The sequence below is a fragment of the Sturnus vulgaris genome, chromosome Z (genome assembly GCF_052056855.1).
Source record: "Sturnus vulgaris isolate bStuVul1 chromosome Z, bStuVul1.hap1, whole genome shotgun sequence".
In the NCBI taxonomy this organism is placed as follows: Eukaryota; Metazoa; Chordata; class Aves; order Passeriformes; family Sturnidae; genus Sturnus; species Sturnus vulgaris.
This window is the reverse complement of record NC_142283.1, coordinates 6768075-6840163: the sequence shown is the minus strand read 5'-3', so window position 1 is coordinate 6840163 and position 72089 is coordinate 6768075. Positions and strand designations below refer to the sequence as shown.

The 72089-nt window shown below is 41.0% G+C and overlaps 1 protein-coding gene across 2 annotated transcripts; it reads left to right on the top strand.

The window, feature by feature from the left end:
* The first annotated feature begins 33247 nt into the window (after positions 1–33247).
* On the top strand, positions 33248–67097 carry RAD23B (RAD23 nucleotide excision repair protein B). 2 transcript variants are annotated; one of them, XM_014883850.2, is made up of 10 exons: positions 33248–33379; positions 45875–45956; positions 48348–48427; positions 50678–50925; positions 53946–54001; positions 57763–57890; positions 62228–62351; positions 63263–63390; positions 63858–64034; positions 65815–67097. In XM_014883850.2, exons 1-10 carry the CDS (start codon positions 33314–33316, stop codon positions 65926–65928), a joined length of 1203 nt encoding a protein of 400 aa, XP_014739336.1. In that variant the 5' UTR covers positions 33248–33313; the 3' UTR covers positions 65929–67097. The 2 variants fall into 2 exon arrangements, with proteins under 2 accessions (XP_014739336.1, XP_088012597.1); XM_088156471.1 differs by lacking the exon at positions 33248–33379 and adding an exon at positions 34279–34442.
* Positions 67098–72089: the final 4992 nt, after the last annotated feature.

Sequence of the window (72089 nt, the reverse complement as noted above, 5' to 3'; positions counted from 1 at the left end):
AAAATACAAACTGCACAGGCAAAGTAACAGATTTGTACTTTGTGGCCATGTCCTGGACCTGCCTGAATATTTTCATTTCTAGAGTCTCACTATTCGAAGGCAAGGTGGAGATCAGGTTTGGGCAACCACAGACCAAAGCACAACACCTGCTTTGCAGACCTTAGAGCAAAAAAAAATAGACAGGGTGGGTTAATACGGTTTAAGAGGGGATAAAGCAAGTGAAGTGACTTGCCAAATGCCACCCACCAGGGAAAGATCATCTCAATTACAAATAAAGAAGGTAACCCAGCGAAGTAAATTTTTACCACACCCCCAGTCACTCCACTGTACAGTTCAAAGACAAAGCCTGTGTTTTTTGTCTTGGTTTGGCCAGTGTCAATCAGCAATTGAAGAAGGAACCCTTGGACACGTCTAAAATAAACAAAACGTCCAACAGCTACAGAAGATAAACCAAAATCCTTGGAGGAACTTTGTTATAGACTTTAAAATGAGAACCATTCTGCTACAGACAGAAAGAAATTACTTTGATACATTAAAACAGGGAAACTGACGAGGTCCAGACCATTTCCACAGTAAGGTACCAAAGACAGGGGACCAAAGGGTAGACTGGCATAATCCTAGTCAGAGCTGCAGCAGCTGTCACTCATCATGTTGTGGCATGGGGCTTGCTGACTGATGTCCTCCCCTCTGGAGGTGCTGGACAGGTCTCCTGTGAGCTTTTGAGGTGCCAGACCTGGCTGTGCAGAGGCAGGGTGCTGTCTCAGACCCCCACAGTCCCCTTCCAGCACAGAGCTGCCCTGGCGGCTCAGGGAAGGACACCCAGCCCAGCCATCCTGCTTGCCAGGGCAAGCAGCCCTTTGCTTGCCAGAGGGGCTGGGGAGAGTCACCTGAGCTGCACAGGAGCTGGAGGCTCAGGATGAGATGGAGAGGGGATTGAGCTCTGCCAATGCTTTTCCCAATCAGCCTCAGCTGATGCTGTGCAAGAATTTTGGTGCTTGCCCCACGCTGACCTCTTCTCCCTGTGTGGTCTGTGTGACACATTGCCAGATGCAGCAGTGCTGTAGTCCTTAGAGCAGTTCAAGGTTATTAAAAGAAAAGAGAAAGAAAAACTAGCTCTCTCCTGAGAACGGGATGGTGCCCAACAGATACAATGAAAAAAAATTAAATGGTGCTAATTTGTTGATTGCTTACACTGCCATGAACACAGCAGATTAAATAGTAAATTTATAACCTGACTGCACTCCAGCTGAAAAATCACAGTGCTTGGAAGAGAAAAGCCCCATAAGAGTGCTGCTGTGCTACTTAACTGCTTTTTCAACTGTTAAGAACTAACTCCCTGCCTATTTTACAAGGCATACATTTCTTTTCCTTTTCTACTCCAGTTTAACGGGTGCCTGGTGCAGGAAAAGGAAATGAGCCAAACATGGAGGAGGACAGAGACAAAAAGGTGGGTGGAAGCAGAGCAAAGGGATACAGAGACATTATTTGAACAATGCTCAGACTTGACATTTGAAGGGTTTAACGTGAGACAAAGGCTCATTCTTGGGAACTAGGGTAGACCCGTGGGCCTCAGAAGGAAGGCAGTGTTGTTGTAGGAAGCAGAGAGGAAGAGGCCAGTGCTCTGACTCTTCTATTTGCTCATTAGGCTGGAGGAAATAAGATTTCCTTGTGTTGAAGGCCAGCAGCAGGGAAAATGCAGCAGAGAGGACTGGTTCCTCTAGTGTTTCTCTGGGCATCAGACTCAGGAGGCCAGGATGACTCTTTGAGGGCTGCAAGATAAACAGGCAAAGAGAAAGCCTGGAAACCACTGATGCTGTACTAACGAGAGCACAGCATCACTTTAAAGCTTCCCTTTTACTTTTAAAATATGATTATGGGCTCCTAACGTCACGGGGAATAAAACCAAAATGTGGAAGCACCTAAATACAACAAAGGGAATCTATTATGGGAACAGCCTCAAATATGGAGGGAAGCTTTTCAGTGAACATCCCAGTGGGAGAAGTGGTATGAGCACTACCCTTCCTTACCTGCATCAGCAGTTCCAGTGATCAAGTGGGAGGGTCAAGAGGAACTCGCAGCTTCTGCCAGTGAGGATTTGGTTTGCTTGTGGATGGGACAGGAGGACACCAAAATTAATAGCTCAATCAGTGTTAATTACATGCATGTGTAGGAAGGTGTTGATAATGGCCCATAGTAGGAAGCAGCTCTGAGTTACCCTGCCTAGAGCAAATTGTTAGAGTTGTGATTTTACTTTGCTTTTCCCCACCTTCACCCCAGGATAAAAAAAAACCTGAGCAGCTCTTGCCACTATTCTGGCTCTTGTTCTTTTGCTGCTTCCCCTGCAAGCTGACTCTGCTGAGCAACCTGCAGCACTGGTGATCCCAAAGCCACATTTGTCTGCCCTCTTCATCCTATTGCCTGCAGGAGTGCCAGTTCTGGCTGACAGGCTGCTCTGCCTGAGTACTTGTGAAACAGAGAGGCTGTGCCAAGGAACAGGCAGTATGTCTGAAAACTGAGCACACAGAGCAGTGTTTGGCCCTAAATAAAGACATAAAATATATTATGATGTGTGAGTGTTAGAACTGATCCAAACTTTCACATTCTGAAATCCTGAGGGGAATTACTAATCTAATTCCAAGGAGGAAGAAGGAGCAGGGGAAGGTGTCCTTCTAAAATATTAACAATTTTTATGCACCCTGATTAGCACCATCAGGTGAGGTGTGCTCTGCACAACTCATGCTGGGTCTTGATTAGGAGTAGGTGGTGATTCTGGAAGTGGACTGAGACCAGGGCAGCACCAGGGGCCATGTTCAGAGCCACTAGCACTGGGTTTTACAGGATGCTCTCAGAAGGAGCTGCTGGCAGGAAGGCTGTTTGATCTCCTAAGATTTTCCCTACCTGGTATGCTGGCAGTTCTGCAAGACAACATTTTGCTAACCTCTTGGAACACTTTCAGGAATTTCTACAGGAAGCAAACAGAAGGCCAAGCCCTGGAGCTGCTCTGCAGCAAAAATGACAGGAGGGAGTTTGGAGGATTCACATCTGGAATTCAGGGAGGTGTCCTGACAGTGGCAGCAGGGGTGAGCTGGCCCCAACTTTGTGGCCTTGAGCAAACTGCTTCTCCCATAAAGATCTGTGTGCCAGAGCTGTCTCTTAGCAGATTCTGGTGTGGCCACTGACCCCTGGTCTCAGGTGGTGGCCCTGTGGCCACTCTAACACGTACAGAAAGGCTCTGGTGCAGAGCCCAGTCCTTCCCAGTCAGTCACATTGGGTTCATGGGAAGGAAAGAATCCTTGGGCTTCTAAACACCCCATCTGAGCTGCAAGGAGAGTTATTGAGGAGTTTACTGCTATCCACTCAGGTTGCAATCCCCAAAAAAGGCAGATCTACAAGCATGCAAAGCTGAAGGCATCATTAAGGCAGTGAAGACATCATTACTGTAGCCTCACTTTAAAAAGCTTAATGGAACTCCACAACGAGACCTTTGTCCAAAACTGCTCCACTCAGTTGCTTCCTTTTTGCAGCCAAAATAGCATGGCTAGACCTCAGCAGGAGATGCAGGGTGAGGGGTGAGAATTAATTCTCTTGGAGCAAAGGACATCTTATGAATGAGTCTCCTACCAAAAATAAGCCGAGGACATCTAGTACATGTGAACATCTTGGACCTAGGGGTGTAAGTGAATCCCAGGACATTTTTTGCACCCACCAGTGCCTACAAAGATGCAAATGCATTAGAGAGAGCCTCTGCTTTACCATTCCAGTCGGAAACTCCAACTGATTGTTAGCAGCAAAGGCAAATGGAAGCCTGATTTAAGTGGGAGACGAGACAAAACAAGTGCAGTGTTTGGGGTTTTTTTAATGCTTTCCATGGTGTGGATTTTATCAGAAGGTTTTGAGCAGCCAAGCTGCAATGGCTGCAAGAACAAATGGAAGGTATCACTCCTGAGCTGGAAGCTGCCATCTCCCAACAAGCAGCAGTGACCAGTGCTCTGCTCCTCCTCTGCAGCAGAGTAAACTAAGAATAAAATTCCCACAAAATCTATAGCAGTTGAGTAAGACACATCCAGGCATTTCCACACTGAGTGTGGCTCTATCAGGCAGGGAAGACAATCAATTCTCATTTGAACTTAAGAACCAAATAGCTCTTGTGGAAAAAATAAACAAATAGAAATAGAAGTGGGGACGGTTAAATGATCCCATGCTGATTCATGAACACCCATACTTTCATGACTAAGGAGTCAAGACTCCAGAAATCTGAGGCCTGGAGGTTTCAGTTTTGACTCTAAGACATCACAGTTACCAGGGTGTAAAACACAGGTTCTCATGTGTGAGGTGGGCAAAGAGTGGAACTCTTGCTAACAGAAAAAGAGGACTGTGTACAGCACAGAAATTTATATTTCCATTCCTTATCACTCTCTTTCTAGAGAAAGATTTCTCCTTGTCTTCCAGGAAGAAAAGCATGCAGGAATCCCATGTGATAGCATGGGGCCAACTTGGATCATGAGCAATTCTCTTGTACTCCATCTTTATCCAGACCTTCAACTGTAGCATTCTAAAACAGGACATATCCTTCTTTATGGCAGGCCAATTGTACTGCATACCAAACTAAAGCCAGTGGCAGTTCTAAAAGCCACATTCCAGTCAAATCTGTCACAATCTCAAGCCCTTCATGCCCCACTTGGGGTGACAAGAAGGACTGCTAGTGAGTAATTACCACACAGCCACTCATTCACTCCCCCACCAGTGCAGTGGGGACAAATGTGGAAGAGCAAAAATGTAAAAAAACCTCATGGTTTGAGACAAAGACAGTCTAATACAAAAAGCAAAAGCTGCACGCCTTTTCCTTGTTGTGCAAACACTGAGGTCCCATAACCAACACATCTCTGATATCAACTCTGCTTAGAGCACACATCTAAATAAGGCCACAGTCCTGGTACTGTGAAGGAAATTAACTGTGTTCCAGCCCAAAGCAGCACAAAGGGATTGCCATACACGGGATATCACAGGCACACTCTTCTCCAGCTGTCCTTAAATGTGCTCTTTCCATGGCATTCTGTGGGAAGTGAAATTGCTCACGTTTTTTCCTGGCATAGGGCACTTTGTGCTACCTTGCATTTACTCCAGGTAAAAGCATCCAAACAGACCATCAACACAGAGCATGACAACTTGTGACCTTTTGGGAACTGGTAGCTTTGGGCTACTACATCACTGAGTAAATGGAAATTTATCTTGATGCCCTGTCTTGGGAGTTCTGGTAGATGAAGCAGGCATTGTTGTGTTGATTAACATGGCCTTTTGTGTCTCTGAGAATTTCTTCATGAATGAAAGGGCTAAAATCAGATTCCTCTGCAGGAGCCCACCACCCACATTATGGCAGGAGGAGATCAGAGCATGTCTCTGCACTTCTGCTGCTCTCTTCTGCTCAGGGTTTTATTTTTGTCTGTTCAGCTAATGTGCTGGGCAGCGAGACAAAGGCACTTGCCCCTTCTTGCTGCCCCTTTCCACAGAAGCAGAAAACCTTTGGTAGCAGGAGGATGAAAGTGAACAGCACCTTGACACCTGCCCAGCAAGAATGAAGGGGAGGCACCAGTCAGATCCAGACAAACAGTTTCTGAATAAGAGATGTGTCAGGCAAGAACAGTGCAGAGGACCAAAGACAAAATGGTTAGATTGCCCGGATACTGAAAGTTAAGCAGTGTAGTGATGCCCTGGAGACCCAGCTGACTTCCCTCACAGTTGTTTTTCACTTGTTGTACTTGTAAAAAACCAGCTGAATCTTCATCACTGTCTACTGCCGAAGAACCCTTTTGCTCTAAATAGACAATTTCTGATGCCTGTGCAAAGTTCTGCTGAATGTGTTACTTTGACAAGTATTGTGAAACGTAATTTCATTACCACTGATTTGTGGTTAGAAAGAAATACCCCACAATCTATCCAGCTTAATCTGCAGCCGCAATTTGTCAGACAGATGTAACTGCCAGATTTGCAGCTGCAGAAGTGAAACCAGAGCTCAGTCAGTCAGTCACTAACAGAGCTGTGCTGTGCAGTTAGACCTGCACTTGCTGTATGGTGAACCCAGAATTTCACTGCATTTCCAGCTGCTGCAAAGTATGAAAGCCAGCACAATCCAAATGAGGCAGGACAGAATCAAATATCAGAACATGCTTTCCCCACCCAGTGCTGTTTTGTTACAAATATTTCATTGTAGAAGAAGCTACATAGCAGTCAGAGAAGTCAGCAAGTTTGGGGTTAGAATTGCCATCAAAACAACCTACTTTCAATCTGAAGCCATTCCCCCTTGTCCTGTCACTCCAAGCCCTTGTAAGTAGTTTCTCTCCACCTTTCTTGTTGGCTCCTTCAGGCACTGGAAGGAGCAATTGGGTCAGCCTGAAGCCTCCTCTTCTCAAGGCTGAACCAGCCCAATTCTCTCAGTCATTCCTCACAGTGGAGCTGCTCCATCTCTCTGGTCATCCTGGTGGTCTCCTCTGGACTGGCTCCAACAGGTTGATGTCCTTCCTGTGCTGGGGAAGAGGAAACTGCAAAGGAAACCTGCACATACAGAGCAAATTAAGGACACTGTCAAGAATTCCAGGTGGGAATTCTGGGGCAATTCTTTCTTGGCTGTTCTTCACTGCACTGATAGCATAGTGCTCTCTGAAAGCACCACTTCCACAGCAGTGTCCCCTCACTGGTTCACCACCACAGGTGGTGTCATCCAGGACTGGGCTTACCTGCAAGGCTGTTGTGTGTCTCATCCTATTCCTCACCTTTGTGCAGCCTGCAGGCTTTGTTCCAGAGCCAGCTTGCTCTGTTCATTCTGAGTGGGATGTTGCTGGGGTCAGACTTCTTGTTACACATCCCTCTGCAATGCAGGCATCCCCCAGAGCAGTCCCCACCTCCTGCAACTTAGCACACACACATATCTGCTTCTCTGATCAGGAAAATGGAACAGCAGAATTACCCCATGGTGAGACCTCCATGACAGGTTTGGAATGCTGCAGTCAGCCAAGGTATGTGGAGGCATGAGCTGAGCCTCTGCTGTACCCTACAGACAGCCTTTGTTGTCATGTTGTAATTTACATCAGTCACCTCTGCCAGTTGCAGCTTTATTTTTTCATCTGCCCAAATGTCCTTCACCTGAACAAAAATTATGTCCCTAACAACAACATAGCAACATGCCAAAATGGGGGCCTCTTCTGTCTTATGAACCTCTTGATGAATTCCATCTCCATTGGTGAGGATGCACCAGCATGGATAACCATCACCCCTCAGTCAGAGATGCTGGTAGAAATGGTCATGGTTTATCTACCCAGCTTAGCCTTTCCTGTCTGAGTATTCAAATCTCCTAGACAAGGTCTCAGGCCCCATATGTTATCAGTCTCCATTTAAAAGGAGCACTGAATTTCGTTCTGCTGATTCTTGCCAACCACATCTAGTAGTGCACACCTTTCTCTTCCATGCTTTTAGTTAGAATTTGTTAAATTCTAGAGTTTTCAAATTTAACACTTGCTAGGCACTCTAGGTGTAAATCAGCTTTTCCACTGATTCTAGGACACCACAATATCTGAGGATCTGACCTTTTGATCACATTTGCCCTTCTAGGTCTGTCTGAATAAAAGCAGATAGTTTTTTCTTTCCATTTTGGGATTTCTGTCCTCTCTAAACTATTTCTGAAACCAGTCCTGGGATAAACAAGAGTATTTCAATGGGTGAGATATGACTTTTCTCCAACAGCCAAATTAAGCCATGTTATCTGATGAAATACAAGGCCTGATGCTTGCTACATGAGAACAATACTTATTTTAAATGCCAATACATAACATCTTTACTATAAATCACTTGGACAACTGCAATGTCTTGTTTTCATTCCCATACAAAGGTCAAAGTGTCGTAGTGAACAAAAGTTCTCTACAAATACTAGGAGCTAATACTCTGCATGACTAAATGCTTGACAGAGAAAACACATCACTCAGAGCAAACCTGGACAGAGCAGCAGACTTTATAAAATTCCTGGTCAGACTTCCTGATATGCCTGTCTGAGGACAGCATGCCTGAAGGGCAGCAGAGGTGACACAAATGGCTCTTTGCCATCATCTCACACTGTATCTTCCCCACAACTTTATCTCAGACCTCATCTTATCTAAAAGAGCATGAAGACTTATGACACTAAAAACATGTGTGCCTGTGTCTTAGTGCAGACCTGAACTCTTAAACATTTGCTTCTTTTTTAAAAAAAATGGTTATACAAATTACAAAAACAAAACAAACTGAAATAAAGGTTCAGTTCTGGTCTCACATGTATTTTAATCTTCACAAAATTCATGGCTCAGAAGAGATATAGGGGAAGCCTAACCAGGATAATTGGGGTGTTTGTTGTTTTATGGCACTATTTGGAACAGTTTTATCAGGAAGGCTGAACACCAAATTGTATTACAGACAGCTTCCAAGAGCAACTTTTTGTTTTAAGACCATAAAAGGCAAAAATAAACTGCCTTTTTCTGTGTGATCAAAGACCCAGCATAAAAAGTGTCAGGAGGAGAAAATGCCAGTTCCTGTACTCCCAATGTGTGTATCTTGGACTTCTTCCAGTGTGGGAGCAAGATGGACTTTTATTTTTATTTTCCTTTTAAATGGGAGAAAGCTGCCAAAATACATAAGGAGAAGGATTAGAGCCAGTTGCTTTTTGTTGGTTCTTTGGTGGGAACACTGCCAGGCAAAGCCGTATGCTGAATTCCCAGGGAATTTCACTCTCAAAAGCCAGCTTCTGGATTTCCCTCATTTGGGAAGCTCTCCCTGAAAGGGATATTCATATCTAGGAATCAGCTCAATGCAGAATTGTTGTACTAGCAAATTGGCTGCTGTCTATTCAAATGCTGCTCTGCATAGCAGTCTTTGCTGGGTTTTTTCTTTGCTTTGTTTTGTTTTTTGGTTTTTTTTTTATTTTTTGGTGGTGGTGTTGTGGTTGGTTTTTTTTTTCCCCCCTTTAGGTTGGGATGCCTGGTGAGCTGGGCATGTTTCAAAAGCAGGATTGCAGAGCACCCTGGGTAATCCAAAGTGTGCTCTTACAAAAGCAGGAAGAGACGATTGCTCCTGGTATCAATAGCTGCTAGCACTGACTCTCCAGGGTCACTTGCCAAGGCTGAACAATTGGCCACAAACATAATTCCTGTCTTCTCGGGGCCTGTGGTGGTGTTGCAGCTGTTATCCTACAAAGGGACAGAGGTATGTCTCTTATCCACCCCCTGCCAAACATCCTCCCTGTCCTGTGCCTCCCCTCTGCTCTGTTAGGTGTCACATCGTTGGGGAAGAAAGGAATATTTCTAAAGGAAGCTGCAACTTCCCAGAATCTTCTTGCTTGTCCACATAAGCGGAGGAAAAGGATGTGAAAATCAGACAAAAGATGCAATTCTGAGAACTATTTAGACATGGCAACGGTTTTGTCAACTCAAAAAAAAATCTTGGCAGGAATAACATTTCTTATTTTTCATGTGTCAAGGAGAGATTTCCTTGAAGTTTTTCAATAAAATACTATACTGCAGAAAGGCTAGACCCATGATTAAAGCATTAGACAGGGCATATGGATTTTTCTTCCTTGGAAGATAATTTTTACATGTCTATGTATCACTTCATGACCTTATATTTCACTCTGTAAAATGGGTACAGTAACATTTATATATTACAAATAAATTCTTGAGCTGTTTTGAGACATTCAGAGGCTGTAGTGATAAGAACAACAAAAAGTGCTAAGAAATAACAGATTATATTACAGATACTGCACAGAAAAACTAAGCAACTTGTCAGACATTTCAGTTGGCTTCAGCAGATAGCAGGGAAAGAAAGCAAGAGCATACATCATTGGCCAAGCATGAAAACCACATAATCCACTTTTAACCTACAAACTTCTGTGATTTTGAAATAGATTATTTCTCTGTTCATTAGTACACTAGTAGAGGCATTATTTATCTTCGCAATAAATTCCAAACATCCTTATTACTGCTGAACCCTGATGCTGAAATGTAGGTCTTTAAAGTTAGCAGTAATCATTTGCAATACAGTAAGCAGATGGAGACCCCATCAGAAATCAATGTCCCATTGTAATAGGTCCTGTGTGTCTAGACAGTCAGAGACAGTCCCAGCCTTTGAAAAGATTACAGGCTGAATAGACAAGAGAAACAAAAAAATGTGAAGAAGAAGCCAGCAGACCACAAATGAAGTGTTGTGCTCAGGTTCCCAGTGCTGGTCCCTGGTGAAACAGAGATGAGGATATGCCTGGGGGTGCTGTGGCTGAGTGCCTCACACTCCACCTCCCACTCTGGGCACAGAGCAAGGACTGTTGAAGGGCTCCTGTTGCCAGTGAGAATAACAATGAAAGAAAGATAACAGGATCATCCAGGGATTCAGCAGCGGAGGAGAGCTGACATGATATTTATCTGCTGTCTGCAGGAAAGAATCATATTTCTTTTGCACAGATGGATGTGCACACAATCAACTTCTGAAGATGCAAAACAAGGGTTTCTGATTTCCACCTAGGCTTACCTAGTGATTACAGTAAAGCCAGAGATAGCTGTACCTGTACCCGAATAATTTTAATTAGCAAAAATTAGTTAGTACTCGTACACAGCAGTACCTGCAGGTGTAGTGGACCTACTTAAGGTTAGTTAAGGTCTAGTTAGGATTTAGATTCTGTGAAAACAGTTTGTATGACCTCCAAAATAGTTTGTGATTTTCATCCAAACTTGGCAATTAGTTTCCCCACAAGAACTGTGAAAATCTGTGAAAATCTGTGGGTTGACAGTGAAGGCAGAAACAGTGATAGTATCTCTCCAGCTGCACAACCTTATCCCACTGGAAATTGGAGATTCTGTGTAGACAAACACACTAGGAATTGGAGTTTCTTTTGTTGATTGCATAACTTGTTTGTAAATGCACTTTCTGTGTCTCATTTTAACACTCCCTTAGATACCTCTCTTTAACAGCAGTAGGATTGAACAGTGGTTAAACAAATTTGGGGTTTTTTTAATATATGCTTTGATTGTGAGGAGTTTTTTTGATAGATGCTCTTTTTCTTCTTAGCATCTTATCCTGAAGCTTTGATAAAAGTCTGAAGTCCAGAAACAATCCTGTCAAAGTTACTTATGAACCAGCAAAAATAAGCGTTAATCTTGGGCTTACCTCGCTGGTCCAGGACTTTCACAGTGTAACTACATTGAATACACACTGAGAAATCTGTCCCTGCTGGGCTCCTGAGACTGGGTTTTGCTGCATCCCCAGATTTTGGCACGGCCAACTCAGACGGTTTTTGGGACAGGCCACGCCTCCTGTGTATCCTGCCTGTCCCTGCCTCTTCTTCCAACCTGTCCCAAGCCTCCAGACAGCCAGAACATTGTTCTGAATTCAAAGACCCAACATTCCTGTGGCTAAACTCCCCAGCCCCTAAGGAGCCCTGCCTGCAGGTGGCCAGGCATGCACCCCACTGCCAGTTCATGCCTGGCACCCAAAGCGTCTCCCACTGCTCCTTGTGCTCAGGGGCTCTTTCCCCGTGGTGATAAGAGCAGAGATGGGACACAGCCCAGGCAGATGCTCCTGGCAGAAGTGCCAGCTTCTCCCCCAGGGCTGGAATCAGGCTGGCTGGACAGGAAGATGTGGCCTCTTCCCTCACTGAACCAATGCGGGCCACCAGACTGTGCCAGCTCGCCATGTCCAGGTCAGAGAGGCACTCAGCATTTTATCCTGGCTAGAAAAGAGGACCTGAAGAAGAGGGGCTCGGGGGAAAGTCAGCCAAAGGTCCCCTGGGGATGCACAGCTGCCAGCTCACTGTGTGTGATGGGGGTGGTGGTGCAGAGCAGCAGGAACATTTCAGGGCAAGGAAAAGACTATTGTGTTTGGGGCAGTACCTGCTTATTGCAGTTGCCAGAAGAATGTGAATGAATGGCAATATCTTTTTCTTCATTGATCTGAACACAGAAGGCCCTCAATGATTCAGTTTTCTCATCAAGAGGACGCTGGTCTGATGAATCATTGCTTGGCTGTTTGCAATATCGAGGGATGTGGGAGGCACTGCTTTGCATGTACGTGATCAAATTAATAGATCAGATCTACACATCCACATCCAACTACAAAAATCACATCAGTGCGTTTGCTGATCACCCACAAATCCACATTTGCTGAAAACTTTGCTTAACAGATTGTACCGTGGGGACATTGTGATTTCTTTTCTGAGAGAGACACAGAACTATCAGCATCTTTTTGCTGATGTGCTCAAATGTGCTGGTGCAGACTGTAGATTAATTTCCCACAATGTTTCAGTCCAAGACTCAAACAAACTTCTTTCATTTTAATAAATTTACAGTTTCAACAGCTAAGTTACGTAATATTAATCAAAACTTGGCATAGGCACATTAAAAACAGACGATGCCTTTTTTTAGTAAGGTGGCAATTTACAACTAGAGAACAAATGTCTACATTCTGGGAGATGAATTTGGGGAAACAAACACTAATTTATTGCAAGAATCTTAGTCATAGAGGAAGAATCCATTTTCTTGAGCATATAACTTTCTATTTAAAATATGCTTTGATCCATCTGGGTTGCATACTAAAGAAGAGAGTTTTCTTAATTAGAAAAGAAGATATAGCTCTTATAAGTAAGTCCATTTTGCACTTTTCTTATTTGTGTCTGTCTCTGTGCGCATGCAAAACAACCTGTTAACCATCTTGCTTATAAACTCTCTCAGATACTCTATGTTATTCTATTCTACATTGCAAATTCCGTTCTCATTGTTGTGCATGCCTGTGACCTTTTGCCTTCAGATTCAGCTGAAGGTCCTCTGGGAGGTGACAGAAAGAAAAAAAAAACAACAAAACTTTAACTTGGCTAGATATAACAGTGGAGAGTCATTAAATCTTGGTGACCAGCTATTCAGTTACAGTCCATTTAATCATACAGCAGCAAAATAATTGGCAATGGCTCAAGGCAAACTAATTATTCCAATCTGAAACTCGGCAGGGTAACAAGTAAACTGTGGATGAGGTGGTGATAGATTCTGCACATCTGACAGGCCTGATCTGTGAGGCTCCTGACAAGGAGACTAATGACAACCCAGGAAGTGTTCTCTCTTCATTCATGTCAAAAAATGAGGAAAGACTGGGAGCAGAAAAACATCTGGTTGACAAAGAGGAAAAGACCACTTTCAGGAGGAAAAAGGGACATGAAGAAGGGTGGGCTCTTCACAACCCTCAAATCTAAACTTTAAGGTTGCATGGCCACCGAGGCGCAGAGGCAGACTGATGAGTACAGTTTGCTCTTTCTTTTTTTTGATGATATTTTTCTCCCCTATGTATTGTCTTGCATCAGCCAAAAAGTAATTAGGCTTGCTGGCAATCATACATGTCTTGGGAAAACCACGCAGCAAGATCAGAGAGCTCTTGGACTTGCAGCTTGGGGAAGGAATCATCTGGAACACACTGGGTGTCAGCACCAGGGCTGGGAGACTGGCCTGTGAAATCCCTGTGGAGTGTCCAGGAGGCAGAGCCTGAAGTCACAGCCACGTTGGCTCAGCCCATTGGAACTCAAAAGGAAATATTTGGGTGAGTATTTGCAGGTTTGCGACAGGACAGCCTCCTCCTTTGTGAGAGATAATCACACCACTGCTGTCTGGTGAGGCCTTAAAAGGCTCCAGGGCACCTTAGGGAAGTAAACATTATCCACTCATGGAAAAACATAGTAGTCAGCTGGATATTGTTCTGGTGCAGGGTGGAAATTCAGATGTTCCTCACTAAGACCTCAAAAATCAGGAGATCTGCCAAAATGTTTGAGGGATAGTTTAGAGGACAGAATTTCCTGGAATAGAGGCACAAAAACGTGCCTCCTTTTGTCTGTGTGGTAGCACAAAAGCTTTCCAGAAAGCAGAGAGGGGTGTACCAAAACAACAGAGCAACAAAGTGGAAATTATTCAAGTGGGAGCTGTGAAGAAGTTATTACATCTTGCTCTAAGGCATAACCTGGTGAATAGCTGCAAATACCAGAAATTACAACAAAATTTTATCATTAGAAAAAGTGTTTTTCCACTGACCCTTAAACAGAAGTTAAGAGCTAATGACAGAAGCCAAAGCTCAAATATTATGAGCAAATAATTCTGAATAAAAATTTCAGTGTTTTGGGGAAAAAGCCTGTCTCTCTGCAGCTATTTCTGTGATCTTCAGTGCAGGGGGACAGGACTATCAGACATGCAAGAAAAAGAGAAATTAAGTTTAAACTGAAGGGATGAGCTATGTACAAGTGTTTATTTAAGTCACCAGTAGAAATGCGCAACAGGTTTGTAATCAGATTACTTGTTTTTCATTCATTGCAATTCTTCTGCAGAAACCAGAGGTGATCATAAAAATAAACATAAAGGTCTAGATTTGAACAGGACTTCAAACTTCCATGGAAAGCAGTGACTTAGATTAAGTTCTCCATTCTCTATCGAATCGTCTCTTGAATACTTCCATCAAGAAAAGTCCACTTCTTTCCTGGCTCCTATGGCTAATTACTCTCATGGTGAATTTTTTCCCCTCTGAAACCAGGGAAGGTATCTATAGATGTCCAATTTGTGGAGATGGTCCTTAAATGAACTCTCTGACACATTTGTCATTGCTTCTCAGCACAGATCTGAGGGCTGATCTCACCCATGATGACTGATGTGAAGAGGGCACAGAGTACTTCTGTCTTTTCTGTGGGCATTTTTAATTAACCCTCCATCCCCATTCAGCAGCACACCTGCAGCTTGGCCGTGCTTCCACTCTGTAACAGAACAATAATTTGCTGTGTTTGACATCATCTGCCAATTTGAGCTCTGGCTGAATTTTCCCTTTGCTAACCACATTACTGGATGCAGGAGCACTATTTCTATATTTCTCTGTGATATGCTCGCCTTCTCCATCTCTCTCGTATCTCTCTTTTGCATTAGAGCTCCTTCAGTAACTCACTGTTTACAGGATGTTATCCTGTTATGACTGTGCCTTTTTCTGATGAAGAGTGTAGGCAACTTTTATGCCTTGAAACTGAAAATATTCCAGTACTCCTGAGTTCCTTTGCCCTCCAAGGGGCACAGAAAGATTGGTGGCTGGTGCAGCACTGTGCAGTTTTTCCAGCAAATACTGAGTTAGCTGGAGGAGGGACAGCAGCTCGCATGTGCCATATGATAATCAGATGAAGCCACTTCTGACAAAGGGGAGATTTTCTTGCACAAAGGCAAGAGAAGAGAGCCTGTCCTGCCCCTGCAGGATTTGCTGTGAGTCTGTTTTCGAACAAGCTGTGACTGAGAACCAAAGAATCAGAGAGGTACTTCTGAGAGCTGGTCATTCATACCTAAGACAGGCCTAAGGCGAATTTATGGCTTTAGGTGAGCACCTGAGGCTTCAAAACACGCAGGAGAAAAAGATCCTTTTCACAGACAATTAGAGAGGAATAGAATTATGAACCTGAGCTACCTGCTGAAGGAACAGAGAAGGCCTTTTAATCGTCATTTACTCTGTGCAGTGGGCATAGAGACAATGACAGCTGACTGCACCTTCCTTCCTAAGCACAGTTATAGTCCTGCTGCACGGCCTCCACCACAAAGAAAGAAGCTGAGGACACAAGTGATCCTCACCTCTGTTTGACCCTCCCTACCGTTTCAATGACTTTGGTGATGGCAGAGACAGAGCCCGCAGATAAAATGTGCTCACAAACCCATTTTTTTCTCCTGCCAGCAGAACTGGCAATCTGAGTATTACTATCCTGAATTTCCTAAAAATTGAAGCTCTGGGGATATTCACTGGAGCAGGAATTCTGCTGGAGCAATACCAGCTCTTTGTTGTTTGTACTGCAGCAGCACTGGGGGTTCTGATGGAGCTCTCTGACCATTCTCAGCTGGCGAAACCCATGTCCTGGAAAAGCAGCGAGTGGGAGGGTGAGTGCCTGTCCAGCCAGGGTCACATAGCACTTGGAGCTCTAAGGTTTCACACAGTTCACTGGCCACTGGCAGTGAATCCAAGTAGAGAGACCTTTCCCAGCAGCCTGAATCAAAACCTGGTTCGGACATATTCCCCTCACCTGCCATTCTTTCTTTTTCACACCAGCATTTTGTTCTGAGAGCAAACTTTGGCTTCTGGTGGCAGAACACTGAGTCAGTCACATGATCACTTAACTTGGCAGTCCTCAGCACTTATTCAATATTTAACAAGCAGCATTTCATATTATGTTTTCTACAGTTGTTACTTTTGTTTACCTCAATGATGTAGTATCAATTAAATTATTATATCTGTTAAGTTAATAATTAAATAAAATTAAATATTTTGAAGCTTCATTCAAGGAGTATTATTTGTCTTCTTGGGAATGTTATGCAAGTACGCAACCATGCAGATATGCATTAAATTAATCTTATTAACAACCAACATATTATTTATTTACTTAGAATGTGATAAATTCTGTCATCTTATATATCTGAAAATTATTAAGTTATTATTATAATTATTAAGTTAACTATTTTTAACCAGCATGGATAACCTCAGTGAAACAGAATTAAGAATAGAGAATTAGAATAGTTTATAAGAGTAAAGTCAATAACAAAAGAATTAGAATTAATATGATTTTTAATTTTTAATGATATGGAAAACAATTACAGAGGCAGACACTTGAATGTCCTGTGTAACCTAAAAAATCTAGTACCCAAAACCTAAGTAAGACTTCAAGAACTCCTTAATAAATACCTTTATCACAGAATCCATGCCACTGAGGGATGTAAAAAGTCATTGATCCAGATGTTGCAGTTTTCCCAACATCAGTAACTGAATTTATAATGGATAAACTGGGAAAAATTGCTCATCCAATGTCTACATACATCTTGAGCAACCCATGATTATGATAGCCCAGAGAAATCCCTTTGTCAGAAAATGTTAGTTTCCTATCTTATTTAAGGTCAAAGAGACTTCATTTTTTAAACTTCTCTTATCTATTTTATTGTTCATATCAGGGAGACACAAAAAGATATTTCACTACCACAAATTATGAGGGATGAGCTACAATAATTTCATCCACAGGTATTTTAATCAGATAAATGGCTCAATACATTTTTTTTCCCTAAAAGGAAAAAATAAGGACTGTTTTCTGAATTTCTGAAGAAAAATATTCTACCATATGTTAGTTCTGTTCAACTAAGAGAATTATTTGGACTCCCCCCATGTGTAATTTAATAGTCCTGTTGTTGGCAGTGTTTAAATGGTTTTGGTAAAAACAAGAACAACAGTAAAAAATGCTGCTAATTTAATACTTTTTCTTGTTCTGTTTGCACCTATAAAAAGTGCTTTCTAGGAAAGAAACTGGCACAAGACACTTTCTACGAAGACTACTGTGTGTGGGATTAGACACAGACAATCTGCTGTCTCTTTCCATCCTGGAAATGAAAGAGCAAATGGGTTATACTTTACTTTTCATAAGAACTGAAATGATAATTACAATTTCCTTTCTTTTAGCAAAGTATAGAAATCAGAGTCAACTTTGCAAGTGATTTCATTAGATCTTATATATTCACAACGGGCTTTTTGTATTAGTTTTTTTTAAGGCATGTAAGCAGCAGTTTTACACTGAGCATTCATAAGTTATTGAATGTTATACATAAACTGTGAAGTCTAACATCAGGAAGCAATACGATTTAGAAATAATATTACTTTAATACATTTGATTAACCTCTGCTCTTTTATCCAAATCAGCATTCATAATAACCAAACTTCCGGAGAACAGATATTATTCTAAAAAACTAACTTGAGAAATCAGACCTAAAGTGAGGAATAAAATGAATCCTCACTCAAAAGCATTACAAGAGAAATTTTTAAATTTCCTGTAAGTGTCCTGAAGGAGAAAAGTAAATTAAGCTTCAGGAGAAAGACCACCAAATTTTAAAAATGTGTGCATATACTACTATTAAAAGGTTTGTTTTAAGTTAACAGCAGGCCAAATGGGAGCCTACTAAAATAATCTTGCACCAAGTCGTCAAAGAACCAAAAGAACCCGGTCGGGGTCCGAGAGAGCGGTGACGTTTCTGGAACTTCGATGCCATCTGCTGTCCGGGTAAAAAGAGTGCAGTGATCCCGGCATCCACGCAGCAATTCTCCACTTCCACATGGAAAACTAGCCAGGGGCTGGGCCCGCAGCTGCCGGCTCCTTACAAAATTACAGCAGAATTAGAAAAAAAAGACACCCCCAAAAGCCTCTTGGGACTGGGCAGCTCTCCAGGGAATGGAAAAAAAAGAGGGATAAAAGAAGGATGTACAAGAGTAAACTGACACCTCAATTCCATGCAAAGAGGGAATAACTATTTCAAGAAACAGGGAAGTGGGCTCCAATTTCACAGCTTTTGAAGAAGTTTCTCCAGCCAGATTCCTTTCAAGACAGTAATCTCTCTGCTTGGGTCCTAAAGTTAGGATAGCAGTCTATCTTTAAACAAGAGTGCTTACACTTCAAAGATGAGAGACATGAGAAGAACCTACAACAAAACTGCAAGTACAGATGGTCTAAGATTTACATCTTAGCTGTAAATGGCAGGAAACTGACAAATAAAACTCCAGGGATAAAAGATTCCAAAGGACTTTATGTCCTTTGAAGGCCTACAAAAGTTAGATTTCTAGCCTGTTTTACCTGACTCCAGATTTCTGCTGTGCAAGTTTGGACTTTCACACTGACAAATTCTGTGACATCCACAAAGCACTAAGGTTTCTGTGACGCTCCCACTTCAGAGAGCAAATGGTAATGTCACTTGGCAGAGAAAAATGAGGCAGTGCAGTAAGTGAGCAGTAAGATTTGGGAAACTTCCAGCTGAAGAAGCAATCAGATACTTGAGAAATGCATGTTAGCACAAGCTAACTATTCCCAACCCAATACAGTCAATATGTGCATATTGGAAAAACCAATACTTATCATATTACAATTAAATTTTTACTGTAGGGGTGAAACACAGTGGCTTTTATAACTGTTTTCCTTGGGAAATGCAAACATGAACCTTCATGCTAAGCCAAATAATCTCCACTACAGTCTTGGCTGTGGAGCTTTCTGCTCTTTCAGAGGGTCCTTTGCCCTGTCGTTTTTCTCCAGCAGGGTATCGAGAGTGTCTTCTGCAAAGCTGGAAGTTTCCAGTGAGATCCCAGAACAGCCTGAACCATGGCAACCAGCTGCAGCAATTGTGCATGGCCGCTGTGCTGAATAGCTGGGGCTAATATCACTTGGGCTTCCATATAAAGGATGCATCCTCTGCCCTGTTCTCAGCAGGTAGAAGATGTTTAATGCGTCCTGAGTGCATTGTGTGGCATGTGGACATGGATTAGCATGTAATTCACATGAGCTGACTGTCACTTGTGCTTCAGCTGGAAACATGAAAGCCCCGTATAAGAAGCAGCACACTGCTGAGGGTTGTGGTTATTTGGGTCTTTTGTCTCTCAATGTGAAGTGCTGTTGAACATTTGCTAGTATTGTTCCACTGCCAGGTTCTTTCTATTTTCCCCATTACTTCTCTTCTCCTTTTTGTAAGCGTTCACATCTATGGAAGCCGGGTCCTTTCAGTCTTTTCTCTTACAGCAACCATGCAGCAGCAATGATCAGAGGAACGAACAATTTATAACTCCTGATAACTCCTTTAATTTCTCTACTCAGTGCCAGTTAACTTGGACATGACCTCTCCATTGGGTCTCACTGAAGCTTGGTTGAAGTCTACCTGCTTTGCCTGATCTAATGTTTTCCCTTTATGCTCAACTTGAATGACTTTATGCTTAGTTTTTTTAAAGTTCTTACTTCAAGCAAATTATCCCTTTTGGGCCTCTTGTGCTTTTAATAATCTTATTTGTATGTGACAATGGTAGCAGAAATGAAGTGCCACTGTAACTACCAGTATTTGTAACCTGACATGCAAGTGAACTCTGCATAAATCCTGAAACAGAATTGCTCTTGTTTGGTCCTCTCCCTGATGTCAGAAAACACCATTTAGCCAAGAAAGTATGTAGACAAATCCAGCAATACCGATCAAATTTGATTTTCCCCTTCACTGAACCTGTTTTCTGACAAACAATTAGTGAATGACTGTTACTACTTGTTCTGCTGGAGGTAATCTAATTTCTTCTTTCATTTTAATAAAAAAAAATATTGTGAAGCTAATTTTCAAGTCATTGTGCTTTGCAGAGTCTGCCCTGATGGGATAGGATTGAGCCCCATACAGCTAAAATCAAAACCATTATCTGCTCATTTACTTAAGGCAGGATTAGCAGGCAGACCTCTTTGCCCCCAGTCAGGCATCCTACCCACTCCTCTGAACCACTTCTTAAACTTGCAGTTGGAAACTACAGAAGAAGAAAAGAAGAAAATATTACAGTCAGTTGGGACTAAAGAGGAAAACACGTGCTACTAAATCCCTAGGAAATCAGCCCTCTGCTTTATTCATATTTGATTTCACTGGTAACCACGGGAAACCAGAGCCAAACCTGGTACTCTATTGTGTACTGCAATCCCTCACTACAGTGCAGACAGAGACAGAAGAGCTGTAATGAAAAAGGGCATATCAATTAAAGGTGGCTCAGTTACCACTAGAAAAGGCTTTACCTGAGAGGTTCAGTAGGGATCCAGCCCTAAATATAAAATGGCCAGGTGGACTTGAGAGACTTTGCAGCACTGCTTGGTAACAGCATCCTTGGACATGATATTTTGCAGGGACCTGGTGTGTGTAGCCTGAGTACACAAGTCCTGGTGAAAAGCTGTCTGTCAGAAACGCATGAGGTACTAAATGCAGTGTGCAATGCAGCCTGGAGCATGATTCAGGACTTTGGGAGAGAGGGAAGGCCCCTCCGAATTAAGAGACTACCACTATCTAGAAGCTAAACTTTTTTTCCCACCAAGGCTGACAGGTAGAGGGAACAATCTGTTCATCTGTTTTACATTTCAGCCTTTCACAACTCTGTAATTATTCTGTCTGCCCTAGCTCAATTGTTTGCTGAACCTTGAAATTTGGCTGGTAAGTAGTGCTCGATTGGAATGTGTACTACAGCCAACTAAGAATCTATGGAGATCTCTCTTAAAGATAGCACCCAGAACGCTTCTCAGCCACCTAATGAAGCAAGGCAGTGCTTCCCTGTGAGGCTGCTGCCTCATTAGCATTCAAGCACGTGCTGTGGCAGTTGTGTGCAGATATCTGGGGATGCCTTCCTCAAAAATGACATTGACAACATAAAAGGGAATTGCAGAACAGAGATCTGTGTGTGTGTGTGTCTCTTTGTGTACGTGTGTATCCATTTGGGTGTTAGGAGTGTCTAGGCACAACAGCAGTATTTAGTCCAAGTCGTCTGAAGCAATTAAAAAAATAAAAATAGTCTTGACTTCCAAGAGCCATCAAAAAAATACTGGATATTCTGATGATGCCCTTTGCACAGATAAAACATTATCCACATAATTCAAGGCCATCTGAGAAATAATTAGCATTACTGGCATGAATGGCGATTAGTGCCATCAAGGCACAGCAGGTAAGGAGCTGACTCCAGGAAGGGTAGGAAGAGCAGGTGCAGAGAGAGGATCTCAGCTCAGGAGTAAAATCTTTGAGAAATTCTCTGAGGACTCGCTGTGGGTATCCCTTTAATGACAGTGTTGCAAAATGTGGAAACACCTTGCAGAAACTTAAATGTATTAGCTCAAAGTCTACAGGCGCTGTCCAGGTGGAAAACAATGTGCCTCTGAGAACTGTAACAAAATATAAATGTAAACAGTATAGACTCCAAACCGTTTGGCAACAATAGTAAAAATTTCTGTGAGATCAATGGTTGAAAATTGCTGAAAGAGACAGGAAAGGGTGTGTAACTGTGTCTTAAATGTATTGACACATCACTAAGAACAGAGATGTGAGAAAGTCAAGTGGTTCCACAAAGCAAATACAAAGCAAGATCCAGAAGTGTAAGTTACACTAGTTTGATGCTGTGTAGGCTCCAGCTCAAGTTCAAGAAAGATTGAATCAATTCAGAACAATTGCAAAGAATGACAACCAAATAATTGCGAGAAAGAAGGTAAAACTACAGAAGTTTCGCATATTTAGTCTCACAAAATGCAAGCCAAGAATATAAATGAATATAAATGTACATGAATATAAATGAATGCTAAAAACCTTAGTGGTCGTGCTGGCCCAAGGTTTACACTGATCACAAACACATTATACAGGAGACAGAAAGACATTTAGTTTCAGGAGAAGCATTCCTGACTCATCATAAGTAATTGCAAGGGTCATATGGAGTAAAATACCCTGAACAAAACAACAACACAAAACCAACAACTAAATCCTCAATTTTATTATGTCTTAAGATATTTCTAGGAAATACAGATTCATATTTGATATGCTGGCCCTGTCTCATATTCTTGCATTCTACATTTGAGATAGAGCATAGTCTGGGGGACAGAACTAGTGTTTCTGCCACTCTTGGTCGAGTTTCTGGTCCTTAGAATTGGTTCTCCTGGGGGAATTCATCCTCCCTGGCTCCTGCAGCAAGGGAAAGGCCATTAGGGAGATTTCTGGAGGATGTCAGGGATAACAAGGATGTTAGATGTACCAACTGTGATTATGCTGGTCTGGATGTGCTACTTAAAAATAAGGAAGAACTAGTCAGGGCATAGCTGTAATGATCTAGACACAGAGGAATTCAAGATCCTGGCCAGGGTGCGGAGTAGGAAGGCAAGAGCCCTGAACCTCACTGGCTTGGCTAAAAAGAGAATTCATGGCAGAGCAATGCAATGCAATGCAATGCAAAAAAAAAAACCAAAAAACAACCCACCCCACCCCCCAACAAAACAAAACAAAACAAAACAAACAAAACAAAACCAAAACAAACCAAAACAAACAAAAACAAACCAAACCAAACAAAAAAAAAAAAAAAAAAAAAAAAACAAAAAAAAAAAACAAAACCAAAAACCAAAATTGTAAGCACAGTGGGAGTTAGGAGAGGTTATGACATTATGACAGAGATTATATTATTATATTATTATTTCTGCTGAGGTGTGCAGAGGCGCTACCAGGGTTGAAGGAGTGCTTCTGCTGCTATGTATGAAGCAAATCAGGTAAAGAAATCATTGATATTGGCAGCAAATGTAGGCAAAAATTACGTACTTGGTGCCTTCTTCCTCTCAGTTTCCACTGACATTATTCCCAGGCGTTTAAGCTCAAAGGCAGAGATTAAGAAGCAGAGGAATTCCAGGAGTAGAGGACATTTAGCTCAAGGGTCTCCTAGAAAATTTTATCTTATATAATTCCACTGACCTGTGTGGGATTTGTCTGAAGCGGGTTGAGTGAGGTGGCTGATGACAGTGTGAGGCCATTCTCTGCCATTTTCGAAAAGCTGTGGAGCTGGGGAAGACCTTGGTGATTTTATGTGCATCTAGAAGGCACCTAATGATTCTATGATTCCCAGGGCTTCATCAGGTCACTGGCTAAAACAGATAATTCCAGGCACATGAGGTAAGGGTTCATTGGGTGATACCTCGTGTCTCCCTGGGAAGCTGCAGTGCAAAGTCCCACAGGCTTTCCCCACATCTCAGCACTTCTAGCCAGCCCTCTGGGCTCCCCTGATTCCTCCCATTAGGAGATTTTCATAGAATCTTGGAAAGGCTTGTGTTGGAAGAGACCTCTAAGATAATCTAATTCCATCCCTCCCCTCCATCTGCAAAAGCAAGGATGCCATCCCCTAAATCACGTAACTCTGGGCCCATATAGCCTGGCCTGGAACACTTCCAGGTAGATCACTCACAGCTTCTATAGTCAAGTCTGTGTCAGAGCCTCATTACCACCTGAACTAAGATTTTCTTCCAAATATCTGCTCTCTTTCAGCTTAAAGCTATTTCCCCTTGTTTTATCACTACATGCCTTTGTAAAAAGTCTCTCTCTAGGTCTCTCATAGCCCCTTTAGGAACTGGAAAGTGGTCTAAGATTTCCCTCCACTTCTACAGGCTGAACAACCTCAGCTCTCTCAGCCTGTCTCTCCTTAGCCCAGGTGCTCCAGCCTTCTGAGCATCTTTGCAGATCTGGACCAGTTCTAAGAGGTCCACATCCTTGTTATGCTGGGGAATCCAGAGCTGGGTGCAGCTCTCCAGGTGGAGTCTCATGAGGGCAGGGTAGAAGGGAAGAATCACTTCCCTTGACATGTTGCTCCCATTGCTTTTGGTGCCGCCCAGAGTGTTGTTGGCCTTCTGGGCTGCCAGCCCACACCACACCACTGTACCTTTATATCCACCAGAAGAACTCTGAAGTCCTTCTCCACAGGGTTTCTCTCAATTCTTCTTCCAGTCTGTGCTCATGTCGGGGATTGCCCCAGGTGCAGCATCTGTCATTTGGACTTGTTGTACCTCATTGTGTTCTTTGGGCCCCATTCTCGAGTTTGTCCAGGTACCCCTGGCTTTCCCCATCCTTCAGGTATGTCATAGCCCCCTCATCTTGGTGTCAGCTGCTAACCTGAGGGTGGCCCTGCTCTCCCTGTCTGTGTCACTTATGAAGGTATTGAAGACCCTAGCCCCAGGACAGAGCCCTGAGGGAGACCACTCATCACCAGCCTCCAGCTGGACATGGAACCACTGACCACAACGCTCTGGCTGCATCCATCCAGACAACTCCTCCTCCACAGAATTCTACACCCTTCAAACCCAGGTCTCTCCAAAGGCCTGGCAGAAAACCAGGTGGTTGACATCGGTCAGTCTTCCCTTGCTGACCATTGCAGTTACTCCATCATAGAGGGCCATAAGATGGGGACAATGTTCTCTTAGTGAAGCCATGCTGGATATCTTTAGAACACCCCCTTGTTTTCCATGTGCCCTGACATTGCTTCCATAAGGATCATTCCATGATCTTCCCAGGCACAGAGGTGAGGCTCACTGGTCTGCAGCTCCCTGTGTCTTCTTTTCTCCTGGTTTTAAAAACAGGAGTGATACTTCCTTTTTTCTAGGCACCCGGGAATTCCTCTGACTGCCATGACTTTTCAAGTATGATGGAGACTGGCTTGGCAACATCAGCCAATTCCCTCAGGACTCTTATCTCATTAGGCTCCACAGACTTGTGCCTATTTTCTCTCCTATCCAGGGTGCAGGGAGGTGGGCAAAGGTGATCCCCTCTGAAAGGGAATCTGAAGGGTGGTCCCTCAGCACCTACCAGGCTTCATTGGGACACTGTCCTGTTTGGGGTCCCAGGCAGAACTGACAAACCAGAAGGGCTCAGGTGAGGCCGCTGGAACTGAAATAAATGTGGTTACTGCCCTAGAGAGAGAGAGAGAGAGAGCAAGAACAGCAACACACATGGACTTCTTTAGGGAAAAAAGGCCAACTTTATTGAACAGAGAGTCCATATTTAAAGCATATTCCATGGAGCTAGGACAGGACAGTAGCTCATTGGAATATTGGGAAAAACATCCATGAGTCCATACCTCATGATGTGCCCACGGGAAGAACATCAGGTATTAATCCTTTTTATGAATTCCATTTGTTTTTCACCAGATTCCATTCTGTTTTGACCATACAATCATCCTAGGAGAATTCCTCCCTAACTGAAGCCACAATTAGTTTATCAGTCTGGGAATGGACCTGAGAGGCAGGAGAAATTCAGGCTTGAGAAAAATTCTCAAGCTGTAATTTCCTAGCTCTCTAAATGTGTGTGTCCACAAATAATCACCCTGAGAGGAGGGTCTGTGGGGCTGGGGCTGGTTCAGCATGGAGCAGATAACGATTTGGGGCAGCTCACAGCAAACCCTTGTGCCTGTGGGGATGAGATCAAGTGGATGGGGCCAGGGTCTTCCCAGTGAAGCATACTCCCTGGCAAGAGGGCAAGAGACAGTGACATCAGCAGAAACTAGAGTAATTCAGCATAAGGTTAGAAGGGGGAAAAGTAGAATAATTATGCACTATAGCAGGAAGCAGAGGAGATGGTGGTATCTTCAGAGGTTTTCAAAGTCTGGCTGGACAAAGCTCTGAGCATCAGGGTCTGAATTCATCCCAGAATCCATTCTTCTCCTCCAAGTAAAAGTTCAGGGTAGAAGCTACCCATATGTGTGCCAACTACAATGCTTTTGTGTTCTGTGACCTAGGAGTTGGTATTGTTTTACACAAGGTTTTATGTAGACTAACAGAGTAACTACACATCCAAGTGAATTCCTGTTGAATCCAGAGGGCTCACACTCCCCAGCTGTCAGGTTACACATATGCTAGGAAAGCAATGTACTGTAGCAGCTACATTACTCCACAGCAGATGGCCTGTACAAGTTATGAACACCGTGACAAAAAGCTTCAGAGCACAGTGTATTGTTGTCTTTTATCTGGCAGTCAGTACTGAAAGCAAAGTGTTGGAAAGTGCACGCTCAAAATCTAGTAATGCAAAAATCCATAGTCAGGTCTCTGTAGAAAAATTTGTTTTGGTGTTTAGTTCCTCACACCACACTGGAAAAGTTTGGTCTGTGTGTGTGGCTGTTCAGCTTAGGCCAAATTTGTTTATACGAGCTTTAACTGCATTTTGATTAAATTAAAATACTTTCAGATAACCACAGTGATGACTGCAATATGATTAATGACTCATGCAAAAATTAATGGATCTAATGTACTCATAGTAGACCCAGCTAGACCTGTAGGATTTGATTCACTATTTTTCAGATAAATATTATTCTTGGAATCAATGTTCCAGATTAATTGCTGATGATTCCTGACGTCATTTTCCTAGAACCTTTTTATAGAGCACTCAGCAATCCATTCTGCAACTGCTCAGTCCTGTGCTGAAGACGGGAAGACTCACTCTGTAACAATTTTCAATAGCAATGGTCTGCCCTGGCTGGCTGCATATTTGCCATTCTAATGGCTCATGAAATTATTGGCCTTGTTTTGGAACATTCACATGTCTGGCCCTTCCACAGCAGCTCTGCACAACCACAGGAGGACAATGTACAGCTTCCGGCTCCTGTTTGTCCCTGTTATTACAGGACAGGGACACAGACAGGACAGAAGCTCAAACAAAGCCTAAATATTAGAATAGTTGGCAAACTGAAAAGCTGTAAAACCCCCCTAGAGCCACGGCAGCCCCCCTGCTAACAGACATTAGATAACAGTCTTCAGAGGCATATGTCAAATCCCAGTCATTTTTATTCCCTTGCCTTTCAGATGTCTGGCACTCCAAAGAAACCAGTGATTAAATAAGGAAACTTTTCATGGGTAAAAATATTTTTTCATTTCCAGATAAACTCTCTTGAAGCATACAGAATTCAATACCTCCCTCTCTTAGGTGACAAGTCGTTTCTGCACACACAGATTTAAAGACTTTGATTCCAATGCAAATCAATAGTATGTCCAAGGCACTGACATCGCTGGGATAAACTTTCAGAGTCACTAGCTGTGGCTGTTAATGGCTAAGCCATTCCAAAGCCCGGAAGATGACCTCTTCTCTGAAATGCTTGGGGCAAAGAAGCACTATGCAGCCTGGTACTCAGCTTCAAGTCCCATTCGGCTTTCTCAGCAAACCTCATTTCCCGCAGTTGCAAAATGACACTGACATGACAGCAAGAGAACCTATAAACAAACAAACAAACAAACAGACAAACAAACAAATACATGAAGGGCTTGCAACTCCAAACCCAGTGCTGCTGTGAAGCTGGACTATGCTCTAGGAATAGCTCCTGGAGGCAGCATGCCTTGCAGACACGCCCTGGACTGAGATTCCCCTCCCATCCCTTGTCCCTTACTTCCTTAATAAGTGGTATAAAAATAAATTAACAGTGATTTCAAATTAAGAAGTTCATGTACTTACTACAGTTACTGCTCCTAAATCTCTATATAAAGGAAATAAATTAAAGTAATAGGCTTTGCAACAGAATGAGAACATTTAATATATGTTTAAGAAAAATTTGCAGATTAGAGTCAGCTGAGAAATCTTTCGTGGGTTTCCCCATACTTGGTACTGCTTTTACTAATGGAAAATATCTAGATATTCCTAACACAATTACTACACCCACATAATTAGCATAATAAATATATAAGCCTGTCAAGATGATAGTCTAATGCACTTGCCATTGCTGTTATTTTATAGTGAATTCCAAGTATTCTTGGCAGCTGTTTGAGTGTCAATCAGGCCAAAACATTGACAACAGAAAAGCAATTGCTCTCAAAATAAAAGGCCTCAAGTGTGAACCCTGTGTAAAAGAAATTTTAGCCCCTTTTATCAATAAAGACTGGGTTTCATTTTGATCTCATACTACCTTTCTATCAGTGTGTGCAATAAAACTGAACTGTAGGTGCGTCTCTGCAGACTCCAGTGCTAATATCCATGGTGTCCAAGAGCTGATAGGAACTCTAATGGGAATTTCCATGCTTCTGAGCTTCCTGCTAAAAATGCGCCCAATGATTTCTCTCATCCAAGGCAGTACCACTGCTTCAGAGTGTGATGTCTCCAACTCTGAAGGATCCAGTCCCTTTTGATGACCTTTTCTTTTTCAGATCATGAGGCATGCAGACATGAGAGATTACAGACAAATCCAAAGAAAAGCAAGATCCAGACCTTCTTGTTCCTGCAGCTGGTAGTGGCTGAAGTGGTTACAACCACTTACTTGCTGCATGTAACCACTGCCTCCATGATCACTGCCTAATACCTCACTGTCTAATTAGCTGATTAACCTGCACAGCTGCTCTTTACTATCCTAACAAACTGTGTGAAGTTGCTTCAATGTTAGTGCTGCACAATAAATGAGGATGATTGAGGAAGTGTGGTAGCAGTTCCACAGCACAAATAAACACCCAAATTATTTCTGTTCCAAAAGAAACAATGCTGCCAACAGGAGGCAGATAAAGCTCCAGAGTGCATGTGGAATAAGATTAAGGGTGAATTAATGAGTTACTGCAAACTGGAATCTAAGTAGAGGTTCACCTGCTCCAGAGACATGCTTGCAGTTGGTTTAGCCTTCACAAAAGGTCCGCTGGTGTTCTCAACTAATTTGTGATACAGGGAAAGCCAGTGCGAGATCTGCATGGAGACGGGTGGAACGGCAGAGACTAGTCAACTCAATGGAAAATATCACTCTAATGGCAATAAACACTACAGCCTAGGAAATCTCACATTAATTCACTTCTATTTCATGTCCACAGCCAGTGGGAAAAGCCTGATTTTGAAGCATTTTTCAGGGATAGGTAATTCATTGTGAAGTAAGTGTGAAACACTGCCTTTCATTAAGGGTAAGGTCACGTCACTGCCTGTCAGTGACAGTGCTAACTTCCCTCAACTCTCTATTTGATCCCAAGCCCTTCCAGACTGTGCTGCCCTTCTGGAGCTCTTCTACACATCTACCCATGTAACAATTCCTAACCACCATCAGCAGCTCAAAAGCTCGCCTCTTCCTTCCATTACCTCTATTATCCAGACTGACAAGTATCTGGCTGGAGTACTGCCCTCTGCATGCCTCCTTCCAGTTCAACTCAGCCAAAACAAGTTGCTTCCTACACCTTCAAGGCCTTGTTCAGGCCCTTTCTGTCACTGCTCTCTTGTTTTTGAAAAGCCTGCACCCACCTCAAAAGGTCTGAAACAGAATGTGCTGCTTTCTTGCAGGCGCTATTTCACCCCTTGCCTCCCTAAACCGTTCTTTGGGCTGCGAGTCACCTTCATATCCTTTATCTGCCATCAGTCCTAGAATCTGGGTAGGACTTGTAAAAATTATGGCAATGATAATAATGATGGGCAGCCTTAATTGCATACAGGCATATAAGAGTGGGATGACCCAGGTAACAAAGAGGGTGTATGTATTTACTGCATGCTAGTGCAGAGGTTGAATTGACTTAGCAAGAGCACTGACTTGAGTCTTTGCCTCAGTGTTTGCTACTGAAAACCACAGAAACTTTTCTGAAGAGAAGCAGACAAACTGCAGTATCATGCAACAGGGACTTGTCTGGAGAGGTGACACACACATATCCCGAGGTGGCAACATGTGCACACTGACACTGTAACAATTGGGTTCTGTAACAATCAGGGTCCTTGACCCCAGGAGGGTGCTCACAGCTGTGAACTGGCATGGACAAAATACTGTTCCTGGGGAATCATGGGCAACCAAAAAGAGCTGGGGATGGCAAAGCCATGGCAGCACAAAGCTGGAGTAAGCGCTCCAGAGAGATCAAGTTACTTGGAAGCAAGAATCCAAAAGTAATCATCGTATGTATTTCCCACTAGAATATCTAAGTCTTTGGCTTCATTTCACACCTCTCTCAAATCAATCCAAGTTTTTTTCTCTGTGCATAGGAGAGGGTTGTATGCTCACTGAGTCAGCATATAAACTGTTGTAAATTAAGTTAGCTAACTGTGATGCTCCAGCCCGAACGCAGGGCGATTACCCAAAATATTTCAGACACAGAATTAAAAAAAAAAAACAACAAAAAACCCACCAAGCACTGGCTGTCAAGGAGAAGCACTATGAAACTAAATGATGAAAGTACTCTGGGGGAGAAATTCCAAACCTCAATTCTGCAACTGCAAGAAAGAATTGGAGAGCCAAGCCCTGCCAGATTTTATGGAGCTGAATGGGGCTGAGCTAGAGGAAATACCAAGAATCTGTTAATTTATCATATTCCCCATACAGTGAGTTGTCATAAGTTCTTGAACCACTCAGAGGAAAAAAAAATTCACAGCTTCATTTTTTTTCCTCATTCTACTTCAAAATTCAAATAAATGGTCAGGAAAAAACAGCATCCTTAGCCATTCATAGCCTATGAAGTTGTTTCCCAGTTATTCTGGGGCTTTTACAAGCAGACATAAACAGCCACTGTACAAATGAACCCTTAGCCCTGGGCACAACTGCTTCACACACTAACCAGCAAACACAGAAGTCAGAAGGAGTAGTTTAACACAATCTGAGCAGAAAAGAGTAGTGAAACTGACACAGCCCCTTAGCATGAGGTACTTTAGTTTGCAAGTGAAGCTCAGCACTTACATATTTGGACTACTGAATGAAAAGTATATTAAAAAAAATCCCTTTTATCTTCAAAGTATAGACTTAGGTATCAGGCAATAGTGAAAGTGAACAAGCAGCATATTTTAAGTTTTAACTACCCAAGCAAAAAATTGCAAGTGATATTTTCTCTCTCTCTCCTTTTTTTTTTTTTTTTTTTTTTTTTTTTTTTAAATGGCTCTCCACACAGAGCAAGCACGTTATTCTGTGCTGTCAAGAATGCTGGATTCCTGCTAGCAACAGTCAGCGGTTTCTTTTTAGTTGCGAAAGCTGCAGGAGGCTCTGGCTGTCTGGCAGCTGTGTGTCAGAGCATGAGCAGGACGCTGGCAGAAGCAGAACCTCCAGCCCTCTGTGTACGTGTAGCGTGTCCCCATTCCCTCACTCCTGCAGGGAAAGGGGTCTCCCACTTTCCCTCTGCCCGTCAATGCCGTCTGCTGGCCGTGCTGCTGGGAGGAAATGGTGAGGAAGCCAAGTCTACTGCAAAAAATGAGTTAGAAGATGGTTCTTATTACAAACATTAAGCTGACAATGTGGCAGGCTAGAAATTCTCCAGCCATTACACAATACTAGGAAATTTGGAGTTTAACTGCAATTAAGTCAGCCTGACATCAGCAGAAAGACAGCCTTTATGCAAAGAAAAATCCCTGGGAGATCCCACACCTGCAGATGGAAGAGGATACAAGGAGATTCCACACTTGATGACACAAGAGGTTACAAGGGGAAAGGGTTTCTTTTACCAACACAGCTGGCTCAACTTTAAAGTTTATTTGTAGCAGCTTTCCTCCTATATTACCAAGGAGCACGAGGGCAAACACAGGTTAATAACCCATCAAATGTATGCATCAACTACTCAAACACTAAACTGCAAACTACTAAACTAAAACCAAATGAGCCAGTAGTGTGTGCTCACAGTCCAGAAAGCCAAATGAATCCTGGGCTGCATCCAAAGCAGCAAGAGCAGCAGGTCAAAGGAGGCAATTCTGCCTCTCTTCTCTTGTGAGACCCTCACCTGCAGTGCTGCATCCAGCTCTGGGGTCATCAACGTGACAAGGACATGGAACTGCTGGAACAAGACCAGAGGAGGCCACCAAGTTCATCGGGAGCACCTTCCCTGTGAAGTCAGACTGAGAAAGTTGGGGCTGTTCACCCTGGAGAAGGTGAGGTTCCAGTATCTGAAGGAGCCCACAGAGAAGTCACAGAGGGACACTTTGTCGGGAACTGTAGTGATAGGATGAGGAGGGATGGGGACAAACTGAAAGAGGGGATATTTAGGTTGGATATAGGGAAGAAATTCTTTACTGTGAGAATGGTGAGACACTGGAACAGGTTTCCTGGAGAGGTTGTGGATGCCCCAACCCTGGTAGTATTCAAGGACATGTTGGATAAAGTAACCTTGAGCAACCTGGTTTAGTGGAAAGTGTCTCTACCCGTGGCAGAAGGCTTGGGACTAGATAGCCTTTTATATTCTATGAAATAGTCTATGAAATTCTATGAAATCTGGCAGAACTTAGGTGCTATAAACCCGTGAGCATGTATTAATAAACTTGTGTAACAACTCATAAGTGGTATATCTGTGCCACTCATTTCAAGAAGCACATTGAGAGGCTGGAGCGTGTCCAGAGAAGGGAACGGAGCTGGGGAAGGGTCTGGAGCCCCAGGAGGGGCTGAGGGAGCTGGAAAGGGGCTCAGCCTGGAGAAAAGGAGGCTCAGGGGGGCCTTGTGGCTCTGCCTGACAGGAGGGGACAGCTGGGGGGGATTTGGGATCTGCTCCAGGGAACAGGGACAGGAGGAGAGGGAACGGCCTCAGCCTGCGCCAGGGGAGGGTTAGATCGGATATTAGGGAAAAATCTCTTCACGGAAGGGGTGACTGGACATTGGAATGGGATACCCAGGGAGGCTGCGGAGTCACCGCCCCTGGAGGTGTCCAAGCGTCATTCAGTGCCACAGCCTCGCTGACACGGCGCTGTCCGGTCACAGGCCGGACTCGATGACTCCGCAATCGCATCGTTTCCCCTCACTCTCTGTATCTCTCTCTCGCTCTATATATATATATATATATATATATATATGTGTGTGTGTATATACTTCTATTTCTGCGTCTCAGCCCGCGCCCCTCCTCCCGCTCTCCCCGCCCTCAGGCGCGCTCGCGTCTGCGCCGTGCCGCGCGCCCCGGGCCGCGCATGCGCGCTTCCCCCTTTCCCCCCCCCCCCGGTCCTGCCCAGCCCAGCCCGGCACCGCCTCCCTCCTCCTCCTCCTCCTCCCTTTCCCGGCCTCTTCCCCGCCACCTCTTCCCGGGGAAGGGCCGAGGGCGGCCGGAGCGGGGCACATACTCGCCGCCATGCAGATCACGCTGAAGACCCTGCAGCAGCAAACCTTCCGCATCGACATCGACCCCGAAGAGACGGTGCGGCCATTCCCGGACTCCCCCCACTCCCCCCCCCCCCCCCCACCCCGCTCCGCCACCCCCGGGACGCGGCCGTGGAGAGGGATGCGGGGATCTGTGCCCTCGCCCCCCGGGGAAAAGGGAGGGACGGAGCGCTCTGGAGACAGAATCCGGAGATTCAGTGAGGGGTTGGGGCAGCGGGGGTGATGCGGTGTCCGCCCGTGACGATTTTGGGGGATTTGGGGCCGGGGGGAGGGGGTGAGCTGAGCCGGGGGTGATGAGGGACCCCTCTTCCTCGGGATGCTGGTGGGTAACAGTGACTTCCCATCACCGAAGGAAGGGGGCTGCCGTGGCCAAACCTCCGGCGGAAGGACTTTTCCCCCCTTGTTTTTGAGGAGAACGCCCCGGAGGTGGGAGGGGGAATAGCTCTGAGGTGGAAAGGGGAATAGCTCGGGGAAATAGCCCAGGAATGGGAAAGGGGAAATAACCCGGGAGCTAGGAGGGGGTGTAAATATCTCACGTAGTCTGGGGGAGGAGGGGACCGCTATAGGAAACGAAAGCTTTTCCTTTCGGGGAGCGGGGTGCCGTGGATTAGCAGTCAGTGGGGCACAGATCGCTGCTGGTTTATAATGGGAGCACTGGGAGAGGGGATATAGCCAAAACATTTTTGTCCCGGGGTGGGGCTGGGGGTGCAGCCGAAGGAAAACATGGTGGTCCTTCCTATCCTCCCATGGCCTCCCAGACGGGAAGCGGTGGGAGAGTTGTGGGCTTTTCTGCTGGGGCAGTAGAATGATCTGGGGAGGGCTGGTGTTTGCCCCCAGGTGCATCGCAGTGTGCCCAGGTGTGTGCTGTGGAGGTGGCAGAGTGCGGGGAGGGTTCATTGTTCGGCCTCACGGGCCGAGCTGCAGTGATTAATCAGCCTGCACTTAGGAGGGGAGGGAGTGCAGGAGAGGCTCTGCTGACCTCGGAGGAGCTGGTGTTGTGGTGTGTGATGGGGTTCACGGCAGCCGCATTCCCCTTCCCCGGTGCCTTTGGATGTGTCTGATGATGCTGTGAGTGAGGAGGAGACATGTTTTGCTTCCAGGTGAATGTTTTCTTCTGGCACACGGGAAAATCCTCGGGGAAATGCAGCATACTGAGATTGACAGCAAGGGCCTTAAGTGAGTTGGCAGGGTTGGAAGATGCCTTGTCACTTGCCTGAGTAGGGATGGTCGCTCTGATAGCCAGGTCCAGACACGCTTGTGGCCTTGGTTTCAAAGATCTGGAGAGGCTGGCAGCTTTCTTTTCCAGCAGCCTTTCCTGTGACAGGTGGGCAGTGAAGCTCTAGAAACTATGGAACATTGTATCTGTTTTTGTGGAGTCAGTTGGTTTACCCTCTTCCTTCTTAAGGAAAATCAAGGATGACAGTTGAAAGTTGGAATAAGAGCTCATTTGGGTTACCATTGTGACTGAGGGGCATGGCAAATGCCTAGGAGAAGCATGGGTCAGAAACCTTCAAATATTTAAAGCATAAATCTTTGCTTTGCTGATACTGAGAAAACTTTTTTTTTGTTTTTTCCTCTTGCTCTTTGCATTCAGTAAGGTCCTGGGAAGTAAATTCAAGGAGAGGACTGAAGGAATGCCAGTCAAAGCCCTCACCAGTTTATGAGACAGCAGAATGCAATGACTACAAATTGGATTGTAGGAAATGAGACTGCACCTTCTGTTTATGAATGTAGCTGCTACACTAGCTCAAAATAAAAATTCCTCATGAGCATAACTTCAGTTTTTGGCCAGGAATGGGTGGTAAGACATAGGAAATCTGTTAAAATTTGAGGAGAACTTTATTTTAAACAGAGCAGGATAAAGATTTGATCTTAGTATTAGCTGTAGAGGTGAAAAACGTGTTTAAATTTCCATGGCATGCTTTTTAGAAAATTGCAAAGAAATTGCTGTTGAAAGTGTTAAAAATCATAGAACTTAGTAAAGAGAAGTTCGGCTTTGAGCCCTCAGTTACAAACTGAGTCTTAACATCAAAAAATGCTTTGAAATATGCTATGTTGAGGAAGTGCCTCAGAGGTGTGCGCTTTGAAGTTCTGGGTCAGATTTTTTGGAATACACGAATTTTAGCTAAGTTTACTGATTTCTTAGATTAATTTCCTGAGACCTTGAAATGTGTTTCATGGACTTGGGGATATATTACTTTTAGTCTTTGGACCATGTGTGTGTTTCTCAGGGGTAGGCTTGTTTACTTGGATTTCTGCCCCATGCTGTGACAAGGCCAAAAATCCTGTAGTTGCAATAGGCACATGAAACCTGTTGCTCCACAGTTGAGTTCTGGTTCTGTAAAATTGCTTTTGTGTTCCTAGCAATTTCTCCCCTTACTCTCAGTACCAGATTAATCTGGAGAGACTTAATGTTACTGTGCAAGGTAGCATTCTGGCAAGATTTAATGCTTGTAACTGAGAGCTCTTGTTGATAGGAATATTTAAGCCAACCTCCAGTGAGAATTTGAAGCAACATACTTCCTAATAACTAATTAGCTTTGCTAATTAGCTTTTTGCACAAGTAACTGGTCTTTTTTTTTTTTTTTCACTATTAAATCACAAGGTTGAGTTTTAAACTTGCCTTTAATAGTGTGACTCTAGTTTTGTTTTGGTTGTGTTTTAAAACACTGACCAACTGAATATTTATAGTAAAAACTATACTTGACGCTGTCTTGCTTGGCAAAGCACTGGGTGAAGACTGTCAGGTACTCTGACATAAAAGGTTGAAAAGATTTGGCCTCAGGCCCTATTATTGGGGAAAGCATGTTATCAATTGAAATTTTTGCGAGCCTGGCTGTTTTTCCTTAAGTTTTGTGATTCACCCATCGAGTTCCACGCAGGGGTGGATTTACCCCTTGTGGTCATTCTGGGGGCCACTCAGGGCTTGAGCCTTCAGACTTAACAGGGTAAATGAAAGCATGTGTCCATCTGCACAAGGTGCCGCTTCTTTTTGTTGGCTCTTTGTGAGAAAGTAACTAAGTTAAACATTGTGTTAGGAGCAAATAATAAGTGCTGTCTGACACTGATGCAGACCTGTGTAGCCACATCTCTTGTCTGGGGGGGGGGTGACAGTGCTGACCCTGTAGCCTTCTAAATGTAGCACTTCTGTTGTGGTTATCACTATGTAGACACGAAGTAGGGTTCTAAAAACCTTCAACAAACATTCTTAACTTTGAAAGTGAAACGCCAGGCAAAAGTTAAATCTGTCCTGTTTTGTTTTCGGCTCCCCCTGTGCTGTTAACCTAAAAACCTGGTTGTCAAAACGCAGAGAAGTGCGAGGAATATTCAGGATGTCAGCAGTCTTTCGGCCGCAGTCTCTGTGTCACATAATATGGGCTTTCACATTTCACTATCCACCACAGCACTTGAACACCCAGGAAAAGCCAGCTTGTTTAACACCATGTCAGCAGAACACTTAGCTGTGGAAGTTTGAGCTTCTGCTGTGTTCTGGTGTGTCCTTAGTATGTGCCTGCTTTATTGTCAAATGTGTTTGTGGAGCTTTCTGGATGCTAACGTTACTGTGTCAGAAGAATTAACTTTGTTACAGTTCTGGAAGAATGAGAGACTATTGCTGAGTGAAATGGTGAAAGCTGACTCCAGGGCTTGTAACTTGTGAATGAGGATGAAGGTACTCTTGACAGCCTCCTCCCTACACGTGTTTCAGTGCAGGTTAACCCTACAGAAGTTGTGGGTAAGAAGATTTTTTTTATTTTCCTGGGAGTTTTTAATTTTAGTGGTTAGAGGAAAAGTGCTCAGTTTAAAATCCAGAAGTACCCTTCTAAGTCAAAGATGTTTTTCTGTTTAAAGGTCTTGGTATTTTTCTCAAATTGCTCTTTGAGTTGTGAAGTAGGTATCTTTCTTCTCTTTTGGAGGATTGTTTTGTTGTTCTAGCCTCCCTTTAGGATTTTATTGTTACCGGGGGTGTGTGTGTGTGCTTGCACAGGCAGAGGAGGTGTGAATTTGAAGGGCTTGTACTTGCTGCTTATGGTTTGATACATGACTCTGCAAAATTGTAACTTCAGAGATCGCTAGAATAAGAGTAGCTGCATTTTTTTTTTCATTGTTTTCATACTTTCTTCACAGACTGTAGCATTTTGGAGTTACGGTCTGTTACAATTAATATTTTTTAAACTAACTCACTAGGGACTTTTTGCTTCTGCTTTTCTTTGGTGGATAGCCCTTTTTTGTTCCCTGGTTAGAGTTAGGATTTTCAGGGAAGTTCTGTTTTTTGGCTGAAGAAGGTTAGGCTTTCACATGTTCAGGAATATTTTCCTGAAATTCTAGTGAGTGGGTTTTTTTTAATATTTTTTAATACAATTTCCAAAGAAGTTTGGGCAGGATGACACTTTCTTATTTTTCTTTTCTTTTCTTTTCTTTTTTTTTTTTTTTTTTTTTTTTTTTTTTTTAGCTTAATAAAGGAAAGGATAAGATAGCATAAATTACTTGATACAGATAAAATTATTTTATTCATATTGGAACATGTTTTTACATGTTACCTATTTTTCAAATGCTGTGGCTCTGCCCATAGTTTTTCAACTATTTTATTGAGAATGTTCTCACACTGTTTAGCTGTCAGCAAAGAAAATTTAGCTTTGTACTTTTAATAATTTGGCACTATTATGTGCTGTATTTCTCAAAAGCTAAATGTTCTTGGGCCACCATTCTTAAGATGGCCAATATCCTGAGGAGTTAAATATAGAGATTGTACACACTTAAGGATGGTTCTCTACATATATTTAAGGTCTGTTTTTCAGATATGGCTAGAAAGCAAGGGTTTCTGTCTCTGATATGGATAGCAACAGGCTGGAATATGTTTCCTTTGAAAGCTGGGGAAAGTGGAGAGTACATTTTAATTAAAAAGAATATGAGCAGATGATTCTGCTACTGTCTGGAGTCCCATTGCTGCCCTTGTGCATAAATGACTGTGTTTACTGACAAACCTTTCAAAAATATTTTCTTTGAATTCTTGAAACACGGGAAAGGGTATCTGCAGGTGTGAGATAGATAGATACAGCACTGAAGGATATGGCTGGCAATATTTTCTCCCACCAAGGTTTGTGTCATGGCTCCTGTGGGAGGAGTGGACTCAGTGAAACAAATCTCTCTTTATTTCACAGGACATGGTGATGTGCAGCATGGCTTATCTAGAGCCTGTAAGGATTGCTGTCCTCTGCGTGCTGCCCTGCAGGGAGCACCAAAGCAACTGGAAAAGGAGAGGGAAGGGCTTGCCGTGGCTGTGAGCACACAGTGTTGTCTACACACTGGCTCTGGTTCTCCCTCTCTTTGTCTTTCCCTGTGTGTTTGTGTCAAAGGCACCCTTCCAACTGGCTGATCAGCACTCAGTGTTTGGGAAAGGGTTTTTTAAGTGTCTTTTTAGAATTGATAGAAATGGCTTGTCAGTTTTCTTCATACTCAAACAACTGTGTCACTCTTATACTTGTAAATTGGTTTGTGAGGAATATGCCTGTTGTAAAAATTGTCTGCCTAAAGCTACGGGAGGATTTTTTGAGCTGATCAACAAGACCATGCAAGAGCCGCCACTCAGAATGTAAGCTTTCTTCCTAAAATAAGCCTTTGTGGCTTCAGAGGCAGGACTGTCCATCTTGCTGCCTTTATTCAAACTGCAGATAGCTGAAAGCTCTGCTTTAGCTTGAAATTTGTGTTCCTCTGTTAGCACAAAGCTGCATCAATGCAGCTCTTTTAGTCACCTTTTTGCATCAGAAAACTGGCCCCAGTGTCTCCTCTTTGAGGCAGAGCTTAGATCAATTTTGAAATGCCAGGCAGAAGTGTCTAGAGGCCTGGAGGCTAGCTTTGAGATAAAAAATTATTTCTGTTGATCTCTGGTCAGTGCATAACAACTGCTAGGCTTATAAATTTCACTTGTGTGGAGATGAGCTTGATTTTGTAGAGGTAATTGCAGAGAAAGTAAATGTCAGGGCTAAATTTGGATTTTTACCTTGACAATTCGAGACTATTTTTCCTCAGAAGTGTGCTGCTTCTTTCTTTGTATGTAAACTTCAGCAACAGTAAATACAGGAAGTAAATAAAAGGGCTTATGAATGCTTTATCCTGGCTGTTTTTGAATGCTGGAGTAATTCTAGATGCCTTGTTTATTTGAGTACAACTGTGTTTTTTTCCAGGCTCTTACTAAGCTCATAAACCTGCCTGGATTCACAAGGCTCTTCCTCTCCTCTGGTTCTTCCCAATTACTGTATCTGTTATGCCTTTGAGGCCTGAAGTAGGGCAGTGATCTGTTCATGTAACCACTATGATTGCCTTCTGACTAAATATGAGTGTCCTGCTTAGAAAGAAAATACAAGAGAACACTGTAAATGGAGTTTTGTGCCAGAAAAACCTGCTTTTATAATTTGTAGAAAGAAGTAATATGAACCAAATGCATTCTTACCAGTAAAAGTGTTGTAAAGCATTGACTTATGAGCATGGTGTTTTCTTATCCTCTGCGTGTTTTTAGTAGTAGGCACAGTATTTGTCATTAATCAGTTGCTGATCATGGAGTTTGATTAAGGGTAGTAAAACCTGTTGCACTGGTCAGCTTGTTGCTTCATTAGCAGGTTTTTGTCTGTTTTATTGTCTGATACAGCTGCATTGTCCTTGCTTTACTTTGAGCAGTATAACATGTGGTAAATATTTTTGCAAGGGCAGTGGGAGGAGAAAACTCAGGAATATTAAGCCTAAATTCTAAACAAGACTTCAGACTCTGATGCCCTCCCTCAGGGAGGAGAAAAAAATCAGAGCCCTTTGTAATAAAAGCTTTTGTCCTTGTCTAACTATGACTTTTCCTAAAGTCTAGGAGAAACCTGTTAGCCTACTACAGAAAGAGCTGAAGAGTGGTAGAGAATTATAAGGTAGATTAAAGGAAAAAACCCTCTGTGCAGCATTTATTCTCAAAGAGAAGCAGTTCAGCAGCAGTGAAGGTCTTTCAGAGTTGCTCTTGGGAACTATCTCTTCACAGTCCTTTAATTCATTTGATAAGAATTTGAGTACAAAGCAACAGAAGCACGATGACATGGACAAAGTTTAACATTAGTACCTGGCTGCCTAATCGAGGGTCAGACTTTGGTAAACTACTCTCAGACGAGCAGCATGGATTAATTAGAATCAGGTGCATTAAAAGGTGAAGTTCTGAAGATCATAGATTGTGAAATGTCTAGGGAGAGTAGTGATGCTATTCTTTTTCACGTGTGCTGGCCACCTTTTCCCAAGGGCAATGAATTTCTACCTTCGGAAGGAGGTGCCTGGAGCCGGTGGAAAACCGTGACTCTCACAAGAGAAGAAACGAAAGAAACATGCTTAGCTTAGCTCACAAGTTCTGGTGAGATTGTAAATGTTTTACACGGGCAAGGGACATGGGAAGGCTACTCATGCTTGAATTGTAACATCAGCATAAGACAAATCAGTATTAATAGTGAGCAAATTAACTGGGGCTGGAAACTAGGAAAAGTCTTCCAATAATCAGAGTAAACTTTGTAGCAGTCTCGTGGTAGAAGTAGCAAACAACCTTGTCTGTTGGTGCATCAGCTTCCTGATGAAGATTATAGTGTGGAAGATGAGTTTGTGGCTTGATGCCAGAAGAGATCCTTTCCAGTTTTGTATTCAGTTTCTCCCAACATCTCAAGAAATTCAGCAATTTGTCTTGCCTGTGTAATTATACATTAAAACCAATGAAAGCACACTGTTCACTTTTTCTTTAGGATTTATAGAGTCTCTGAATAAACTGATGATATTTGCCTCTTCTGTGTTAGCATTTATATGAGGTAGGAGAAATGAAAATTGGTGTGTGAGAGGGAAGAGGAAGGGTGTGTGATCAATGGAAGCTGCTTGCCTGGATGGAACCCAGCATACCCTGCTTGCTTAGCTGGCAAAAAGTGACTGCAAAGAACAACTGGGAAACTCGGCACTGGTGATTTCATGAAACCCATTTTTAGATACTGGTCTGGGATGCAATTGATGACAGGTATTTCTTTGGAATACGTTGATTTTTCAGTTAGGAGTTGATCAGCTCTAGCTCTTTATTAAACAGATTGCATGGCATATATTCTCGAGGACATTGCATTCAGTTTCTACGTTGTAGGGAGAGTTTCATGTCTAAATTCATAGGGGACAGAACAAAATCATCTTCACTTGTAAGTGTGCTGTTTCTGAATCTTTAGGGTAACGTGTTGGTAGATGAATTGATGCTCATTCCTAAAGGTATTGCCATAAAGTACAGGCTCTGTTTATTGTGCTCTGAAATTTTATAATAGCAGAAGAAAAACGGGATTTGGTGAAGTCTGAAATATGTTGTGAATCCTAATCAGATTGAATAAAGCTAGGAAGCCTGAAGGTTTGGTTTATGGATCTGTATTTATGAGAAAAATAAATCATAATCTATGGGTGGTTTCTCATTTTGACAGATCAATGTGCTGAGTGTGCTTCCCCAAAATTAATTTTCACTTAATAACCAATGGCAGTGCTGAAGTCTAGGTTCTCAGCAACCTAATTTGCTAGAGGCAAAGTTGAGGTTGTTGCTTTTTTCAGCAGTTCATTGCACCAGCAGCTGGAAGATGCAGCTGTCTTTTCTGAAAAGCATTGAGAAGGCTTCTTTGTATTTTTAATTCCTCCTTGAAAATGGAACATCTATGGTTTAAATCTAAATGAAGGTGGATCAGACTACTATCTGACATACAGGTTGTTGCACTGTCATGCATTTTGTCCTCTTAGTAGAATTAATGGCACAGTTATTTCTTGCTATGCCTTCAGTCACTCCAGTTAGAACTACAAGAGGAAATTCTGTGCCACTGGAATGTCACTGCTAAAATTAATGTATCTGATCTTATCTATTCAATTTTTTTATTCTGAGAATTAGTATTGTATCCTCTGCAGATGATGTGTTTCTGGCCTCCTAGACTAGGCAAGGATGAAAGTCAGAGAAACAGGCAAGTGCTTTTTATTTTAGCCTGAGTGTTTTTTGAACTTCTTTCTCTGATAGGAGAATGATGAAGTCTGCAGCTGACTGCATTTTCTTGCAGGTTCAAGCTCTAGTAGTTAAGAGTTGGTTTAAATCCTTTTGTTTGTTCCTTTGAATAGGTGTAATGCAATCAGTTCATTGTATTTATTTGAGATATGACAGATTCCCTTATCTAAATCACTATTCTTTATAAAGCAGTTAAGCAATGCTCTGAAATGTTCTCGAATGTAATCTGGAAATTGCTTGACTATTTGGTCTATTTTCAGTTTTAAAGGAGCAACTTGAATGACATTACAGAACTTTTAATTTGTAATTTGGAGCCCATGGTGTGTTACTGTCAGTTACAATAACATATCAATATCTTTGGATGGCGAAAGTTCACGGTGGAGTGAATGTCCATTTAAAAGAGAGACCTGTGTAAATGATCTTCCCCTTTGCAAATGACATAGTGTCCCTGGGCATAGATAGCAAAATACTGTAAATTGGCTCAGTTATGTTAAGGTTAAATTTCTTTTAGATTTTTGTAAGCTGTCAGCCGGAGAACTAAAGTAATTTGTGTTCCACTTTAGGATATAATCTGTTCTTAAACTGATTGATGTACGTGGCAAGAATACGTGGAGAAAATAAAAACAGCACTGGAAACTAACGACCTTTTCTCTTCAGGATTTCCAGTCCTTTCAAGAATTAAGAAGTTAATGGTGGCCCCTGTATTGGCAAACTTTAGCTGAAGGTTGTCTCTGTTCTTCAGGAGAAAACCTGTAGTTTGCTTTTATGTTCAGAACCACCATGGTTCTGTAACCTCATGGTGTTATTTGCATTGATAACTACTTGACGCAATAAATATCAAATTCCTTCATATGGATCCTGTTACTGCATATTAATTAGTATGTGTCTTTAGTCTGTCCTGACCTAGACCACCACAATAATAAAAATTATGTCAGTATTAGTATGCGGAGAGAGTTTTTGGATTGTGGAAGGGGACCGTACAGCTGAAGCAGTCACTTTAATGTCCCACAAGGCTGAAACTGCTCTTGGCTGCTGAACTAGTTTTCCTGGATGTAATCCTGTGGAACATTTGGCTGCATGCTCTTGGTGGTCCTCAGCACGTGGAAGATGTGGACCTGTTGGAGCTGGTCCAGAGGAGGCCATGAAGATGTTCAGAGTGTGGAGCACCTCTCCTATGGAGACAAGCTGAGAGAGCTGGGATTATTCAGGCTAGAGAAGAGAAGGCTCTGGGGAAACCTTGAACAGCCTTCCAGTGCCAAATGGAGGCTAATAAGAAGGATGGAGACACACTTTTTAGCAGGCCTGTTAAGAGTAGATGTAAAGAAGGGATTTTGTACAGTGAGGATGGTGAAACACTGGAACGGATTCCCAGAATAGGTTTTCTTCTCATTTCCCTTGGCCCCGTGGTGTAAATAGAAGTTTGGCTACGTCTGGAAATGAATGCCACCTGCCAAAGGGAAGAAAACACAGTCCTGTTTGTTGCAGACTTATGGAAGGGGAAACATTTTGGGAGGTTTTGGAAGAAGGCAGTGCCTCAGGTCACTTGCAGTACATCAATCACAGCACAGTAATAATAAGGGGAAATGCTACACACAGGTCGTTAGCAAAGGCAAATGAATCGTTGGATCCTCCTACACTAAATATCCTAACTGCTTTTCATGGATCCAATTATTGTGTAGTAAATCAACATGTGTGTTCAGTGTGTCCTGACCTAGACTTCTAGCTGTTCAAAGATTATGTTTGAGAGAACAGATCTTGGTTTCGTTCCTTGTAGGAAAAAGTCTAGAATAAAACAATAGAAAATGAAGAAGACAAAGTAGACATTTGAAGCCAGTACCTTGATTGATGCAGTGGACATGAAATAAACTGTGATTTTTCTCCCTCCAAATAGATTATACACCTTAGTAAAATTGCCATATTTGTTACAAATCTATGACAATCATGGTAACAGGATTAGCCTCGAGTCATTATCTTTGAGTGATTTGTTACAAGTATATAAGTATAAGAGTACATAAAGAGACTGTTAAGAAATAGACATTTGGGAACATAACAAGCTTTTAACATTATTCAAGGGATTAATTTGCCCTAGTGCATGCAGGACTTAAACTGAAGTTGTGTGAAATATTAGAAATTATTATTATTAAACTTAAGGAAAAAAATCCTTGATGACTTATCTGGTAAAAGAGATTGTTCAGTTGCAACGTGAGTGACTTCCATCCTTAAAATTGGGGGAGGAATTAATGAGTTATATTTTTAATTTTCAAGAAAGTATGCTTTAGAAATAAATTTAAATCCAAGGATAGGACAGATTGTTGTAAAGTAAGTGCATGAGAATGATGATGCTTTCAGCAAGTTACTGTCAAATTTGACTGTCCTTGGGACTTTGGGGTGGCAGTGAGCTGCTCTTAGTTTTGCTATGGGGAAAGAACTGGTTGGAGACTAATTCCACAGCATTTGGCAGGTGCTGGGATGGCATGTATGATACAAAATACCAAAAACATCCTTCCTTCATCTGCTGGGGAAAAAGCTGTCTCCCTATTTTAATTTAGTTCCACAAAGGGAAGCAATATGTTGCATTCTGTATACTTGCGGTTTTATGAAAAAGATTTTTTTAATATTCAGGAAAAAAAACAAACAAAAACCTTTAAAAGGTGGTGTTAGCTTGTAGTAATAAGCTCATAACAGATTGGTTGCCTTTGTTTTCTGTATAGTGGGATTGTCTGCAGGAAAGCAAGAAGAATTGACTGTGTGTGCAGGCAGTTTGTCTTAAAATATGACTGCAGATGTGTCAGTACAGGAATGCTTTTACAGGAGCTTGCTTTACCTCCTCAGGGGAGCATTATGGAGTCTTTCTGGGGAACTGAGAGCATTCTTTAACATGACAACTAACAGTGGCACTTGAGCTATTGGAGCTGTGAAAGTGTGGATGATGCATCAGTGGTCCATGCAAGCAAGTAAATGTGTAGGCTCAGAAATGCTATGTGAAGCTCCAGAAATTGTGGTGGAGGGGGGCGGAGTTGAAAACAATTTATGTAAGAAAGGCATCTGAACATTTTGCACAAGGCTTTGCATATGGAGACTTCAAGGTTGAATGTCATGGTGATCTTACAAAAAATAGGCATTCCCTGAAAAGTGGTTGTGATGATGAAAACCTTCAGCTGTGTTTATAGCAGATGTACCCTCTGCATTCAGGGAAAGAACAGGGCAAATGGGTCAAGAGATGAAAACATTTCTGCTCCACAGGTTTCTTAATTTACTTTTTCACTGTGTTGTACATTTATACTAATAACTTCTCATGGAAAAAATAATTACCTAATTTGATTCAACATAGGAGACTATTTGGGAAAGGGACATGTTGCTCTGCAAAGTGGTTACAGTGACATATTCAGAAGACTGATAAACTTGACATAATCAAGGCATGATTGAAACTACTCTCCAGTATATAAAACTTAAAGTATACTTAATTAGGTTTGTGCTGTGAACTTTGTTTTCATTAAGACTGTTTTTGTGCTTTAGGTGAAGGCACTGAAAGAGAAGATTGAGTCAGAAAGGGGGAAAGATGCCTTTCCAGTTGCTGGCCAAAAACTAATTTATGCAGGTAATGAATATTCTGAAGATAACTTATCTGAACCTGTCTTATTTTATGTTGTTGTTTGACTTGGATGTGAATGTTATATCTTCTAAGAATTCTAAGAACTGAAGTACAGACAGGATAAAAACCCCCACTAATACAAGAACTCAGTGTCAAAGGGAGCTCTTAATTTTTGTTTTAATATATGTGTGTCTGTCATCTTTGCTCTTGTAACATGGTGTCTTGGGGATATGCTGGGTGAAGAAGAAATAGATTTTGTTGCAAGAATTCAGGATTTAAGCAGGACAAAGCTGCCGATCTGGCTTAATTCTTTTCTTGTTCAATTTATGTTGTGTATAGTTGAAGCATTGCTGTATATACCTCAGAGAATTAAAAAACAGATTTTTTTTTTTTTTTAATTAACAAAAGAAACCCACCACCAAATCCTTGCTTTCAGTACTTTTAAGCTCCATCACTAGAAACATGTCTTACATACTAGCAAAAAGCAGGCTAATGTCAGTTAAAAACATGAAATTAACTTTATTTGAGCTTTATTTTACTTGCCTTGTTCATTCTGGCACTAATACAGAAACCCATTTTTTTGTTCTCACTTCATGTCAGAAATTTGGTGCTATTCCAGTACTCCCTCTAGTGTTTTTTTTCCCTCTAAAACTGAGCTTGAAGGAAACTTTGGTGGACTTTTCACTTTTGTGATGTACTGTTTTGTAACTTATAATAAGCTAAAACCACTGTTAACAGTGGAGAGATTCTAATGGTAGAGAAGTTGTGAGTTTCTGTGTTTGTACAGCTCCTCTGGACTACTTCTCATATCAAGTTTTGTGTCCCTGGTGCTTCAGTGGAGCGAGTGAATGTCAAGAGCATGAAAGTTGAAGTCTCATGCATAATCAAGAAATGTGAACCAGGCAGAAGGCTTTGTGCAATATGTGTAACTGCATGGCACTCTTAATATTGTGTTTCTGTGATTGCAAAAATCAAAGATTACATAAGATTCTGTGACACCGCTTGAGTGTTTTCTGAAGCCAGAATGTATCTGCAGTATTGAGTAATCCTCACAAGCAGTTGCAAATATAAGAAATAAGATTGAGAATGCAATATTATCCTAAGATGGATTCTCTTTTTTTTTTCTTTTTCTTGGACAAGAGATACAGCAGTATATTGATGACATTTTTACTTTTAATAAAATGAGCCATAGAATTTTTGTTGTTTGGTAAAGCAAAGTGATACCCCTAGCTGACTTTGATTAGAGAGGCTGATCCGTTGTGGTGACATCTGCATTAGGGTGAGGTCTAGAAACCCTGAGAATGGTGTTTTCTGAGAAGACAGGATATTTGTATATGTACTTCCATAAAGTATATATATTACATACACATTCATTTAAGCTGTCCCCGAAGTCCCTGTAAAAAATTTTAAGTAAACCCTTGTGGGTTCTGAGTCAGATACTACAGGTATTGCTGTTACTGCACTACATGTAATACTCCCTTGAATGTTTGACCTGTAAGACTGGTGGAACCAGTCTTTTGTGTTCTGAATGCCATAAAGTGTATGTGTTGCTATATTTCCTTGCAGCCATTAGGATAAGGATGTGTCTTTCTAGTTGCAGTCCACTAGAAAGGTCGTGAAATGGAAGCAGTCTGTAGTACGTCTTCAGAAAATTCACCTGTTTAAATTGTAAAATATTCCCTGAAAATTCTGTTGTAGAAATAGACTTGATTTTCTGATTTGTGGTGCTACCTCTAATTCAATTTATTCTAAGAAAAGGCAAAGTGTGTGACTTACTGTGGTCCTAAGTTCTTGTAGAAGTGATGCAAATCTATTTTGTCATAGTACTACCTCTGCTTATGAAACATCAAAAGTCATAGGATAGCAAATGTTTCTAGGTTTGCCTGATAGCTTTTTCATCCTTCTGTCAAGGTGGCAAGTTATGGAATGGTTTCAGCTTTTTCAGCCTTGCGAATTGTTAAAGTTGCAAGGTCACACACTTGTTATTGAACATAATGCTCTTGTCTGAAGAGCAAATGGACGATTAGTAGAAAGGAATTTCCCTTACTGTATAAGCAGACATAAGTTACCTGGTTAAGCTTTTTGTGTGTTAACGTCTTTCCTCTGTATTACATGTATCTTTATTAATGATCCAGTGACTCTTTCCAGATTTAATGCTTTTATTTTATATGGTTTTAAAGCATCTTCAACACTTAGGGCACCAGCCTTCAAACTACTGCTCTGTACATAAATGAGGAAAATTGTAGTTCTACTGCCAAAGCTTAATGATCAAATTGCTTTTTGTTGGGTTCTTTAACGTTTATAAATCTGCATAAAATATGTTTTCATGAGGAAATATCAAGATCACCTATTGATTTGCTAAACAACTTCTTAATTTCTGCCTGTTTAATTTCTCAGGTAAAATCCTTAATGATGAAACTGCTCTTAAAGAATACAACATAGATGAGAAGAACTTTGTGGTGGTTATGGTGACAAAAGTGAGTAATTGTTTCTTTTGAATAGGAAGCTTCATTAATATAATTCTGTTTTTTCTTGTGATGAGTAATTGTATGTCCCCATCCTTAAAATCAGTGGAATTTCATCATATGCAAGTTCAGGTCAACAGTAAAAAGCTGGTGTGAATAAATAAAAAAATATTGCTTCACAGTCTTGGTTTGCTTAGGCTGGTTTTTGCTGCTGCTCTGTGCTGAATATTTGTATCAAAGAAAAAAAATTGCTAATGGCTGATTTTACTGTTTATTCTTTCTTGTCTCTGTTTTTTTTCCCCCTTGTATTATTAAAAGGATGAAGGCAACCTAGGTAGTTTGTTGTTAAATCCTCTGTATGGAACTCTTCTAGCCTTGCCATGTTGCTTTTCATAGTTCATGGCTTTTTCTTCTGTCAGGCTCAACAGTGTAAACCAGTAGAGACAGGATACATCTGGCAGTAAACAAACCTGTGGGTTTTGAAAGACTGCAAGTGTAATTTATAGGGAATGACTGTGACACGTGTTTGAAGTATTTCTTCTCTGAACCACTTGTCAGGCTGCTTCCAGGAATCAAGCCACTGATTTTCCAGGCATTCCAGACCATTGAAATCTGAATAAAACTGGCTTCATCTGTGTTTTGAAATATGAAATTAATTTTGAAGCTAGAGTTCCTCCTCCTGACAAAGAAAACATACATTCTATTGCCCTTTATTTCTATCTGACAATATTAAACATAATTAAACATGTGGGCTTGTTAAAGATAACTGTTGTTGCTGTCTTCCTGAATGAACAGCTTTCTACTCTGTGGTTTGCCACAGAGGCATTTATCAGTACAAGAAAACAGATGCAGATGAGATGTCAGAGTCCAGTTTTTCATTTTCTTGAGAGTAGACGACTCCAGAGAAGTTGTGTAATTGCCACTCCTGGAAGTGTTCAAGAAATGTGTGGCTGTGGCGCTTAGGGACAGTGTTTAGTGCTGGATGTGGCAGAGATGGGTTAGATTCAGTAATTTTAAAGGTCTCCTCAACAATTCTATGATTCTAAACACAGATCTCTATGAAGAACTGCTAAATTCAGTATATTCTGATAATAAAGGACCTGTAGTTTGGGCATTTCTTCAGTCTTACAATATTTCTGCTGGTCTCAGAGCTCAATTGCCCTTTCCTGATTCTCTTGTGGGTAAGACATGCCCAGTCATGTAGGCACAGACTGCTAACTTTGTCTGATGCTCAGGCATTGTTGCATTAAGGGTTTAGGAATCCAGCTGAAAATAACCCCCTTGCATTCCAGCTGTGTCAATGTTTTTCCCTGAGTGCTGATTAAAATAATGTTTGCTGTGCCCATCATGTTATAATCTATTCATTCTTAACCTTACCTCTCCTTGCAGACAAAAAGAGGAAGTAAATGTTTTCTTCTTCAAGCAGGGAATGTCTGAAAGTGGTGCACCTTGAATAAGTAGTTTTGTTAAAGTTCAGCTATTTCTCTTAGGCAAAGATTGGGGTCAGCTTTGTCAGTCCATGGGGCTATTTCTGTATAATGGGATTAATACTGCACCCAAGAGAAATTCAAGTTTCTGTTAGAGATGTGAAGATGATTTCACAAATGCATACAAGTATTATTCACTCTAAATATTCTGCTGTAAATTTGGTAGCCCTTCATTCTGCTGTATCCTTGGTGCTTACTTCAGAACTGAAGTATTTGAGATGTTATTCTAGTGCTCTGAATGCAAAGATTGCATAACTAAAACATGTTGCAGGTGAAACTTAATTTTTTTTCGCATCTAGTTTTCCAGCAAACAGCATTCATAATGAAATGTGATTTCTGTCTCAATCACTTTTGCCCACATCTGAGTGGTGAGAAAAGCTTACACTTGTTCTGCAGATGTTTTTTTGGCAGCTCACTTGGTTTCTTCTGGAAAATGTGCTTTTGTAAAACATAGGATTGTTTTCACAAAATATTTTGGTCTATTTACTGTTTTAGAATATTGTGGTCTGTAAATATTTAGATCTTGGCATTTCACTTTATCCTCAGAGTGTGAGCTCTCAGGTGTGTAAGTACTTCAGTGACGCTCTCAGTTGCTTATTTAAACACAGTGGAGGACGTTAGAGATTTCATGTCTTGCAACGTTTTAGTGTTGTGCTTGATGTTGAGGCAGCAATATCAAACACAAATGGTCTTAACAGAACTTAGTAGGTTTCCTGTAGAGAGCCATGGATTTATGGGCTTTGTTCTGTGCCTGAACTCTGTTGTCCTCCCGTAGCCCAAAGCAGCAGCTGGAGCGACTCAGCCGTCAAATGCCACTTCCACTGTTGGCTCAACAACTGCAGCTCCCACAGCAGTTGCTGCACCAATCCCTGTTCCTGCCCCTGTGCCAGCTCCTGTCCCTCCACCACCAGCACCAGATGCAGTGGCTTGTGAACCTGCACCTGTGAGTGCTCCGAAAGAGGAGAAGCCAGAAGAAAAACCACCTGAGGCACCAGCTGCTGTCAGTCCATCATCAATTGACAGGTATGAGTAAGCCTCCAAAAATGGGTTCCCATTTCTGTTGCTTCTAGTTTTGATTTTTAGTCTCTCCATTCTATATAATTTTTCTTCTTTCTTAACTGTAATTTCAATCTCTGACTCAAGTAAACATTAGTGATTGTAAGAAACACCTCTCCTTTTTTGTGCCTTCTCCCATGGGAAGTGTGATCTTGGGAACAAACCTGTGGAGAGGGGAGTTAAATGACACAACATTTCTTAGGCATTTTGGAGTTGCTATCCTTCAAGTTTCTTTTCAGACTGAGCATAGTCACCTGCAGTGGTGATCTACTGCTCACAAAGCTCTTGAAGTCTTAAGAGTAATGTGTCCTGTCCTGCTCATAGCCCTCTGATTGTGCTTTGGATCATGTTGGTCAGATTCAAACCATAAATTCCTTATTGCTATATGAGTCCCTTAATATCTGGAAAGAGCTTTTTCTTCCAAAATATAGAATATGGTATTGCTCTTAATCATGTAAAGCCTCAAAGCTACAAGGTTGGGGTTTTTTTTCTGAATGTTCCTCAGCCCATCTGTAGGTATGGGATGTGGGATCTGGGAAAACTTTTCACCTCAATTTTCTACAATTGAGAAAATTAGGTAGAAGTTAGAGGTTTCATCCTTGTTGTATGCTGTTGCCATTTTTTGCTTTAGTTGCTTAAGTACTGCATGGGATTAAAATGTTGTTAACTGGAATTTAATGGCCCCTGAAGTTCTGCAGAACATCAAATCTTCATTTTTCATACTCTGGGTTTTAATTACTTGTGTGTTATTTCTGGGAATACTGGTGCACAAGACAGTATTTTTTAAGTGATTGTATTTAAACACCATCAAATACTGATTTGATGATAACGAAGCAAAACTTGCAATTTCTTAATGTCTTGAAAAACTCATCACAAATTTCTTGCACTAAATACACAATCTGATGCTTTAATTTTGCAATTCTGAGAAGTTAGTATCTCTTAGAAATGAGATGCAAATGAAGTTTCATTTATCAATCAAATTAACTTAGTTGTTAAAAAATACTAATGAGTGGGGCTTTTTTTCTTTTTCCCCTGCTCAGTTTGTCCAGTAGGTTCGAAGATTAGTCTTCCCTGCTGAAATAGTGATTTTCATGTACAGCTTGTAGTTTTGTAAAACTGCAGTAAGAGAGCCTCAGTGTACACATTTAACAGGGAGGAACAAAATAATTTAAAATAATTTGACATATACATTAAAGTTTGCACCTGCCTTGATTTCAGTGAGTACTATTTGCTTCTGATTTGCTTCAGAAGTTAAATTACTAAGGCAAGATTTATTGACCCAAGGCCAGGCCAGCTGGTGTCCTGCTTTGCCTTTGATCTTTTTCTGATTGTAAATCTTAACTACTGACAGATACTAATGAAGCATTCTTGTTGGAACAAATTATTTCTTGCATAGATCTTACGGACATCTCTGTAAGTGCCTTGTTGGAGTTTTAGTGGCAACTTCTGAAAACATTCAGATCAATCTGATAATCTTTTGCTTGCTGGTAGGAGTTGCCAATTCTGATAGCCTGATAAATGTGAGGCTCCTGCAGCTTCATGTCCTCAAGTCTGTCACATTATCAAGACTGAATATGTATGCCCAAAATATGCACACAATATGTATATGCCTATAAATACATGTCTCTCTGCTTAGGTCAGCTCAGGCAGAGAAAATCCCAGCAGTCATGCAAGACATCAGCCACATGCTGTTCCCCTCTGGCTAGGTCAAAGCCCACTACTGCAAAATGAGTATGTACAAAACACAGATGAAAAATATGAATTTCTATTTTGATAACTGACCCCTTAGAGTTTGGCAAGTATTTGGTACAAGGGCATGGGGATTGCCTGAGCCCTGCAACCCTGTTCCAGTCCCTGATACTCAGATTCCCATTGCCTGCACACACACACAAACACACAGAGGGCTCACCCAGGAGCTGGCTACAGTCCTTGGCATTCAGATTTCCACAGTGTCTGGTCTCAGCAGTTGCTGTTCCACAGGTGTCTGGATCCCCTTAACTCCCTGTCCCTGCAAACACTTGGATTTCCACATACACACGTGCATGTAGAATAGAGACACACACGCATCCTGCATTATGAAAAAACTTTTAGAAGTAGAATTTAATAAAAAGACAGGATGCAGAGCACGGCCAGGCAAGTTTCTTATGTATGACTGGCCCTTCTTCTCCTCTTTTCGCTCTCTTGACCCGTGCTTTTCTTCTGCATGGTGCCTTAAGCATTCCTTTCCCTGCCTTTGGTTCTTCCTCTGGATTTCCCCCCAGCACTTTTTCCTGGCACCCCACAGTGAGTTGCACTACCTGTAGGCTGTCCTTGAAGGAGGTCTGTTGACCTACCCTGGGTGTCACCCTGAGAACAAGGGGCTGATGCTTTAATTTTGCAGCCCTTGGCTGTGGCTGATTAAAACTGATATTCCTCTGCCTAGTGCTGTACCTCTGTGTTTCTTGCTGTTCATAGAGGTGAGCCTTTAATCCTATAATTTAACAACTTTGATAACTCGAGATGGAGTAATTGCAAATTTTAGCAGTTTATATTCCTGGGAAAGTAGTGTACTAAGATTTTAATAAGTGCTTGCCACTGACCTCCTTGGGTCCTCATTGAGGTCAAACTGGTAACTGTGGGGAAGCAGTTAGTGAGACTGCTGTGTACTTTTGAAAATCCACCTTATTCTCCCACCCTTTAAAGCATTCAGGCAAGCAGATGGCTAATCCCTGAGCAGATGGGCAAGAGCCAAACTTCTGGGGGGTATAGCGGGGGAAGGTTGGCCTTGTTTTAAAAATGCTAGCATTGTAAGTTTGTAAAATCTATTCTCACTATAGGACCAAAAGGGAGCTCTTTGGAAAGCTTTGTTGGTTTTTTAGAAACAAAAGGGGCTATTAGAGTTACAGCTGCTGCTCTGGTTTTTTTCTCTTTTTTTTTTTTTTTTTTTTTTTTAATAGGAAGTTTTCCAAAGTTTTGTAATTACCATTGCACTTGTCTTCATCTTACAGTACAACAGGTGATACATCTCGATCAAATCTTTTTGAGGATGCTATAAGTGCACTTGGTAAGTGGAGAGTTTTTTTAATGTAGACATTATTTTGATGCAGCAGAAACATGACGGATTAGCAGATGACATTTTCTTCTGTAACTGTCATTGTTAAAGTTATAATCATAGTGCTCTTCTCTATGACCTGAAGTTGATAGCTTGCAACCAGCTTTAAGAACTACTTTACTGAAGAATATTTCCCTTTATATATTTTTATTGAGTAAAATACATTTTTGTTGAAGATCCTTGCACTTCTGCTTTTTCCCACCATTTGATTTAATTTCTCTTTTAACTATTCGCTTTGAAGTAGCTTGGATGGAAGAGTCGATTTAAATATGTGTGTACTTTTCACTTTTGCACCCCAGAGTGCAGGGCTGATAAAATGGCTGCCTTTATTATTCACTTGTTCCAGCTTTGAAAGTACTTTGCTTTTTGACACGTTGAGATTAGATAAATTCACCAGATCTGCTGCTGTCTGGGCTGAAAAATGAATGCCTCCATGTATATACAGTCAATTTACTTTTATTTTGACAGTTTAAATAATCTTTGTTTCTCAGTAGAATAGACAGAATAAAGACAACAGGAAGGTCTGCCCCTCATTTATGCTGATTTGGGTAGCTTGGAAATTATTAGACAAACCCACAACTCCTTACCAGTCTGAAATTTTTGGATTGTTTTGGAGAGTAACAAATTCAGGCACAGAAATAAGGAGGAGGTGGGTTTTTGCAATTTGGTACAAAGAAGTAAAGCAAGTAAGAAGTTTCAGTTACATTTTGGTGTGGAGACAAGTGCTGTGATTAGGCAGCCCAGGGAGATTTAGAAGGAGCAGTAACATTTTACATTAATTGGTGGTAGCTACCAGATTTAGTCTGTCCAGCTGCAGCTTAGATCTCAGGTGTGACATACTGTTTTAAATTGTATGATCCAAAATAGCTGCTAGATACTGCTAGCAGGAGACAAAAATGTTACAGAACTAAACTGGCTGAAGTGATTGCTGCTACCAAAGGTGCTTCCTTAGCTGTTCATAATATCTTAGTGGCCAAGATGAGGTCATCACCAACACTCGTGTGTACTGACAGTGTTGATCAGCAAGTTAAATGAAGCAGGTGGTCTTGACTCAAACCTCTTAAAAACTGAGGGGAAAAACCCAAAAAATTTCAAGACCATCAGCTCACTATCCATTTTATGCGGGAGTTCTTTGGTTGGTGTCTGATGGAGTAAACCCATGTGTCCCTAACGTGTTTGGAAATAAGAGGTATTGAGTGTGGTTTTCTGGGTAAGCATACAGTAAGTGTTGTCAGGCAAAAAAAATCCAAGGGCAATAAACATGAACTCAGTGGTTCTTTTTCTTTCAAAACTGTCTTGAAGGGGATTTGTTCACACAAATTGGTGGAGTATGTTTTCATATCTTTAGTTGGATCTGATACTATTCTATGACTTCTCAACTACATTGTCTAAAATTAATTGACTTGGCTTTAAAAACAGTGTTTCTATGATTTGCTGTTGTTTTCAGTTAAATGCTGAAAAGTGATATGGTTTTGTGTGCTATGTGAAGATCTGCATGTCTTGCAGTCCTTGTGCAACCACATCTTCCACGGGACCTGCTTAAGATTTCTTTAGGGCATAGGACAAGAATTATTGTGGGGAGTGTGATGAACTGGATTTGAGAGTTAATCCGGCTTTAAAATGTTACCTGAAAGACAAAAACAAAGAGCAGAATCAATTCAGCATTGAACTTCAAACATTTCCACTAGCACTAGGGACAGATGGGCCTGACTCTGTATCATGACATTGCTGCTGTGCAACTTCTGAATTATTATTCTTGATCTCACTCTTGTGAAGTAGGCTGTATGGGGTACATGCACCTACACTTTCTGTAATTGTTTTCCTCCTTCGTCTTTTAATTATGCCTTAGGTAGCAGCCTGTGTGGAGCAAGCCAGCCTTTTTACATCTTTCTCCTGTATCAAATTTCTCATACTGTTCTAGTCTCTACCTTACTTATATTGAAAAAGCAATACAGAAGTGTTGAGGTAGTAACTAATTACTAATTAATTCTGTCTGCTTGATGAGTTTTTTAGGAGTAGTAAGGGTAAACTAGTGCTGTGTAAGGAAGAACGTGAGCAGAAGTAGCAAAATCATTGTATTGGGACAACTATTGGCTTGGCTTTTTTGCTTCCCTAAAGATATGTATAAAGTATGTATCTTTAGAGCAAAGTTTAGGTGATTTTTTTTAATTTCACGTCTGAAAAAATGCAGGTAGATATGAAATAAAGGATCCTGTAATACTGTATGAAGACATGAAGAATTTACCATGCCTTAAACTCAGGTTGGTGCTATTACTTTGAAGCCCAAATAATAAATACTCAAATTAGTCAAGGCTTTTAAATCCTTTATTTATGGATAATGCACAAGTACCCTTGGGCTAGGGCTGTTTTATTGTTTGTTCTTTATACTGCCCAAAGTCATACACCCACTGATTATTTAGAAGCACATGTTAAGAAGCAGGCAGTGGGATTGTATTAATGCTGGCTTGAGTTAAACACCTTCTCCCTAAGGGAATAAAACATCTTGTTTTCTTTGGTTCTTTTAACTATAATTTACTTGCCTTAACAGAATAGCTTTTGTATTTGTTTCCTCTGGGTTTTTAAAAATATTATTATTATTAATCAGTTATTTTTTATGACAGCTGTTAATTATTTAGCTTTCCTGTCACTGCTAGTTGCAGAGTCAGTCAGTATTAGGATTTCACTGAGGTGAGGAATACCTTTATCCAAGGAAGGAGATATTTTAATGCCTGTGTTTGTTTGTATTTCTCTCCACCTCCCCCCTCAGGAAGATAACCTTGAAGATTTGCCTGACTATAATGTATAATAGAATAGTTACCTCTTTTTAAAGTGTTATACTTGCTGTCTGCTTTTGAGGCAGGAAAATTAAATGAATTATATGAAAAAGATAATAATCTTCTTTACAGTGACATTAGTGTAGTCAACAGTTGCCCTTAAATTGTTCCATATATAGTGTGTGTAGCTTTTGTCTTGTTTGCTGCAGGTGTGGGACAGTTTTCATCTATTTTTGCTGTAAGAGGTGGGGGGTTTGCAATGGATGTCTAGTCAAATGTTAAATTGAGTGAGATGAGAATTAAATGAGATAACTTGGTTTCCTGAACCCCCACTGAAGTCTTGAGTGACTTTCCTAGATCCAACTTAGAGGTCTGCATGATTTGAGTTGGTCCAAGTTATTAAATTACTTTGATCATCACCAGCACGTAGCATTATGTGGCAATATAATGGTCATCACTAATTGTCATCTATCTAGCAACAGCATAGCAGAAAGTTTTATTTGGAAAACCCTCAATGGCTAACAATTTGACAGGCAGATTTCAAATTAATACCTTTCCAAATGTAAGCTGCAGGAGACTTCTCTTGATTACATCAGGAATTGAATATTAGCTGTGAGGATGTCCTTGACCTTAAATGAAAACTTGAAGAGAGAACATTATTTCAATTACAAGTACAGAAGTATCACAAGTACTGCTTTTGTCAGTATAAGTTTACATTTTCTTCATTCCCTCCACTATTTCCAATCAAATTCATAATGAAACTACTGAATATATTTGGAATTAAAGCCACAGGGCATGTTTAATATGAAGTATTAGTATGAAGTATTTTCAATGAACAACTGAAATCCGGGTAAAAACTACACTTACCCATTGAAACATTCGTGTGTATGTGATTGTTTTCATCTTATTCCCTTAACATGGTGGTCCTGTGACTTCTAGTGACCGGTCAGTCCTATGAGAACATGGTGACTGAGATCATGTCCATGGGCTATGAGCGGGAGCAGGTGATTGCAGCACTGAGGGCCAGCTTCAACAATCCTGACAGAGCAGTGGAATACCTTCTGATGGTGAGCACTTACCTTACCTGCACCTTGTTCTTCGGGTTTCTGCTCTCCACACAATACCTTTCACTTTGATTTTTTGGTGTTGTTTTGAACGTTACTCAGTCACTGAGAGTGGCGTTTGCTGCCTGGAAAGATGGGATTGAAATTTTGACAGGCATGGTGTGTTACAGAGAACACTGAAATAATCCCAAACACCTCTGCCACTTCTTTGCTTTAGTTTTTTGATATGATTGATATGGGAATGTCTGTATAGTATGTCCAGTTACAGTGGTAGCTTTAACTGCCAATGGTTGGCTCAGTGGCATTGTGTCACCTCTTAGTGACAGCATTAGTTGATTAGTTGTACTTTTGTATCTGTATCATCACCATTCCTTATGTTCCAGTTCACTGTTTTTGCTAATAATGCACAGTGTTCTTAATATACTTTGCAAACAGAAAGGTTTGAGAGGGTTTTTTTTTTTGAACAGTGCTTAATTTATCTTCATTCTTCATTTTTCATTTCAGCAGTGTTTTAGATAAGAAACAATTTTCCTTTGATAAATAAAGCTTGAAGGTTTGAATGAACTTCATTGACATGAGTGGAAATGAAGAGTAATTTCACTGTAATGAAAACCCTGTGAGTTGTTTTAGGGGCTTTTTTGGATTATTTCTTGTTGTATACCTTATTCTGACAGGTGAATTGTAGCCGCCATAGAATCTGTCTTATTGTTGCTTAATCAGTATTTCCAGTACATTTAATTTTTGCTCTGGCATACAGTTTTTTCTCTGATGAGGTTTTTCCTTTCAAAAGATCTGAACCTTATTAAAATCTGGCAGCCAGATATCTTGACCTAATCATTGCAAAATACATGTGGATTGAATTTCTGATTGATTGATAAGAAATCTGGCATATTTACCCTCCAGTTATAAAACTTTAATTTTGTTAATGAAGTTTCCCCTCAGTAGTTACAACTACAAGTACCTGGCATGCTTCCTACATTACATTAATGTTCCCAAGACTTTTTAATCTTCAGATTTTAAACTGACAATAAATGTTTGGAGTGCAAGAATGTGAAAAGTTCAATTCCCAACTAGCATTAGGCTAGGCAAGGGTGAATGCAGTATCTCCCAACTCTCTGTCATAAGTCTACAAGTTCTACCATTGTTTTTCATGTTGCAAAAATGTTGAGTTTACTGTTCATCTACAGTCTGTAAATACACCATGAATTCAGTGCCTCCCCTAAGTGTTGGGCCTGCTGTATGTGTGGCAGTCCTATGCAGTGTGCAATACTTGTGCATTAGGTTTCTGGAATTTCATTCCTCTAGTTTATTTCTGTTCAGGAACTCCAGAATAGAGATAGGATATCTCTGTGATGGAGCTACGTGTCATGTCTGCCAAATGCATTGACTGCTGTGAGCAGTTAATTTCTAGTCCTTTCGTAGGTCCTGTATATAAAATGGGTCCGTCTATTAATATAAGATGTCCTTTTATGTTTCATGTTATCCTTCACTGGAAATACCTTTTCTTTTTTCTTCCTCCTGCTGGAAAAGGGAGTAGGGAGGAATGGTCTTGCTCTTGCAGACCATATTATATGGAAGACTTTTTGTCCTTCTAGAAGAATCCTTTTGCTGTAAATGGTCTTTATAACTGTTCTAGACGTGCTGGGAGGTCTGAAGATGTTCTTTAGTGTCCTACTGCAGAAGAAAAAGTTTATTTTTAGTTACTATTGATCTGATCTATTGATGACACTGTTCTTTGACTCTCTCTCTACGTTACTTGCCTGAAAACTATCATCAGCACTATCTTTTATATAATCTGGAGAGTAGGATTAATACACTGAGATCTGTAAGTGTAACAACACTTTCCAGGTTGAAAGAACCCGGGTACAGCAAGGGTAAGGTATTGGAAAGGACTTAAACTGTAATTAAAACACAGCTGTTCCTCAGATGAGCCCTGAAGATTCTACTTCTCCCTAGTTCAGATGGCAAGCTCTTCAGTTTTTGTGGCTTGATCATTGAGGATTACAGATGTAATCCTGTGTCTGTGACCTGTAGTTGTAGAAGGAGTTGCAAAAGATGATCTTTATTCTTTTATGCCCCAGACTCGTCTTTGGAGGCATTTACATTCAGATCTCTTTCAGCCAAGGATTTCCTAACCTCTGATTAGGAAGGAGTTTTGTCATCTCTTCATTAACCAGCCTCTTAGTCTGGATATTTTTTGGGAACATTTCTTTAGTGTGAGTACAGTCAAATACTGAACATAATTCCTAGAGAAGTGGTCAATGTCCTGTGTCTGTCATTGATTCAGAGGCATTTGGACAATGCCCTTTACAGGCTTTAACTTTTGGTCAGCCATGAATTGGTCAGTCAGTGGGACTAGATGATCATTGTAAGTACCTCTCAACTGGAACTATTTTGTTCTCTGTTCTGTCCAGAAGCTGGACCTGATGTGATTATTGCCCTGCAGAGAGCAATGTCAGCTAAAAACTGCTGTACTACTCAGTTAAACAGTAAACAATTGTTTCATCCACTATAAGGCAACAGTTGCCTTTTTTGCTGTGCAAGCAGTGTTTGCATTCAGAGTGGCTTGTGTGTGGTTTAATACCATGCTTTATTCTGTTGTGTAGCTGTGTGAGCAAGGTCCATACGCCTCACTGGCATTGTCTGATTACAACTGTACACAGTCCCTGTTATTTGGAGAGAGATACTTCAAGCTTGTGTTCAAGAATTAAGATGATGTTCAAGGTGATAAATAATTTTTAAGTAAATTTATTTGAACTAGTTTACACAGTCCTTCCTTTCAAGAGCAAACTTAAAAGTTTAAACAAGCACATGCTGTTTGATCTGGACACAGATTGCAGTGATGACGTATGCCTGTGAATAGGTGAAATCAACTAGTAATTTCATAAGATTCACCAAGTTGTTACATTACACTTGGATTGCCAGAAATGACTGATTTGATGGAAAAGGTATTTAATCAGTGCTCTATAAGCCGCTGATAAGGGATAGTTACCTCAGAATTACACCATGAATGGAGCCTTCCTCCCCCTCAGTGGAGGGAGGGATGTGTAGCAAGCTTGCTGAGCCATGTGCAGGTAATGAAGTGTATGACAGGAAAATCTTGCATTTATTCTTCTGAGTGGCTTAAATGTGCACTTGATGATCAGGTGATTTATACCTTGATGTGCTTCTTAATAAACAGGTAAGGCAAAGAGCATTTCTCAGAGCCCTGTCCAGTTGTCCCTTTTGAGATCTGCCCTGTATACAATAGCTGTATATTTGTCCTTTTTGTTCAGGTATAATGATGAACATACCATGTGAAGATCATATTATAGCAGGACTTTTAACCTGCATTGATTTTTATGGTAGGCTTGACAAACCTCTTCATTGTCTGGTTACCCTGTAGTGCTGTAGTATTTCCACTCACTCAGTTCTTTACATTTTGTGGTTCCCCAACTCAAGGGTGACCCTCATTTGGGTAACTTCTCTGGGCTGTTCCACCAGGTTTTGTTATAATATTCTTTGTGTCTCTCCCACGAGTAAGTTTCCAGGCTTCAGAAAGGTTGGTTGAAAGGACAGACTTAGTGCAGGAGTTCAGTGACAATGAGGAAGGCAGGGTTAGTGTAGGAAGCTTGAAGGATTTCCATGCAGGAGAAAAATAGTGAAGTATCATGGTTGTATAACCTACATTCAGGTTTTATTATAAATTGTGTTTTAGCTTTGTCCATTTCAGCCCTCTGAGCAGTCAGTTCCTAAATAAAGTTGCTTCCATGTAGTAGATAAAGGCAAGTTAACTTTTTTTTGGTTTTTTTTTAACTGCTAAAGCTGGGCGACATACTAACCTTTTCTCCTTTAAGATACAGTAAATGACAACTTTTCATTGAGGAAAGAGGTCCCAAGAGCTGTGTTCTTGTATCTCTTCTCAGTTCTTTGCCAGTTGTATGGAATTCTTAATCTAAGTTAGGATTTTGTACTGCAATTTGTTGCTGTAATGTCACTTTTGCTCAACAGTATAACATAGTGTAACTTTTTTTTTAGTTTAACTTTTTCACTCATATCAAATATCTTTAAACAGGATTCAAAGCAAGTACTTTTTATCAGACAAAGTCTGTTTTGAAGTGATGCAGGGCATGCTTTATTGCCTTTTTATACATATTTTTCCTGCCAAAAAAGAGAATTAATCTTTTCACAGTGTTCTTTGTCAGTTATAAACGCATAACTCACAGGATCTTGCCTTGTATTTGCAGTGAAAGCATTAAGTTTGGGTTTTTTTCCCCCTTCATTCTGAAACCCAAATACTGCATGCAGTTGAAAAATATCTGTTAGCATTCTGTGGGTAATGATATGAACTGTGACTTTAGGGGATACCTGGAGATAATCAGGCTGTGGCTGACCCCCCTCAACCACCAAGCACTGGTGCATCTCAGTCTTCAGCAGTGGCAGCAGCAGTAGCAACCATACCCACGACTACTAGCTCACTAGGAGGTAAGAAAGGCTGTTACTTGAGAGGATGTGATAAACAATGTGCACTTAATCAATCTCTTTTTCAGTCAGTTTTGAGTTCCAGGTGCTCGTGAGCTGTTCAGAGGGAATTGAATAAGAGCTGTTAGCATGGATATTCCAGGTGTGGCACTTTCTTGGGACAAGTGGCTTGTTGTATGTCACGCGCAAAGTTTTCAAAAAAATGTAGTGAACTTGCACAATTTCTTTAATCCGGTATTCTGGATTCTTAAGTGCAAGACCACAGATGTGGGGGGGGTTGTGTTTTCTCTCACTTAAATTCTGCATTTCTACACTGTGACTGACTAGGCACTGTCCACTATGACTCTATTAATATATTTACCACACAGAAGCTGGGAGAAACCTGAAATTAGGTCATGAAGCATAGCATTGGAGAGACCTTTAAATGACCTAGGACTCCTCACTCAGCAGTGCAGCACTTTGACAGTAGTTGGTGCCTGCTGAAGAGAAGGGTATTTATCATGCATTTATCTCCCTCTTAAAGGGAGATAGATAAATACATTAAAAAAGCCTAATGAAGGGGTAGGAAAGGTCTGTCTTAGGCTGTGGTAGAAATGGTGCTTGAGATACAAGGGAGTGGGTAGATGTGTCTGATTGAGATTAACCAGAGATGAGGCATCCAGAGGAAAGTGTTGGAGATAAGGACAAGGCTGTTGGATCTTAAGAGAAGACTGGGTGAAAAGGAAATGCATTGTTTAACCTTAGATAAAGAAGTTTTGCTTAAAGCTAGAGTGAGAAAGGAAATTCTTTTACTCTTCAGTGAGTGGTGTATTATCCACTTTCATGTCCTATCTACAGTTACAGTGTAGGTATGTATTTAATTAAGATTCTCAGTAACTTTAAAAAACATATCATTTCGCTGATCTTTTTTTCAGGACATCCACTTGAGTTTTTACGAAATCAGCCTCAGTTCCAACAGATGAGACAAATTATCCAGCAAAATCCTTCTCTGTTGCCAGCATTGCTACAGCAAATTGGACGGGAAAACCCCCAGCTACTGCAGGTGGATCTTAAAGCGAGAAAATAATGCTTTCCAGTTCTGATTTAGCTTTACAATATCATATGTTGATGTTGTCTGGGATATATATTAATATGTATCCCATAATGATGTTATGGATATGTGTTATAGTATGCTAATAACAGTTGCAACATTCTATTGCTGGCTTTTCAGCAGTTGTTGCTGCACAGAATGTGTTTTCTATGATACTGGATACAAATTTGAGACTTCATATGAGGTGCAGAGGGGATGAGGAAGAGGGGAAGGATCACTGCAGTTGAATTCCAGTCGAATTGAAACATTAAAATTGCATTTGTTATGGTTAGATTTAACACTTTTTTTTCTGTGCACGTTTTACACATCCCTTTGACTTCTTAATTATCTGAAAATAGTTATTTTTACTTGTCTGTTGGCATGCTTAAATGTAAATTATTTAAATATATGTGTTTCTTTTACTGCTCTGTGCAACACAGCAAATAAGCCAGCACCAGGAACATTTTATTCATATGTTGAATGAGCCAGTTCTAGAGTCTCGCCAAGGTTTAAGTGGCAGTGACGATGGTGCCAGCACTGGAGGAATAGGAGATGCTGGGAATGCTCATATGAACTACATTCAAGTAACACCTCAGGAAAAAGAAGCTATAGAAAGGGTGAGCCTTTTTTCTTTGAAATTCTTGTTGCTGTAGGGTGTTGATTCCAGTGCATGCTTAAGACATGCTTTAAACTTTGTTTAACTTAATAGTTCTGTATTTGGTATTTTCATACTTGGCATTTCATAGCTGTTGTAGCCTTGTTTCAAATTCTATCTCCTCTTGCTTTATAGCAGTTGAGTCTAAAATATCTTAAATCAGTCCCACTGAGAAGAGGCAGAGCATTTTAAGTGATCAGAGACCATCCTGTCATAATTGATGATGGAATGAGTTTCCCCCAGGAATTATTCAGGAAGTAATTGCTCTTGCAGAAGCCTCAGCCAGTATTGTTCTAGATCATGCCATGACAGGTTTCCAGGTACAAAGATCTGGCTGCTTGAGCATTGTGGCAAAGTAATTGAAAAGCAAGAACACTCATTAAGTTAAGTAGATTAGTTGAAGTCAAAACTTTACCCAGTTACTTGTCTGTCCATGACAGTTAGTTAATTATAGTTTTCTAAAATACTGCTAAGCATGAAAATATACTCTGGGATGGTAATATTGCATTGATAAATACTGTGTAACTGACTAAATATGGATTTGCATAGATAGCAACGCCTCTGAGATTTTTCTCAGGACAAATTGCAAGAATTTTGTCATACTGTGCTAGTGGTTTGGTACTCCAAAGACAATCTGGTATTTTTTCATCTGGCAAAACAAAAATTTTTGTAAGGATCATGAGAAGATACCTTTTTGAAAATAGATGTCAGTTCTCTAGATCTTGAGGAAATTGACAATAAAATTATTTGTCCATGTACTTCTTCAGAGGTCATCTTCTCTAGTCTGCTGCATTTCCTTTTAAAGCCATTTTATGCAGTAGAGCTTTATTACCTCTACAACCTGTTCTAAAACCCAGCAGACATCCATATGTTTCTTTCTCTTTCCATGAAAGACAAACCTCAAAATTGAAATGTCTTAGTATTGCAGCTGATGCCTTCATGGTGTTTGTGGATCTGAAATAAAATCTAAGAATGGCTGGTGAGGAATAATAGGACACAGTTTTTCTCACAGTTATTTGATCTGCCCCATACATGAAATGCCTTGCAGGTGCTGTGAGGATTTTAAGAAAATCTCCAAATAGTCGAGTGTACTTGCGTTTGGCTAAAGCAAGAATTCATTTGCTGAATGGCCCTTAGTGTTGGCTAAACCCTTGGCACAGTAATAAGTTCTTCTCTTCTCATGCCCTGTTGTCACTATGTTCCAGACATTAATTAATTCCTTGACTTCTGAAAACCAGATTGATCTCAGCTTACTTGTCTTGGCTGCAGCCAAGTAGTTAATTTTTTAAGATAAACAATTGAAAATATGGCTTAATGTGATGTGCTGGACAGCCTACTAGAGATCACAGTCTGGGAGCTTTCGTTCCAGGCAATTTATTGTTAAAAATGCTTTGGAACTTTGTATAATTGTTTAAAATTATCATGATTTGAAGTTGGGTTTTTTTTCTACAGCAGTGCAATGTGCTATTACTTCATGACAATACTGTGACCCAGGTCTGTTTTAGACTTACTGTGTCATTAAAGAAGTAACAAGTTTTTTAATCCAATCACTCTTCCAAGTGAGGATCCTTTTTACTAAAGAGGCAGCACCTTAATTTTTACTCACTAAAGTCTGCATTGAGCTAGGCAGCAATGTTATTTTAAAAAAGGCAGTAATTGCTTAAGTGTCATCTCAAGACACTAGACTTACAAAGAAGCCTAAAATGCAAAATGTACTTCCTAAATATGTTTCTTTTCTTCAGTTAAAGGCATTAGGATTTCCTGAAGGACTTGTGATACAGGCATATTTCGCTTGTGAGAAGAATGAAAACCTGGCTGCCAACTTTCTTCTACAGCAGAACTTCGATGAAGACTGAGAGAATTCTTTTTCTATTTCACACCTCACACCAGTGCATTACACTAACTCTGTTCACTGGATTGTCTAGGATATTTGGGCTTATATTCATAATGCTTGGTGTATGGCATATAGGGGGTGGGTTGAAGGGAGAACATAAGAAACAAAGCAAAGAAAGCAACAAGTTTTAATTGTCTGTTTTAAATTAGCAGATGCAGAAAATCGCACAGTGTAAAAAAAAATATATATATATACAACCAAAAATTCAGCTTCTGCAGATAATTAGTTCCTTCTATAAACTGTAGGTTAACTTTTTCTAGGTTTTCACTCTTACTGTACTAGTTCCAGAAATGTAGTGTAATGCACTGCTTCATGTTCCTTCCCACTTAGTATTGACGTTGGAAGTAGCCTGTGCTACATAGATTTTGCAGTCTGTATTTCATGGCAACACTGGATAGCAGCTTTGTGAAATCTAAAAGATCTGAGCAAATGTAATCCTGAATGCCAAAATAGAGGTATTCGGGTTTTTTTCTTCAGCTGTGTTAAAGTAGTGCAAGAAACACAGTATTTTTGTCTAATGCTGAAGTAGACAGTGTTGGCTTTTTTCTTTTTTTCCAATGAAAACATATTACATTTAAAAGTGTCCTGATTATTGAAAAACACCACCCCCTCCTTTGTCCCCCTGAAATGATCTGAGAAACTATATACATACAGAAAAAAATTATTATTCTGTTTACATATTTTCTCTTTGGGAAAAAAAAATATAAATATCTAATTACTGTTCTCTTAATGTTATCTTGCAGTAAAAGTTTTGAAAGCAATAGATTGCATGTTTGGTTTTGTTATATGCACTCTAGTGAATTGAATATTCTTTTTCTGCCAGCAAACAAAATGCAAGCTTCATTTTTTGTCTGCTGCAATGGGATTTTATCAAATCAAATTTCACCTTCCCAACTTTGTTGAACCAGCTTTTAGAGTACAGCTGTAAGTGTTCTGTTGCTCTTGAGTATATTGTAGTGTTCAAGCTATTTCTGTTAAGTAAGGACTTTTGGGGATTTATTCACTTTATAAGGAAGAGAAGTTCAAAACTTGAGATATCAAGCTAACTATCAATTTATTTCAATGTAAAAAAATTGACACTCAAAACTTTCTATTGAAAAATAAACTCTAGTTACAGAGTTTGGAATCTTACTTTTCCATATGTACTTATCATTTTATTTTGTTTAGTCATCATAAAATGTTAACAATCCTTTTTTTTTTGTAATACATGTTTACTTCTAGAGGTAATTTTGCCCATCATTGTAATACTAGGAATAAAGACAAATGTAAATTTAATCTAAAGCTGTTCTGTGCAACGTTACCTGAATGCAACATGGGGATAGTTTGATTTTTTTCTACTGTTGTAGTCCAATTACCTGGATTACAAATTTACCTCTACAGTAACCAGGAAAAAATATTATTAGTGGTACAGCACTGAACTCCTGTACAACTAATGATACTAATGATTTTAATGATTTAGTGGTACAACTGAAAAATTATTTTCTGCTGAGTATGTTTATCAGTGGATTAACTACTTAACTACTACTTAAGCTCAAAGTACAAGTCAAGTGTCTTGAAAAAAAGAGCTAAAAAGACTGAAACATTTGTATTTTGTTTCTTCATTGATTGGCCATAGTCTGTAAAGATATTATCTGCACAATACAATGAAATGTACTAAAGCCTTTTACTTTTTTTCCTATTCTTATACATCTGTGATATTTTTCCAGATAGTGTGTATTTTAATTATTCAGATTTTATTCTTTCAAAATTTCTTAGTTGTATGTTGTCTAAGTGAACAGTAGCACAACCCAAATCTATCAGTAGGAGATGTGATACTGCTAAATAGGAAATAAGTATTTCATAATGTTTTCATTTTAGAGAAGTTAACATTAATACCTGAGTCAGCTAGTAGACTTCATCTAAATAGGATTCTCAGTTTATCTGTGAACTGGGAGAGATGGATTTTGATTTACCACTGCACGCCAAAAGAGGCTGTTTGTTATCTGTAAAAGGACCAGCTGTCAGGTACTTGAAAAACACCAAATTGATACAAGGACTTCTTGAATGTACTTTTACTACATAGCTAGTACCTAACTAAGACAAAAGCTTTTAGTTTGTGGGAGTCTTCTGTACTGATCAAACTGCTATGAGAAATAACCATTCCTTCTCTAGGAGGGTGGAGAGTAAAGCAAGAATGTCTGGGTGTTTCAGTCCACTCCCTCCAATTTTGATTTTGAAATGTTTACTTATTATAAATGTATTTGAATTAAAGTCTGTTGAGCTTGTTCTTTGTAAAAAAGAAAAAAAAAAAAAAGCTAGTAGCTTTGTTCATTTGTAACTTTGTATGCTGAGTGACTGAGGGATTTATGGCTGCTGTGTTTGAAGCCTTACTAGTCATGCTGTTCCCGTTTTCTCCAGCAGTGAAACAGTGTTTTTGTGACTTCTGATGAACAACAGGTGTCTGACCTTACATGCTAGCAAAAACTGTTACCTGTCCAATAGCGGGATACTTGCCAGGGAGAATCATGTCTCTCTTTGTAGTAGCTGCCAAAAGGGAAGAATACATGGAATTCATGTGGTGTTGAGGAGGTGTGACCTGAGCAAGCTGCCTAGGTATGTTGTGCCTCGTTTTCTACCAAGTACTACCGGGAGTTGTCTGCACAGAGTGCTTCTCAGCTTCTCTGCTGCACATCTCTTAGGGATTTGGGGATCAGTTTCCTCAGGGCTTTCTGAACAGTAGCTGAGAAAATAAAGTATTTCTTCCTAAGTTTTGGTACTGTAGTCCTTACCTTTGTTGTAAAACTTCTGAATATCTGCTTAGACAAAAGCTATTTATGATGCACTTTTAATTGGGATTAAAAAGTTACTCTGAAGTCATATTAATTCTGTAGTTGTCTGTTCTTAAGTCCTTTCTACAGCTGCATTTTAATGCTGTGGTTCATTTTCCTCATCCAGAGTTGCCTGATGAATCCAGCTAAAACCCAAGCAATTAAAGTCCCTGTTCTTACCCCACACTAACAGAACTTTTAAGGAATGTGAGATAATCACTCCTGAAGTCAGATTGTGACTGATTTTGGAGTGCTGGGTTGAGCTTCACTTCAAGAACATGCATGAATGAACCAAGCAGGGACACAAAGTCAAGTCCTCAAATAATGTATGCGGATCTGTCACCCATGGTTTCATTGCATGTTTCATTTGGTTTTATAGAGTTTTGGAGGCAGCCACATCTTTCTTTTTTTCCTGATTTCTCATAAATCCATCTCTGTGCACAAAAATAACCTAGAATTTCTGCACTTGAAAATACTCTCTAGTTCAATGGAAAAAATAAGGTAGGAGTGGGGAGAACATCTTTGTCAGTAACTTTTTTGGTTCTTCTTCCCTGCCTGGTTTGAGATGCCAAGAATATTCAACACACCGTCCTTTGAAAACATTATTTTGACACAGCTATAACCACAAGTATGTGGTTATGAAGCCACAATTTACAAAATTTTGTCTTCACTAAACCATCCAGAAGAGCAGATTTATTCCACCTGTGCTTAAAGGATGTATGGGGAAAATTTAAGTATTCAGTTACCAGAGAATACAAAGCTGATCAATGCTGTTGATGCCTATGTCTGCAGACTGTAGCTGATGATGCTGACTTCTAATTGTCAAGTGCCAGTTCTGTATGGTCATATTTCTTCGCAGAATATATGGCCTATGAGGGAGGGGAAAAAACAGTCATGAAACTTCTTGGTTTCCTCCTGTGCAAGAGAAATAAATGTTAAACACACACAGTTTAACTCCAGTTCTAGACAAAGCACATTTTCATGAAGACACCAGCATCTCTGGCATTTCCTGTCCAAACTACAGTGAAACTAATAAAGATAAATACATGCTCTTCAATAATGGTAGTAGTCTGGAATAATTAATAGTGGTAGAGGCTGAAGATCTTCCCTCTGCTTCATCCCTTTGCTTTGGCATTTTCCTTTGTGAGCTGTTAGAAAGCATTACCTTCTGTGTGCTTCCATTTGCTTGAAGGTCTGGTACTGAAAACAGCCCTTAAGGTTTTGTGTCATGCAGCTGTGCCTCAGAGACCTGGAGTGCAAAGTGTCTTTCAAAATTGGTATCTCTCTATTTTTATATGGCTCCACACATAAATGTGACTACTCTGTGGTGCTGGGGGCAAGGAGCAACATCCTTGAAATTCTTGCTGCCTGAGATAAGAGATTTCAGATGTGATAGATGAGGAGTAACCAGATACACCAGCAGGCAGCTGTTTGCCATCCCAGGGGAAGGGTTGGTTGCTGTCCTTGTAATGTGAAGCATTTGACTTCAAATGTGCAGCAGCCACAGATGAAAAAATAAGGCAAGGTCTCCCACGTGTCTGTGTGGCAGTAGCTGTAGAATTGTTCAAAGTCTTGCCAAAGTCAGACACGTATTTTTAATTATATCTTTGAATTAAGCTTGTTTCTTCCCACCCCTGCACCCTTGTCTTTACTCTAAATCCCTTTTTTTTCTCCCCCCTTTCTTTTCATTATTGAAAAAAGAATGCCAGCTGCAAAGGGAGCACTACCAGCTTCTGCTAGAGGATGGAAGAACAGGATTTCAGAATAGGAAAAGGGGCAGAAAATAGTCTTCAGGGTGGGATATGAAACAGGGCAATAAAAGTGATGAACACCTGGGATAGAGATCTCCATAGATAGAGGTGAGGAGTTTGGACCTGGAATTGGCAGTGTGTGTGAAAGGAAATGCCTGAGAGAGTTACAAGTGTGATGAAGGAATGGTTTGGCAGGGCCAAATGGGAAGTGAGAATAAGCAAACCTTTGGTGGGATCCTGGATGTATAAATAAGAGATGGATGGAGTATTTGGGAACAGAACTAATATTTATGTATAAGGGCACTTCAAAGACAAAGAAATTACTTGTTTCTTTTAGCTTGTCCAGTAGCTTTTTGTGTGGTGCTTTGGTTCTAAAACCAGTTCTGAGGGAGGTGATGTAGAGGTTACAAAACAAAAGGGCAGTAAAAAGAAGCAAAGCAGTTTGTACCTTGGCATACATCTCACAGATGTGATAGAGTACTCTTGGGTACTCTGACTGCACTGAGGTCCTCCTGCTTAAAGGTGGAGAGGAAAAAAAAGTAATTTGATTTTTATTTCTATGAGTCTCAGTGTTGCTTGAAGTGAGAGAAATGATCTGCCTAAAAGCATATATTTCATATTAACATACATGCTGCTTGCTTCCCCTGTCTCCATGTTAAAATATCAAATTCCCCTTTGGCGAAGGGCAGGATTGTGCAGGAATCTCTTGGTGCAATGCTGCAGTCCATTTGGACAACTGTTCCTGATGGCACTGTGCTTTATGACCATGCATGTAATTTGTGATCCATGATTGTCCTAAAATATAAATTGTGACCTGTGGAAAGCTGAAAAAACCTGGGAACATTCAATCTTGGAAGAGCAGTAGGGTTAAGATGAGAAGCTACTGGAATATATTAAATATGACTGTTAGTCAAGAAAGCTGTAATTTTTTTTCAGCTGCAGTAAGAAATCGTTGCTAAATGCGTACATAGCCTTATTTTTCACATTTCACAGAATTTGCAGTAAGTGACTCTGGTGTACAAACAGAAAGGAGGCAGAATACACAAAAAGTAATTTTCTAAATCTAGTTGAAGTGTGCCTAATTCCCCTTCAAAACCTGTGGCAAATGGTCATTCCTGAACCTCAGTTTGCCATGAACAAGGGTGATTTTGCTCCCAGGCAGGGGCAGCAGGATGGAGAGCTGTTACTGCTGAAATTACCTCTATGCTGTGGCCACCTGTGGGAAATAGGCTTGTAGGCTTGTAAATCCATCCACTGCTCTTGGCAAGAAGGAGCCTTGTCATCCCAGCTCGGAATTCCGTTTGCTCCAGGGTCGTTTGGAAATGACCTGTTGCTTTCTAGATTTATCAAAGTGCGGCCTTTGCCACTTGTGAGTCCTGCCCTGCTTAAAGGGGAGGGTAGCTGGGAGCTAAGAGTGCAGGTGAGAAGAACAGGGAGGATCCCTGATGAAGGGATAAGCCAGTTTTTGGGAAGAGTCACGTTATTTAAGCATTCTGATGCAAAATGTGGCTGGGAGTTGAAGCCATGCATTTGATTCACACGGTGTTCATGCTTTCAGGTGGCAG

Bases quoted from the DNA above. Each gene is read 5' to 3' on its own strand.
- RAD23B (XM_014883850.2), top strand. From the start codon at position 33,314: ATGCAGATCACGCTGAAGACCCTGCAGCAGCAAACCTTCCGCATCGAC. The intron at 33,380-45,874 runs GTGCGGCCATTC...TTTGTGCTTTAG, and splicing joins ACATCGACCCCGAAGAGACG to GTGAAGGCACTGAAAGAGAA. The intron at 62,352-63,262 runs GTAAGAAAGGCT...TCTTTTTTTCAG, and splicing joins GACTACTAGCTCACTAGGAG to GACATCCACTTGAGTTTTTA.